Below are 71,874 nucleotides of genomic sequence, written 5' to 3'. Positions count from 1 at the left end.
GTGACAGCAACATCAAGAAGAAGGAACATGAGGAGCTTGAGAAATACCAAGGGTTGAAAGAGGAGCTAGAGAAGATGTGGGGAAAAAAGGCAACTGTGGTCCCAGTGGCGATTGGAGCACTACAACCTTCAAACTGGGAGAGTGGCGCCAACAGACTCCAGTAGCAACATTTGAGATGTCTGTCCAGAAGAGCACAGTCATAGGAACAGCTAAGATACTGTGCCGAACCCTCAAGTAGAGGACTCAAGCTTGGGGGAGACACAAGACCACTCAAGTGGGCTATTATACCAGGTTTATACAAGACCTGGCATAATAACCCTTTTTCAAAGCAGATATTTGTCGATATGGAATAGCAGGACAAACACAGGTTTTACTATAACCAATTAGGGTTCCACTGCAGGTTTAAAAGAGCCAGGGTCAAGTGTAAGAAGAGCAGATCACACTAAATACGTGACACTTAAACCTGGTGAAAAGTTTTTTTTTTTTTTTTTTGGTTTTTCTAAATATTTATTTTCAAACTGCATACTTGTTTTACCATAGTTTCTAAAAGGTGTTCCAATAAAGTGATTGAGAAATAATACTTTTGCACAGTGCTGTATATATACTGTACGTGAAACTATAAGCAAACTAATATTTTGTAATCAGATATATTGCTTCATATAATTGAGAAAGAAATGAAATACTGGGATATTTTATTGTGTATTGACATTTTTGTTACACCTATAGTGTATACAGCATGCAATCAAATATGACAAAAATATCTTAAGTGGAAAAATTTAGCGAGTGATAACTATACATCACTTATGCAAATCCCTCCATGATGCTGCATCTGTGACATTGTGCTCTGGCTGCTGGTGTATTACAGAATTAATGTGCAAGATCCTCGTTGTAAAGAAGGTGCTGAAGACCGAGTCTTCACCTTGTTAGCAAGCTCTTGTTTAAAGCTTTAATTAAAACCACTGCCCTCCCATGCCCCCATTCACACACACACAAAAAAGATACATTTACCTTTATCGGTTATGGCATAAGTATGGTTATCACACCAACACTTTCATCAAGATGCAGATGTGAAAAAAACCAATTTAGAGAAGCACAACAGTGCGACTAATCTAATCAACCAACGCCTGTCCCATGATATTAATAGAGACTGCAGAGGGGTTGCCTTTTCGACTGCAGCAACACCAAACGTAAATCTATGAGACTGGCTTGATACAAAAATGGGTTGGGTTCCCTTCACTTCTAGGGTGCTCTTTAAGCCATTTTTAAAGATGCAGAAGTGGAGTTTGGCAGTTAGAAGAAAGCAGAAGCTAAAGGGCCTGAACATTTAGGGAAACTTGGACCATATGAGAATGTGAAAACCACTAATACTTAATTAGATATAACAAATCTTATGAGACTGACGCATAGGAAGCCGTGGTCAAGTCGCTGGACCACATACTGTCGGCTCTGGTGGAACTATGCAAAATCCGAGTCATAGTTTCATACACTTTGGTGTTATGATTGTCCACTCAAGAGGACAGTTTAATGTGACTCCAACATTGTCAATACCAAACAACATTACATCAATGTTGTCTTCTGATGAGTAAAGAGGGTGCCTCTGTTGGACAATTTGGTAATTACTTCAAACTGTCTATGCCATTCTAGTCTGTATATTTTGAATTCAAATAGGTTTTACATGGTTTGAGTTTGAATTATAACCTACAACTGTACTGTAGCAGTGTACTGTGTGTTCATATAACATAAACAGTGCACTAATATGAGTACTTCTGGCAAGCAATCAAATCTTGTCCTTGTGAATCAGGGTTGAATCAATTCAGGAAATCCGTAGCACTGCCCTGGAAATACTATGGGGTGTGCAAAGGCATACAAGCAGAGAGAGTTAACACAGGAAAACCAAAGACACAGAGAGCTATGTGGGTTCTTGTTTTTGCCAAAAACACTCATAGACACATGTGGGAGCCCAGTGCAGACAAACATATAGAAAGAGATAGATGGCGGAGGATGTAGGTGTGAAAATGAGTGGGACGAAAAGCTAGCAATGTGAGGGTGGTTTCCACTACCTGGCTGCACAGCCCCTGTCTGTCCCACCACCCCAGACTACACGTGTTTTCACGTGCAGTCATCTGATTTCTAGAAACCACATAACCCCGTCACTATCAACTATGTGTTGCTGAGGCACACTGAGCTGCACGCACTCACATGCGGCCTGCTCCTCGATTCAGAGAAAAAAAGTGGACTCGAGAGGCAGGCGTTTCCAGTGGCAGGAAACAGTTCAGCAAGACACAGTCAAATGGTAAGGAACCAAATGGTATAAAAACTCCTTTGATGGGACAGATCAAACACCCCGTCACAGAAACAGACTGCATTTTGATCTACACGTCATGATGAAAGACACGAGACTTCTTCACATTTGCTACCACAAACATGTCTATCACTATTAGGACAGGATCCTTAAGAAATTCATAATAGGCTTCTTGTCTTCTTGGGTAATACACCATCCTGCCTAAAACCTGCATACAATCGAAGTTTCAAGAAAATCCATTTGTAGTTTTTGCATAATTCTGACAAAGACATAAAAATATAACCTAAAATATAAGGGCAGGTGCATCACTCGAACTAAGACTATAGTCATGTCACGTGTGAAGCCGTTTGATACTACTACTAAGTTTGATACAGTGCGGTACAATTTGGAAAGGTCCTGGGTCAGGCTTGAATTTGAACTAAGAACTTTACTTGGTGGGCAGGGTGTGCATCGTACTGGTGCAACAATGAACAACAATATCAGACGAGACACAACAAGCAGCAATGGACATCCAGCATCTCTTTTTTCCTGCTCGCTTAGTGGCCATTTGTGTCAATAAGATGTCAAAGCTTTGTATGAGAATAGACTTTGAGTGGGAGTGTCGCTTTTCTGTTGCCCAATCAGCTGACTGACCTTACCGTACCGTACCATTTTATTCTGGTACCCCAAGGGAAGGGTGCCAAAATGGAATGGTAGCTGCTGATTATTTTGGTACTATTCCTAATGGAAACACAAAAAACAAATACTGCACTGTATCAAACTAAACTCCAAGCTGTTGGATGGAACATTTGAACTTTTACTTGCGTCCATGATGCGAAAGACATCATGGACGCAAGTTCGACTCCACACCTGGCTGATTGTAATCAATTCCATTGTAAGTCATCTGCTAAATGACATGTAATGTAATTTTGTAGGAAAACAAAAGCTGTGTCAGTTTCACCTTCAACTTTCTCAGCACAGCGCTCCCTAGCTTTCTCCCTCATCATCTTGGGGATCAGGACATCTTTTTCCACGTGCCTCAGGTGAAGCTCATCTGAGAAAGTATGGGGAAAAAACACACAGGTTATCCATAAGAACCATGAACAGCATCCTCCAATTGCACTATTAGCACAAACAGCCCAGGTCCAATCTGTACATATATATATAGTATATAGTAGGCTATATGTGAGTTAAAACGTTTACTTCACCATTGGAACAACAACAGCAATCTGATTATACTTCATATTCTTGTTGATAATCTCACATTCAGTCCGGAAATAGGTCAACTGTGTAGTGGACGAAGCCACTAAGCTACACCTACATAGCTAGCTACTAGCTAGCTCATGAGTAGCCTTCACTGGATGCACGAGACTAAATACAGCCGTCTTAAAAACGGTTTCTCTTTAAACATACTCAGCTAACAGCTAACATTGTATTACTAAAGCAACGTCGTGCACTAGGACAGCGGGAATGTTTAATACCTGCGTTAGCTGACTCCATAACGATGTACTCCTCAAAACATTACAAAATTCAACCAATGTGACCTAACGCACACACACTCACAGTTCTTCCGCTGACGTCATTGGGAGGCGTAAAAAAACTGCTGGTCCTACAGTGTAACTCGTCCCGAAAACAAAAACCGTTCGGAACCGCTAACGCATGTAAAGTCCATCGTCCCTAATTAATGGTAACATCAACGTTTTATAATTATAATACTCCACTATATAATCAAGAAAGGCAAGTACATAACTTATATGTCGACAATTAAAGAAGCATTACCATGAAAACTATTAAAAACTGTGATAAGTTAGAAAAGCAATTGAGAGAACATGGGGGATGAAAACCACATCAATTCCAGTAGTAATATGGAATTTAGTTGCCCTCTTTCCCCACAATCCTTGGAAACGTCAAGAGGTACAAGAGGTCCTGCTCTCATTTTAAGCAATGCAGCTTCATGAATGAATAGAGTAGAACTTTAATTAAACTAGGAATAATAATGATTATAGTAAATGATTTATTTATTATTTAATTAGTATTCTATTCAAAAGTGAAATTCCGTCGATGGAAAGGGGGAGATGTGGTAAAAACAAAAATAAAACAAACAAACACATGAGTACAGGACAGCATGTCACATTTTTGGGGTTGCCTTGTATCCACAAAATGTCTGTTTTGGTTTTGAGCCATTTTCTTCGACCTATGGCGAACAATACATTTATTTTTAATGATGGTCCGACCAGTGTTTAATTAGTGGAAAAAAGACAAGAAATAGATTACTGAATCCTGAGAGCTGTGCAAAAATGCAGCTTTCTTCTTCATAAACATAGCGGCCCTTGACAGCATAAACCCCTCTGGAGTACACTCAGTATTCAGTGGTTGACAAAATATGTCACTGTTATGTTTATCCTCAGTCTAAAAGCCCTGCCTTAAACCTGGCATGGTACCTTGTCTGTCTGTTATTGCTTCTCTGTATGATTCACTTGAATTCAATGCTCTCTCAGTAGAAAGTGTATCCTTTAAGAAGTGCGTGGATGCGTACATAGAGGCATGGACTACAGGTTGAGTTAGTAAAATCAATTTAAATATTGTTACGTAACATAGATAGTATGTTACGTAACAATATTTAAATTGATATGCACATGTCCCGCAACAATCCACTATTTAAACTACTAAGTGAAAACTGTGGATCTAAATGGTAGTAAAATATAGTGACAAAATCCTCCTGAAGTTGAATCAACACACAGCCACACAGTATCTGAATCTGTGGTCCAGGCTGCACATTGAGCACAGTGAGCCTGCATGGCCACAGTCAGCTGTGTCACACTGTCTGTCTAGATCTCATGCAAAGAGGGCCCACCTGTTCAATCAAAGTGACAGGTACCCACTCATAGACCCACACACACACCTTAGAACTAACGATCACACAGAGTTATACAGAAGACAAACAGGATTATTCTACATTCTGTAGGCATTCATACAAATGTGTACAAAATCACTATTGTAGTTAGTTAAGTCTGCACAGGAAGAGACTTGGTTTGTCGCAGGATGTCGCTTTGTAATTTCCCTACATCTGCGAATCGTTGGTTGCTTGTCTTCGGAAACATATTTTTCTAAACTCTGCTTCTTGCCTGAATCACCAGTGCTGTGTCATGTACTTGATTTCTTGACAGTTAAAACTTTTTAACGCGAGACTTACATACCCTAGACTTATGGCACTTTTCCACTATACAGTTCCATCACAGCTCGACTCTACGCGGTTTGGTTGGTTTTCCATTACTATACCGTCTCAACATGGGCGGAGTCATCATAGCACGGCTGCATGAAACTGCTGTGACTTTGTTTTACACACGACACACAGACATTGGTGACTACTGGATTATTAGACTCAGGTAATTAAAAATATTTGTTCACAGACTCGTTCAGGACGTCCTGCATGACCGGAGCACAGACTCCATCTGACACAGTCACTGAAAAGTAAAACGGCGAAAGGGGTTGCGATCGCCGCTTTTGGCAGTGCTGTCGCTAAATACACCAAACTCCTCTGTTAAATGTTGAGATTTTTAGAAATTTCCTTGCTAAATGTTAGAGATTAATGAATGGTAGTACTAAGAACCAGGTACCAGGTACCACTAATGGGGGAAAAAACATGCCACATTGGGCCGTGCTAGAATTGTGTAGTGGAAAAGCGCTGTATATAAGCAGATGGATACAACTCCAAGCTCAAAAACACAAGGAAATGGATAGTTTGAACTAGTTAAATGTAACATTAATCCAGAAAAACCCTGCTGCACATTGTCACCTGCACTGAGCTGTAGCACCCAGTCTACATATCTCAAAATGTTTTGTCACTCTTCTCACTGATCTGTAGTGTGACTGTTTATTGCTCTCTGTGGTGAAAAGTGCTCACTGCCCCAAGAAGCGTGCTGGCTGATATGGCAGGGGCACAGACTCCCAACACTGAGCCAATATTACCCGAGCAGCGGGGCCCCATGAACCTGGCAGAAGGAGGTTAGCAAAGTTAAACCCTCTTACTACATGCCTCACTGCCCAGGGCCAACCACCAGCTCCTCCAACTGTCCAACTGGCCACAAAACAAGACTAGTGTCAGAGAATGTTGAAGGGTCACTGACACTGACACCTCCCGAGAGTCTCCAAAAAAACAGTTATTGATGTACAAGCATCTTAAATGCATTAAATACAATATAACATACAGTAAAATAAAAGAAAATGGCTGACAATCTTGAATAAATTGCCTAAATCAGGGGTGTCAAACATACGGCCCGGGGGCCAGAACCGGCCCGCCAGAGGGTCCAATCCGGCCCACAGGATGAATTTGTTAAAATTTCACACTAATCTAAACGTAATGTCAAATGCTCCAGATACCCGTGACTAAATGTGCCTTTATAGATCCAGTGTGCTGTGTAAATAGTAAATTTAGGCATGATATTGTTGAAATTGCACTTATATTTCTCAAGAAATTTCATGTTTTGTAAAATTATCCTTAATTAAATGGAAAAACAAAGGAGAAAAAACAAAGGAGTTCTTGTTGTTCATAGGTTATTATGCTATGCTACAATTATCAAATTGTGCTGTATGTGGCCCCTGAACAAAAATGAGTTTGACAACCCTGGCCTAAATAGACAATTAGGCAACAAACCTGATCACAAACTAAAGTTAACAAGTTATATGAAGACAACTTACTTTTTTTTAGAATGAATGACCTTAAATAATTTGATCTAGTTTTATCAAATAAAGTTTTTTTTTTTCTTTTTTTCCACTAATCCACAAAAAAACTGAATATGTGAAGCAACAAGAAAATGAAAGCTGGTACTGGGAAAGATTATAAATTGTACAACAGTGAAAACAATAATTTTAGTCATTTTGATAAGCATAATCCAAATATTAGACCATATGTTTCCTTAGAGGTCCCATCTCTGATGCACAGAGCTGCGGTAAGATGGACTGATTTCCTCATCTGCTCTGCTTTCTCAGTCCCTTCTCTTCCATATCTGTGACTCGCAAGACGCGGCTAGGCTGGCAGATGGAGTGTGGAGGTGAGATTTTAGAGAGTGTTTAAACCCGAGCCACAGGGAGCCTCTTCAGGGTCGATGGAGTACAGATAATCCAACAGCTCGGGTGAGGGGATTACAAACCTACAGGCAGACCTCTGCTGTTGAGTCCTGCTGTGGGGCGCCTTCCTCAGGTCACCCCCATGAAATTTAGAAGTGGCAGTTATTGTCGATTTTGTGTGTCTTGAGTCGGAATTTTTCTTTGCTGGATTTTGATCTCACCGTTGTAAATATTACACTGAAATAATGACAACGAAGTGAACAGATTCTTAGACACGTTGTTGTTTTTTTCTTTCTCATCTGTTTATTGTTTTTTTTTAAACGTATCAACATAATACAACTGCTCATTTGTGTACAGTACCTAAATTAAAACCCCTTATATGACAGCTCAGCTTTTTAACCAGGTCCGTGTGAGAGAAGAGGAAAGTATTTTCTTTTAAATGATAATAAAATGTTGTAGCTTTCCTCAAATTTAACAATAACAAAATAAATACCTTTTGACACATGCCCATGTTTGCATATAGAGTGACTCCTTGGGTTATATCATGATAACCAAAAGGGCCAGAAAGCTTTTTTTCTTTTTTTTTTTTTTCTTTTTTTTTGCTTAACCTGGCTCTGATAGTGTTGGCACCACCCAAGCAGTGTCAGGATGTATTTCCTCTCAAGCAAGTGAAGGGGTCTGCCACTGTGCCACAATCTGCACCCGCTTCTCAGACAGGCTAAACCCTTTGACACCACAGTTTTTAATTAAAATTACATTAGGAGTAATCAGCCGAAAGAGTTGGGAATGGGAGTCAGAGGGATGAACGGGGGGATGGATGAGTGAAAGGAATTTATTCGTTAGACGGTAGTTTGACCTTAAATTGATGATCTCTGCTGCGAGGTCATGAAAGATGTTATTATAGACATGTTGCCTGGTCAGCCTGTAGTACAGTCATTGAGCTGTTTTCTTTTTTTTAACTTAATTATATATTTTAAGGAATAGTCTCAAATCTCAAACATCTCATATACAAATGTTAAAGTGACCAACTTGCTAATTAAAAGTAGCCTAAATGGTAAATGCCAGACGAACATTTTTGATCAACCCCCGTCCTGTTCTGACATGCTCTGCATGGATGTGAAAATTCATTTGTAGAATGACGCTGCTAAATAGGAATTTTTTTTTCTTGTTTTTTTGGAGCCACATCTGGCTTTCTCCCTGCATCTGTAAAAAAGGGAAAGAGCAAATGTTAATATAACTCCCTTCAGAAACAGGAGAGGGCTGAAGAGAGAGAGGTACAAAGACTCTATTCGTTCTCACTTGAGGGCCCTCACCAAGATAATTATAAGCTTTATGAAAGTACACAGCAAAAAGTGGAAGAGGCCCACCAAAAGAATGGATAGACAGGAGAAGAAAATTACTTTTCCCCTCTGCCTTCATTTTATGCCCCCTTTAAAAAGAGATGTGGCGGCAATGGATGGAGGAGGCCTTCTTCAGCAGGCATCCTGGGGCTTTTGCTGCGAGGCAAAGTCGCAGCTCTTCTTTTCTGTGTTTTTTTTCATTCATTAAGGCATCAAACCTTTGACCGTCCGTCTTGACGAAAAGATGAGGAGGATAGAGGCGAGGATGATGAGGAGAAGAGACAAAGATCATACCATTTGAATAGGAGTTTGGTATAGAATCCACTAGCAGCAAACAACACCAAAAGAGAACATCTTGTCTTTTGATCAAGTTTTTTTCTCTCTCTCTCTCCGTCTTTCCCTTTTCTCGAGATTATGATCCTCACCAGGTTTCAGTACACACACAGTCTACACTGCGCTGAGTGTCTGAATGTGGCTAATTATCTAAAAAGAAAAGTTTGTTCCCGTAGAAAACCCATTCTTGGTTGTTTGGCTTGTTAATGCCAACAAAAAGCAGCTACAGTGGACGGTCAGAGGACACCACATGCTGTGGGGAGCCTTTTCAGACATGTCCCTAATAAGAATGCAGTGGTGAGAGCTCCTCTGAATGCACACATGAGAGAGAGAGATGGCCAGGACGGAGAAGAGAAAAGGACTGGGGGGGGGGGGGGGGGGGGGACATCTTTTACCTCTCCATCTATAATTACTCCAAATGAAGAATAGGCTAAAGAAATGGCTGGGGAGACTTTCCATTATGACAGAAAAAACTATCAACTGGAGAAGGCAAAGCACAAGATCGATAGGTTTTTTCCAGGATAAAAAAGAGGTTTTTGTAATATGTGACAAGTAATGATGTATGTGCATTAACGTGTGTGTGTGTGTGTGTGTGTGTGTGCAAGTAAAATCCCATTTGTGACCCTTAAATGCACAAAACCCGTGTTGAGACTCCACAGAGTGCAGTGCGTGTGCATTCACTCTGTCGGTTCAACAGTCAGTATGTTTCAGCGAAGTGATGGCGAAGATAGATCTATCGGTCTTAACCTGTGACCCCTGACATTGAAGGTTTTTAAAACACACTACAGATACATTTGTTGTATCCTCTTTCCTCACGGTGTCAGCGCTGCAGAGATGTGTTGCTTGTCTGTAAAGGTGACAGCGATCTCTCTCTCTTTGCCACTGACCCGGGAGGATGTGTCATCTCGTGCTGTAAACGGCCTGTAAATGTTTTCACACTTTCATGTGGAGAGTCTTGTGAGGTGAAGCTTTTGGGTGAGGTCAAACCTCCCCTCTCACACCTCACAGTTATTACAAAAAGCATGCACACAGTGAGCAAAGTGGCACAAAAAACAGAACTGGGCTGAAATGTATAAATTTACCTGGGCGCAAGTGTTGGGGTGCAGTATGATATTTATTAAGTGCTACTGTTTATGTCTGTACTGTTATATATATATATATATATAAATGTTGTTACCTTTGTTCAATCTTTTGTTCAGTACCTGAAAGGGATACTTTGGTACAAGTTGAAGTCACTTTTTTATAATATTAGTTAAGTAAAAGTCTTAAAGTATATGACATTTACTGTACTTAATTATCAAATGTAATTTTGTGATACAAAATGTACTAAAGTTTTAGAAGTAAAAGACTTGAAAAACTGAGGAGTTAGGATTGAGCCATGGTAGATCAGTGACAGGGCGAGTTGTCTTTCGACTGGAAGGTTGTGGGTTAAATTCCTGGCCCTGCTCTAGTATATATGTGTCCTTGAGCAAGACACCTAACTCCATGTTGCAGCGTGTGAATGGGTGAACGGCAAAACCTTAGTGTAAAGCAGCTCATCAAGACTAGAAAAGCTCTACATAAATACAGACCATTACCAACTCTTCTTCTTCTGCATGGTTTTATTTGGTAGTAACGAGTATCAAAGATAGTAAAACACAGTAACAGTAACAAATAACAAGTATTTGTACCTTGTTACATTACAACACTGACTTTGGCCACCTCTCTTAAAGCCAGACTTTCTCAGCTTTCACACCACTGGCAAAATGTGAACACGCTTCTTTTTTGGGTTTCCTTTTTGTCAGTGATCCTCTCTGAGAAAGAGACTAGCACTGGAGGTTGTGTCCTGATCCTTTAAACACAATGCGTTTAAAGGATCAGGGGTTGGGTGTGTACGTCGGTATTAAATCACACAAAAAATGGTGAAAAATACATTTTATAAAGGATGATGCAAATAGGGACTGTGTCTAAAACCAGCGTGTTTATTCAAGATACACTAGACTCATTGATTCAACACTCTGTGTGTGTGTGTGCGCGTGTGTGTGTGAGAGATAGGCGGGTACAAGAGTGGGGGTACGGAGGAACACAGGCCTCACACAGGGGGGAGGTGCTAAAATATACAGCGAGAAAAACTCAGCGAGAATTTGACAGCTGGAATATTCTCAGTGTTTTGGTTCCAACCGAGTATACATCCACACTAATCCATTACGGCAACTGTATCATTAAGAGTATGTAAAATGTCCCGTGGACAACTATTTAGAAAGATTGTCTCCTATACATAAATCACTCACGTGAGTACATGCATGTGTGTCGCATACGTGCAGCACAGGGAGCAACTCGGGAAGCAGACTCAATTATCGACCTCTCATCACTGTTCTCAACACATCATGTGTCCCTGCTAATGACCGGATTAAATCTCTGTTCGAGATGCACTTAACCCATAAAAAGCCGTTGCCATTCACATACATACAAAGGCCAATTAAAGCAAGGTTGGACTTCAATTAAACCTGACAAAGGTCGAACAGTATCAGGGGGTTTGTGTGTGAGAGGGGTAGTGCAGGCGAGAGTTTGGGTCATAAATAAAAAAAAATTTGAATGATCTAATTCTGTAATGGCAATGCTTTACTTAAGTTGAGTAACTTTTCTTTTTTTTTTTACAGAGGCCTCACAAGAATAGAAGCAGAGCAAGAATCATGTGTGAAGGAGTGCTTATAAAAATGGTGTTGGTTTCGATTACAGAAGTTTCGATTGACTCAGTGTTCTCTACATGTCATTGCCATTAACACTTGGTTAACACATGGTAATACTGTTTGTGTTTAGTGTACTGACTGGAATTTGATGACTGGTTTAATAAAAATGTTTTTTTTTTCTCAAGAAATCCTAGATTTGGATTTGACAAAAAGAAAATTAAAAGAATGAATCTAATCTCGGGGTGTGGGGGGGAAAACATCCATATATATTCATGTCTGTTTAGCTACTCCATTTTGATTATTTATGCCATGGGAAAGAAGAGATTCTGTCACAGAGAGTCACCTTCCAAGCAGTTACCAATTCAGGAAGGCATTCCTACTTTCAAACATAAACAAAGCCGATTAATTAACTCCACGGCTTATACCTCTGAACCATAAAGAGCTTACAAATTACCTTGGGGGAAGTGATTACAACCGTGGAAAATAATAAATCAATCAATGAATCTAATGAAGCCTGCATGTCGTCGCAGACATTTCATTCTTGTTTGTAGTCATCTATGGAATTACAATGGGAAAGAAGGGGATCATAGTTAAATTGTTAATCACAATGTGATACCGCAGTCAGCAGATTCCCCTTATGAGAAAAACATGCTCGGGCTCCTTTCGGCTTGAAGACGGGACATAATGCAGAAAATATTCCTTCCACCCCACTGGACAAAGGGATATTTTTTGAACCATGACAAAAAAATGAATTTGTTCTTTGAGAAAACTGGGAAATTGCAACCATTGATATGTATAGATGCACATGTATATTATTGAAGGCAATAAAAATATTTGTTCTTTGAGAGAACTGACTGATACTGTACGATATGTGATGCGATATTTTATTTTCATTCCATTACATGATATAATGTGATGCTAACTTGGGCCTTGTTAGGATTTAGAGGTCAATTATTTAAAACACAGACATTCAGCAGAGCTTCTGTAGGAAAGATGTCGGCCACTTTTGAGTTTTCTGGATCAAAGTCAGTCCTCCTATCCACTACATTGTGGTGGATAGGCTCTTTATAATAAATCACTTTTCCAATCTTTTTTTTTTTTTTTTGACTGTACACTGTTAAAATCTTGATTATTTGTGTGTGTCTAACACTTGTCACTTCTTATTTGACCTTGAAGGTACCACTATATTTGACAATCAGCTTGTTGTAATCGAGGCAGTAGCTCATGACTGTGACCTGAGATGGAATTGCAACAGTTCTGGGGGGGGGGGGGCTGCTGCTGACACCCACAGATTGGTGGGCAGGAATTCTTAGCAGTACAGATTGGGTGATAATGAGGAAGTGCTTTAAACAGGACTTAATTGGCTTTGGCCTTAGACTTCTGCAACTTCCTGTCAGATAAGTGATTATGGGAGTCATGGCTTTTGGCTGAGGGAAGATTCTGGGAAGACGAATCTCTCCAGCATGGAGTTGTGATGAGAGCAGACTTCATCAGTGATCATCACTATGTATATATATATATATATATATATATATATATATGCCCTCTTCTAGCAAATACTGCAGCAAGAAATGAGAGAAAGGGAAGGTTTCGCTTGTGGTTTGGACAAGGTTTTTAAGACTCAGTCACTTCAGAACCACTTGACAGGATCAAGCTGTCATCTGCTTTTGCAGCATTCGAGCTATTATGACACATCAGAAAAACCAACATGGTTCTTGATTAGCATATATTTCAGAATCTAAAACTGTAGCCACAGTTTGACTCCACTGCCAAACACCAACAAATGGGCTACTTTATTTGTAAGATTACCGTTATGCGAATTCTCCGCAAAAGACATCCTTAATCTTAATGGGACTGACTAGTTAGTAGCGGGTAAATAAATAGGATTCCCTCCACCTCCAGTATTTGTACAGAGATATTCAGAGAGATAGTCTTTCCAGTATAAAGTCGTGCAATCAGGATCTCATTAGCAAATGCAAATGAGAAAACACCAAATCTTAGCAGAGAGGCAGAAGTGTATCTCCGTGGGATAGCTGGAACATGACGGCTCTCCAACCGCCCCCACGCTGAGCACCAAATGTGATGGTCCACTCCTGCTGCTACTCTTAACAGGATGTAGGGCCGAACCATATATGTAAACTTAGGGGGGGAGATTGAGGAAGGGATCACTCGATGCCTTCACCTACTGCTATTTACCATAAAGCCATACAGTAAAAATTCTGTCGGGTCAATATTAATTTGTGAAATTGCAGTATTCCTATTATTCATTATAGCATTATTCGCGTGGAATAGAATAGAACAGATTTAGAATAGATTTGGGTTAGGGTTAGGCACTCAGTTGTGATGGTAAGGGGCTATAGAATGCATTATGTCATTATGTGTGTGTGTGTGTGTGTGTGTGTGTTTGTGTGTACAATTTGGATCTGGCATTAACAACCTGGTGACAAATCATGTGCTGCTCTTTATGCAGTGGCAACTAACTAAAATGACAAGTTAAGAATGTTTGGATTACTAATGTTCACGTAATGATAATAAGTTTTGTTTCACACCAAACTGTGGAACTGTGGAAATTACATCATATAATTTAGATGACATATCTCTGGTTTTTTTTGTGATCTTTAAAAGCACCTGATCAGCTACAGAGGCCAAGAGCTGAGATCACATTAGGTTAAAGTGATAATTAAATGGGTTTGTATGTGTGAATGTTGTTGGGGGGGGGGACGGGGGACGGTATTTCCCAGGAAATAAGAAAGGCAAACCCCCCAGAGCCAATCAGAACTCACCTCTGAGAGTGTGTCTGTCGTGACATCACAAGCTGTGGCGAGCAGAGTCCCTGGCATGGCTTCTGACCAACAGACCTTCTGCTGTCAGCGGGGTAGCAGTGGCCTAGGGCACAGTGGTGATGGCCAGGTCACCAGCTTTTTTCCTGCCTGGTATGAGCACCGCAGGAGAGGTGACCAGCAGGATGGCAAGATGTCAGACACAGCCCTTTAGATGTGTCAAAAAGCAGGCACAGCTAGGGAAGCTGCTTATCGAGAGTGAGGAGTGAGGTCAGACACAATGGCTGCCCAGTGAACTCATGGAAGAGCCAAACAGCATTAGTGATTATAGAAAGGAGGCTTCCGTTTCATAGTTTTAACAAGTACTAACAAACATCTGTGTGTTTGATGTGAACAGTGGGCTAGTCAACTGGTTCCTCCCTGTAGCCAACCAAATTATAAGAATATATTGAATTATCACTAGGGGGCGACTCTGTTGATGAGTGACACTTCCAAAACTCTGAGTGGAAGTTTATGGGAAAACGTGTCTAATTCCCAGTTGATTAATAATGTCAGTAAACATTCTAGTGTACTATAGCCCACTGTAGTCCACTAGCGCGCCTCACCTCGGCACGGCACGGTGATTTTGCTCGTTGCACGTTTCCATTAGCGACAGTACCTGGTACCTGGTACTTTTTTTAGTACCTGCCGATACTATGCGTGACGTCGTCAGACTGCCGGCCACTGATTGGTCAGAGGAGGAGGCATGAGTGCGACGTCCGACACAAGAATGAAAGCAAACAATGCCGAACTGTAGATCAGTTAAAAACACGTCACCATCCTTAAAACGTGGGTCAATCTCCAACAATTACCAAGAAAATCTCATCATCAGGGGAGTGTATTTAGCGACAGCACTGCTGAAAGCCTGCGATCGCGACCGGCGAGCCGCATAACAACCACTGCCACTGTATTTCAGTCAGACGGAGTCTGTGCTCCGGTCATGGAGGAAGTACTGAACAAATATTTTTAATTAACTGATTCAAATGATTCAGTTACCCTGTAAACAACATGCTTTACAAGTCATTAGTCACTAGTTTGTGTGTGTCGCGTGTGAAACGAAGTCACGGCCCTTTCATGCATCCGTGCTGTGATGACTCCGCCCACATTGAGGAGGAGCTATATTGTAATGGAAAACCAACCAAACTGTGCTGGGACCATGTAGTGGAACCATGGCATAAGCGTATAGTTTATGATCTTATTTGGTGAATAACATTCCTGTTTAAAAGACATTAAAGTATGACAATGGGACAATATGGGTGCACACCAGTGTGATTGACAGCTAGTATCAGCGTTCAATGACATGATGATGATGTAAAACAGTGCTCATATTTTAAGAATGTTATTCGCCCTGCTTTGTAGAAATATTTGTGTTTTACATAGTTTATTTACAAAAACTAAAAAAAAAATAGAGAAGTATATAAAGCTTTCCACATCATATCTGCGTCAGGTCCGTTTTTGAGCTGTGGCTGGCTTCACACTTGTGATGTTGCAACATCATAAGTGTGTCAAACCGAGATTTAACAGGGTTGAAAAATTCCCCCTTCAGCACCTTAGTATGAAAATAAACCCTCAAGGTTCACATGTGTCATTCTGTTCAGTAATGGTTAATCGTAGGAGAAACAACACATGTGGGACTGGGGAACTTTAAGAGTCCTTAAAAAAATACAGTGAATCTTCCCAGCACTCATGGTGTCAGTGACTGGGGCAAATAGAGGCTTAAATAGAAACTGCAATAGACACTTTCCAGGACTCTACACATTCTCGCTTCTGACTCAGAATGGAAGAAAAGGAAAACATGATTGAGAGTTCGGCTTTATCCATCGCTTTAGAGTATGTGAATTCTTACCCCATGCTAATGACTTCCTGTAAAAAAAAAAAATCAAACAACTCAATTAGTTTATCAGTGCAATCAGCAGAAGTGTATTAGCTTTAGACTGTTTGCGGTTCAAATAGTTTACCCAAATAGTTGATTTGTCTTGTTTGATGTGCAGTGTGTTTACTTCAGAGGTGGCAACCCGCTTCACTAATCCTCTCACTGTGTCTTTATCATGCAAACTGTTCTCCGCTCCAGCAGCAGCAGCTCTAGCTGAGCATCGTCTGGTCCTGAGAGGGGATTCAAAGCTGTTAAAAGGTGTGCCATTAACACGGTGATACATCATCATTTAAAGTCTGATGTGCTGGTCTGCTTTGAACTGAAGAAGTGGAAGGCATCAAGGAGGAAACGGCCTGATGAGTCCTCATCAGAAAAGAGCTTACATTATCTGCGAGTTCCTCATGTGTTTGTGACTGACCTGTGTATTAGAGCAACGTTGTCACTCTTGTCTTGTACTACCTATGCTGCAGTCTTGACCAGGACTCCCTGGAAGAAGAGATCTTGTATCTCAATGGGATCTTTCTTGGTAAATAAAGTATAAATTAATACAAAATAAATTAATAAAATACATTTGTCTTCAGTGTGTGCAGTGCTGGTGCTCACATCTGCCCATATCGTAAAATAATAAATACGAGAAAGCACATTTCCATCATAAAGTGTGACAAAAGCACACACAAATGACAATTTAATGTCATGGCTTCAGCTCCATGACAGTGAACAGGGGCACAATATTGATGCTATATCTGTTCTGTGACTACAGGAAACACACAGAGCTGTGTTTCAGTCCACAAAATTCACGTTTCACAAATGAAACTCTGCTTTTATTTTTTTATCATGTAAGCAACACACTCCAGGTCCTTATTTTTCGCCAATGACATGTTACTGTGTAAAACATCACAATAGCTGAAGCATGAAATGACCAATTCTCATATTGTTGGAGCAAATTTTGGAGGATTTTTTTGACCATAAACTTGGTGGAGGTGGTTACTGTTCTCTCATGGTCGTTGTTTTTATGTCAGCTCATATCAGTTGCACCTTTCATGAACTAACTTGTCTGTGTCGCAATTGTTCTCAAGGATTGGAAAGTGTGTGTGTGTGTGTGTGTGCCCTCTTCTAGCAAATACTGCAGCAAGAAATGAGAGAAAGGGAAGGTTTTACTTTTGCTTTGGACAAAGATTTTAAGACTCTGTCACTTCAGAACCACTTGACTGGATCAATGCTTTTGCTGAATGACAGCATTAGAGCTTTTTACATTATGACATGGTTCTTAATTTACATACATTTCAGAATCTAAAACTCTAGCCAAAGCTTGACTCCACTGCCAAACACCAACCAATGGGTTACTTTATTTATAAGATTACTATTATGTAAATGTATTAGCCAGCACTTCTCTACAAACACATCCATAATCGTATTTTTTTTTATTTTGGTCATGTAAGCAACATTTACTCTCCACGTCATTATTATGAAATTACCAATTCTCATATTGTTGGAGCAAATTTTGGAGGATTTTTTTTTATATTACCATAAACTTGAGGTAGTTCCTGTTGTTAGCCAGCTGTTGTTTTTAAGTCAGCTTATCATTATTAATATTGAGATCAGCTCAGGAACAGTTCCACCTCTCATGAACTAACTTCTCTGTGTTGAAATGGCTTTCAAAAGGTGCAGTATTCGAATGAAAACAATCGAGGAGCAGACCAAATAAACTCACTATTGACTCCCAGACGCACTAACTGTGCATGGTGGTGGTGATGATGTCTTTCTGGGGATGATTGGGAAAGAAACAATTCACGGATGAGTGGGGAAGCTGCCTCGCTCTCGTACACCTTGGCTGTGATACCGAGGATCTCGTGCCCCTCCCCAGGAGATGAGAGGGAGATTTGATAATGGGCTGCGATCAGCGCTTCATGGCCACAACAAGGAGAAAGCAGCGGTGAAAGTGGGAGTGCGCTCTGCTCTGCTCTGTCTCTCTCTCTCATCACTTCGCCTCCACATGGCTCAGGTTTTAACTTTTACTCCATCCACGACTGCAACATAAGACATGATGCCGTGGGCTCAGCTTCACAGGGTTGACACTGTCTGAAGTTTTTAGTTTGCTTAGAATATTCGTGTTATCCAAGTTCTTTGAAGGAATAAGAGGAGTAACCGCCTGGTAAGTTTTATATTGTGTTTGTTTATGTATTTGTGTATGCTTCCATTTAATTACTTGTTTATATATTATGTTTAGCTGCTTTCCATGTGATAAAAAACAAATTATATATTTTTTTCTGGGTATAAAAACAAACTCTAATAATATTTTGATATTTGACGTTATTTGAAAATGATTCGATGACACATTATTTGTTTTTCTTTCTTTCTTTTTATATTTGTTTTATTTTTTCGGGTATTTTAAATATGTCCTGTTGTGCCTCAGTGAACTGTCTGATCCAAGAAACATCACAGGTTTCCTCAAACGGAAAAATAATTGCCTGTTTCCCCCCTTTTCACGTCGCGTGCCCCGTTGGGACACGGACTCGTATCTGATAGAATTGACTCTGCATAATAATAATAATGATAACAACAACGCAGGATTAACAGCATCACATCCGAAGCATATAGATATCAAGTTAAGTCACATATTGCCTGAAACAAGCAGGCACAGTGATTTATTTTTTTTCCTTTTTATTTGTAAGGATTTTGTAATTTAACAATAGCACGTTAATGTTTAAAGGTGAATATGTTGGCATTTACACTAGATTCTCAAGAAAAATGCCACTGAATATTAAAATATAAATACAGAATATGTTTTCAATATTAAACTGGAACTATAACCAGACAATATGTGCTTCACTCAACATTATAAGAAACCTTCCATCCAGCATCATCCAAATCAAGCACAGCTCGTCACTTCACCCCATTTTAATCGACTACACATTCATTTTGTTGCAGCGATTTACTTTCATTTAAAAAAATGTACGCAATAAAAATGAACACATCGATCAAATGATGAATAGATGAACCAAGTGTTCAAAAATGACCTGTATTTTATTTTGTAGAAAATCCCTGTTTATTTGTCTTTTTAAGAATAAATGTAAACATTTAAAGTTTGGTGTCACACCTTTATCAGCCACACCCAAGATATTCGGCCTTTCTACAATCAACACGCGTAAAAAACAGACCGATCAGGTGTTAATGACTCTGACAATGACTTTACATTTGCAATCTGTTTCTGACTGTTTCTGGCAGCGGGATCATCGACAGCAAGTTTAACCTCTGATCTGAGCCGCCGGGGAAAAGTAAAACAGCCATGCTCGGCGGTGAAGGAGAGAACAGCACATTCTCCTCTACAAAGGAGGCAGCGCAGGAGACGCGCAAGTCTCCAGCAGCTGTGGATGTGGATGACCTGGCATCCCGCAGCAGGTACTCGGAGCACGGGCTGCAGACTGCTGACCGCTACTACATCCCTCCAACAGTTTCCAAGCAGAGTTCGGACACAGCGAGCCCCTGCTCTTTTATCTCTTATACCTCCAGCGGCACGGTTTACGCGCCGTCCAGCGCAGGCAGGTATCCATCATCTCTCCACCTGGGCTCCGTGTTGCCTCCCGCGGGGTTTTCTCCACCCACAGCCGGACGTGGTCACTTCAGCTCGGCGTACCAGCTCGGCCAGAACCCCGGCTGCATCTACCCTCCATACACCGGCTCTGGTTCTGCTCTCGGCAACATGACTCTGCCCAGCGGCGGCCCCGGGCTGAGGCCCCAGGTCTACCTCTGCAACCGACCGCTGTGGCTCAAGTTCCACCGGCACCAGACCGAGATGATCATCACCAAACAGGGCAGGTGAGCAGTCTGCAGAGGTGGACACGCAACTTTACTTTTATTATAAATAATCAAATAAGTGACTTCCTTCATTTTCTTTTTATTCCTCTGGTGTTTTGCAGACGGATGTTCCCATTTCTCAGTTTTAACATAGCTGGTCTGAGTCTGACTGCGCACTACAACGTGTTTGTTGAGGTGGTCCTGGCGGATCCGAACCACTGGAGATTTCAGGGTGGCAAGTGGGTGACATGTGGGAAAGCTGACAACAGCAGCCAAGGTAGGATAAAAGAGAAACTATGTAATTAAAATAATAATAATAATAATAATGATAATAATGATGATGATAATAATAATAGTAATACTAATAATAACAATAATGATAATGATAATAATAACAATAATAATAATAATAATAATAATAAACAATTATTTCGTTCGATTTTATTTCAGTCATTTGCTTCTCATAAAAAACAAAAAGATTACAGGATATATTTGGCAGATTTGTTATTTGAAAAATGTCTAAGACTGATCTCATTATCTTATTCTCACAAGGAGTTGAGATGCAGCAGCATGCCATTTGAACACAATTTCTCAAAGAAATAAAAGCCCACTTTCAATCATTACTGATTCATTTATTTTTAATTGCAGGGAACAAAGTGTACATCCACCCAGAGTCTCCAAACACAGGGGCTCACTGGATGAGACAAGAAATTTCCTTCAGTAAACTGAAACTCACCAACAACAAAGGGACCAGTCACAATACTTCACAGGTCTGTAAAATCATCAATAGTGAGTGAAAAAATTATTTTAGTTTGGTTGAATGTCTTAATGTCTCAATATCATAAAATATCTTGGTTTTTTTTCTCTTCTTCCTTGTCACTTGGATTTCATATTTGGATGTTAAGTTGTCTTAGTAGAATTTGTGCAGGGGAATAATTTAATTGATGCTGTCGATTGTGATATTATATATTTTATTTCAAAAATATGGATTGACTTATATACATCTATGGTGTGTGCAGATGATTGTCCTGCAGTCACTGCATAAGTACCAGCCCAGACTGCACATCGTGGAGGTGACGGAGGAAGGAGTGGAGGACATTAACAGTGACATTAAAACTGAGAGCTTCACTTTCCCAGAGACCCAGTTCATTGCAGTCACTGCTTACCAGAACACTGATGTAAGCATGACTTTTTATTCTTTTAGTTTACAATATAAATTGCTTATTGCATGCTGTTTTGACAAACTTGTAACTGTTATTGTTGAAACTCTAACTAGACATGAATGAAAAATGAATGATGAAAATCTGCAATTGCCTTTGTGAGTTGACATGACCTGTTCTCTTGGCATCTCTATACATCCATGAATATGCCGCTCATTCCTCTGTTTTTGCTCTTTTAGATCACACAGTTGAAAATCGATCACAATCCTTTTGCCAAAGGATTCAGAGATAACTATGACTCGTGAGTATCTTTTATACTTTTGTGTGGTATCTCATAAAAAAGAAATCGACACTGGCCTTTCTTGAACTTGTGTATTTTTTTTAAGGATGTACACAGCTTCAGAGAATGATCGCCTCACACCATCTCCAAATGACTCACCACGTGCCCACCAGATTGTCCCCGGTGCACGTTACACCATGCAGCCCCTCTTCCAGGAACAATTTGTTAACAACCTGCCACAGAATCGGTACTACAACAGCGAAAGAGCAGTACCACAGACCAACAGCCTCCTCTCACCTCAGTCTGAAGACGGCGCTTCACAGAGGTGGTTTGTCACCTCCATGCAGCAAGGGGGAAACAGCACGAATACCAACAATAAGCTAGATCTGACACCTTATGAGACCGAATACTCAAGCTCTCTGCTTCCTTACAGTATCAAATCCCTGTCCATGCATACGTCTCACGCTCTCAGCTACTATCCAGACTCTCCTTTCAGCACCATGTCTGCAGGGTGGGGGTCAAGAGCACCATACCAGAGAAAGGTCACTGCGAGTTTGCCCTGGTCTCCCAGACCCAGTCCCACTGCTGGTTTCCCAGAAGACTCAGACAAAGTTAAACCACAGATTGAGGAGGAGTTGAACGGCAGCGGAGGCCTGATCTCCACCTGGACAGAGACACAGTCAGCGGCTCTTTCATTTGAAAAGGCTGATTCTTATGCTCTGGCCTGCAAACGAAGGCGCTTGTCTCTTAACGGCTCAAGCACAGCAGACTCACCTGCTGATATAAAGTGTGAGGACTTGGTCTCAGTTGCCACCAACAGTAGCCCCTACAGCAAGGAAAACCCCCCATCCAAAGCCATGGCAGCTTATTATTCCTTTTACACAGCCACTTAAATGTTTGGTCTCATGTTCTCATGTTGATGGTTCATCATCTGCCATCATGAATAAGAAATATTGTTACTTTTTTTTTTATATATATGTGTGCGCCCATCATTTGTTTTGGTTTTGTTTCTTGTCTGCGGTGACACACGAAGTATCAAGGAGAAATGATGACATCATAAGACACAACAATTACTGCCACCTTAAGAGGTTGGCATATTAACTGTGTATTTACAATTTTAAAGGTGCCAAAGCAGTGGTTTAATTAGGCCCAATTTGTTTTTTAAATAACGCTGTTATTGGGTTTTATTGTTGCATACATTACTGTATTCGGCTTTACGTTAAAATCGTGTGTTTATTTATTGAAGGCCTGTTGAAATGAAATGTGTGTACGCTCAGATGTGAGAATATTATGCTCAGTGTTGTTTGATAATAAAAGGCACATGTTCTGTGGAGCATATGAGTGTTTTTTTTTTACATTAACATAGTTTTTTTTCAATTGACATATTATTGACTGGTGAGTACATTAAGTTTTTCTCGAGTATATGATTGCACCACTTCCGTATTACCAGCAACTACTCACAACGTTACTGCTGATCACATCTTATCAGTTCAGTGCACATAAGAGCCAAAACCTCAATGAAATCTCAAGGCACTTTACATGATAAGGTCAAGACCTTACAATTATTATAGAGAAACCTGACAGAAACACAATGAGCAAGCACGTGGCAACAGTTGAGAGAGAAAAAAACTCCTTTAACAGGAAGAAATATCAGACAGAACCAGACTCAGAGTGTATAGACATCTGCCTCAACTGGTTGGGGTAGGAGAGAAGAGAGAAAGGAGGGGGAAAAGAAGGGGGTTAGTGAAGGAGATGTGGGTGAAAAAGAAGAGCGGAAAGGAGAGAGAAAGATGGAGGAGAGATAGAGACCGGGAATTAAATCAGCTCGTCCAGAGTGTGACATGCCTCTTGCTCCAAATGCTATCTGGGATTGGTTCCAGCTCATGTGACTCTCAGAAAAAGACAAGCCGTAGATGAAGGATGGATGAGGATAATAATAATGTTAGCAGCAATGAGTAGCTATATAATATATAGTAACAGTAATAGTTATAGTAATTGAGCTGTGGTGTTGAGCCTCTGAAATCGGGGATAACTGTAAAACAAGAACACAGAGGGAGAGGGGACAGAGAGGAAGATCACAATCAAGGGAGAGGGAGAGAAAACAAAGTTATTGTTATGATAAAGTGTGAGTGCTGAAAAGAGGAGGAATAGGGGAGTTGACTCAACCACCCTTTTTTTAAATAAATTAACGTCATTTTGTAATTCAATGGAATATCACTATCTCATCTCCATGTCCAGGCAGAAGGAGGGCTTAAAAAACCCAGTCTTACGTGCATACTATTTGTTTCTGTGGACTCTGACGCACTCTAGTGGTGTATTATTGTACTCACAGCCATTACCATGTTGAGGTGCGATAGAAGCTGAGAGCTTCTGAGATAAATCCAGAAGGAGCTGACACAAATCGTGGTCAATGAGAACTTTACGCACAGCCAATAGTTCAGTTTGCAAACAGTCACTGCCATGAACACATCAGAGATTCACAATTCTAACATTGTTTAATAAGGAGTAATAAGGAGTAATGGATCTATACACATTCAGAAAGCACACTACTGTTTGTGGCGATATTCCTACTTTTGAAGACAAAAAAAAAACTATGATTGTATAAAGATCATCACTGCTGACAAAAGTCTGATTTATTACTTGTATAACTGCTGTACTGGTGAGCAGACAGAGTTTAATGAGAGTGGAAAATGCTGATGGAGGTGGTGATGGTGACCTCTGATTATCCAAGGATTGACAGATGAGGGAGATTACACCTTAATGAAAGAAGATAACAGACTTCTTAATGCATTCAGGGTGCATTTTAAGACTTTTGTATACATATTTAGTCTATTGTTGTTGCTGTTATTGTTGTTAGAATGATTATGATTATTATTGTCATGTATTCTTACTTTTTTTTGACTGCGCTGAACGTTGTTTGTTAATTAAGGACATTTTAATAAAATGTAAATGACACATACATAATACATAATACATTCCCTAACCCTCTTACCCTAACCTCAACCATCACAAAACTAAATGCATAACCCCAAAACTAACCTAAACTTAAAACCAGGTCTTAATCTTAAAAATGCCTGTTAAAGTTGTGTGGACCAACCAAAATGTCCTCACAAGGTCAAAATGTACTTACAAAGATAGGTTTGTTTGACAATTGGTCCACACAGCCTACTAAAGACATGTACACACACACTAGTCTAGATATGTGTTACTGCAATTAATTTTATCCTATGAAAATCTCATAAATCCTTAATGACATTGTACTTATGCACAATGCAGTCTTTAAATATCCACAACTTCATACTGCCTAGGAAAATTATGTAACTTTTTCCATTCAAATGTAGGAGAATAGTCATTATACATACAATCACATTGTGGATGTCTGGAACTGTATTTAACTATTTCTGCACGTTTTCTTTTGAACTGAGAGGGCAGTTCAAAGGAAGGGAAGGTCGATCGCACAGTCAAAGGCAAGAGCGGAACCGTGGATTAAGAACTTTGAATTTGGAATATAATTAGAGGAAGACAAGGGCATAGTACTGAACATGACTCATCATTTCCAACTGAATTTTCTGGGGAAAATACGCATGTACAAGTTTAATTAAAGACATCTAACTTCCTTCCTATCTTTAGGAAGGAAGTTCCTGTGACATTCCATTTATTTTTACATTTAAAATCTGAATTTTATTTAAGTAGAATTGGATTGTGTAATGCACATCTATACTAAACGGCTGGTCACATGTAAATGTAGCAGTTCTATTGTTAGGGGGGTAAAAAAACAAACACAGTGCTGGGTTTTTCCGCCTGCTTCGGGGATTTTGTTGAAACCTGGCAACCCAAATAGCAGCAACAGAACAGACAGCAGAGAGTGAGCGCAGAGTTGACAGGAATATCACTTCTGTAACTGAGTAATATTTACACGGGGGGAATTACATCAACCGTCGTCCTGTTTGTCGTCTTATCGACTGACAGTCACTTCACGAGGTCAGGGCGACAAGAGCGAGATGAACCGTCGGTGTAAGTCCAAATATGTGTTACTCATTGTTTACAGCGAGTTTATTAACTGTGGTAGCTAAGTTGGCTAGAAGCACGGTTAGCCTGCTTGCTAGCTGACCCACTGTCGTATGCGCTGACGTTAGCCAACGCAGATGCTAGCGTCATGATGTTTTTTGTTTTGTTTTGAATAACATAACCGCTGACAAGCTAGGCCATTTATTGTGAGTTATACCGGGCTTCCCAACAAACACACAGCCAGTGTTGACTAAGGTCGTGTGACTGATGAATGTTTCACTCGCGTATCAGAAACGAAACAAAGCGTGATATTAATTTACACAACACACAGCTATCGGGCTGAGCTAACTAGCGACAATGATAAACAACCCAGGCCTGCATGAAGAGTACAACGACAAGTTACATGTTTCAGCTTTCATTTTCTTTTTCTTTTAACCAGAGTTAGATGCCGTTGGTTGACGCTGCTATGGGGGAGTGTCGTTAAGTACTGTCACACTATAGGTTAAGGAGTGAAAGAGTTGAAGACTATCCTCCTCGACTTACATGTGTGCCATCAGGTTTTATAATTCTGTTCCAAAGAAATCCGGTGTTGATCTAAGTGGGACATTATTATCGGCCCTGTCCTCTGTCTGTGTGGTTACGATGTCTGTCCTCACATGGCACACATTTTACACAAGATTTATTGATGCAAGGTCAGTAAACATGTGCCATTCTGCCTTCTTTGCTCCTGTGGTGGATATATGGTCATAACAGTTCAACAATTGTGATGCTGTTGTGTATTTAAAGTGAGCTGTTAGAGCTCAAATCAACATAACTGGCCTCCCTCAGTAAAGTTAACAGTAGTTAAAGGCATTTATCTGTTGGGTTAATAGTATTGTTGTATGTACCATAAGTTTTCCATCCAGTCACAAGAATGCTTCATTCAAATAAATCTTGTCTCAACTAGACTCTTGATTTAAAAACGAAATTTTGTATCTGAGAGACAGAGACAAGACTGAGTATAAATGTGTCCTAAACCAAGACGTGACGAAGAGACCAAAAGTGGCCTCAAGAAAGACCGGTCTGGAGACCAAGAAGAACTCTCTACAACACTTGGTTGATATATGGGTTAGTTGCATATTATGTCCTTTTAGAGTAATAGAACATATTTAAATACAGTATTATTTAGAGGTGACTGAATATAAAACAAACAAGTGACTAATGTATTACAGACAGTGCGAGAGGGAGGTGGAGGAAACAAAGTTGAGTCCAAATTGTAGCTAACCTCTTTTCCACTTATCTCCACTCTACAATGGAGTTTTTGCAGGTTTATATTTTCAGCTTAAATGATATCAGCTCTTGACTGAAATGTGTGAGCACACCAAACATGCATGATATAATCTGTGTGTTATTCAGTTAACTTATTGACATTTTTTTCTTAATGTATACATATTGCCTACATCAATTGATGATTGTTTAGAAGGATATTATTCATGGTGTTGTTATGTCATGCATACTGCACTGTAGGGGATGATGATGTGTGGATTTGTGCTGCAGTGCACCAAAAATACATAAAAGCGTCACACTGGCCTAACAGTCATGACCATATGGTGCTCCGGTGGAAGGGAAATGCTGACTTGCTGCATGTTGTGGTTGAGGATCTCTTGCTTCAAATGACTCCTGCCCTCAGTAGGATGGACAGCATTGGCACAGAGAGGCGGAAGCTCCTGGTGATGCCAGAAGAAGTCTTGTCCTTCTCTCTGCATGAGCTTGTTGGCTCTCTGATGGTTATTCTAAGCAAAAAATAAAAAAACAATTATAGGGAGGTAGAATACATTGCAGTGGTGATGCTTACACAGGAGCTTGTGACAGAGCCACCTGTGCAACGTTGGAGATGCATCTCAAACCATTGATTCAGAGGGAGTGGAGGTAATCAATACTTTTTAGATGCAGGGCTGCTTTCAATGAAATGCTGATAGAAATACTAGCTTGCTGTCCTGGAGTTTACAATTGGAGCATGACTGTTTTTCTTCATGTAAGGCCTTGTTGCCAAAAAGGAGTTTGACCAGTTTTTCTTCTTATTTTTTAGGACATCAGCATGCTGGTAAGGTAGACTTGAGAAAATTGAAGGCGATTTCAGAGGCTGCTGTGTCAGTCAAAGCTTGAACCCCACAGTATGAGAAGAGATGGGGAACACGGCAACCAAGTTCCGTAAGGCTCTCATCAATGGGGATGAGGTGTTGGCTCTCCAGCTCTATGAGAGCAACCTGCAGTTCAAGGAGGCTCTGGATCCCAACGCTACATACGGAGAATCCTACCAGCACAACACGCCGCTGCACTATGCTGCCCAGCACGCAATGACGCGCTTACTCAGGTCAGGATGGGGCCCAGTGTCATATTTTTGGGTTGGTTTCTGTCATTGAGGGAAAGATGCATTTCTAAGGGTTGCTAGATTGCTTTTGCCATGCTACAGATTATTTTGTTCAATGAAATTAATGTTTGCTTATGTAGTCTCTGTTGAGATATCACAATCCATATACTTTGAGCATTTTTACTTTTTTAGCAGTGTGTTGATGATCAACTCGCCCAATCTACTACCTTACTGTTGTATCAGAAGAGAACATTTCCTGTTTCAACCCTATATCTCTGACCCATCTGTCTCTCCACATAGCCATCTGTCAGCAGCTCTCAGGAATGCAACATGCTGCGATGGAATAGAATGGGACTCTAAGAGCTTCCCACACAACAAGCAAACAACATTGCATGTTTGCCTTTTTCTTTTCCCTGGCAATTTCCTTTCTTTGCAAATATGATGCTTGTTCACTTTTGGACATAACATGTACAAATGCTTGGTGATTGCAAAATGGCAACTCTTAAATTGAAAATCTAGTGTTAGAAAAATATTGCTCTGCATCTTAAGATGGGTAAGCAAATCAAATTTTTGTCATAAAACACCAACATTTTGAGAATTCTAGAAAGATAAGATTGTTCGGATAATAAATCACCTGAATTGTAGTGAAATGTATTTCAACATAGATCTCTAATGTGTAATAACTGCAAGTAAGTAGCAAGTAAAATTATTTTAGATTGCAGTTTTAATACAGTGATGTTAGTTATTGGTTATATTCAACTTTTTTTTGTGGTGGGTCCAAAAATTGGCTTACATGCTTAAGAGGTTGTTTCTTAGCTCACAATTACAAATAGTACAATGTAAAAAACTAAAATGTTTTAGCTTGCCACTCATTGTTTATGGGCCCATGAGCAAAAATGACAAATTAATTGTTATTCCTCTCCTGTAGGTCTTTTCTCTTAAGCAAAGATGGAAATCCTAACAAGCGTAATGTGCACAATGAGACATCTCTGCACCTTCTCTGCATGGGGCCCCAAATCTTGATCTCAGAAGGAGCACTACATCCTCGAATCTCACGGCCATATGAAGACGAACAGCGTCGTGCCGAATGTTTACAAATCATTCTGGCATGGACTGGAGCAAAGCTTGATCATGGGGAGTATGAACGTGCTAATGTCAACACTACAGACAACAAGAAAAACACCTGTCTGCACTATGCTGCTGCCTCTGGGATGAAGTCTTGTGTTGAGGTAAGGTTACAAAGCCCTGTGGATATTTATCAACCTGAGCATCATTACATAGATCAAAGGCTCTGTAGATGGTAACTGAAGAGTCTCACTACAACAGGGAACAGTGTGAGGGGAAGGAAGAGAAAAGGTCCAACACAGATCTTTAATTATATGTCATTTTGTACAGGGAGTATTTGTGGCATTTTTGGTAGTGTGTGTCCTGGTGTTAGATGCAGTCATAATTCAGGGAAAGGTACAGTAATTTGCAAGCACACATTCATTTTATTGAGTGTGACCAAAGATGTCCCTGGTGAGTTAGGGAAGATGCCATGCAACACAGAAATTTTACATTAATCCCTCAGGCAGGTTGGATCACATATAAAAGTCAATTAGATTAATTAAGCTATCATTGTGTGTTCCTCTGAAAAGAAGTTTGTTTATATCCCGGCTGTGTAATTGTCATCTAATGATGAATGATTAATTTACACAGCAGCTATACACATACTCATTTCATGGTCAAACAATGAAAGTAGGTACTAAAGAAAAAGACCAAACTTACCAATCTATGAAGTAAAAAATTATTATATATTTATTAGAGTCAGTAGTTATCTCCTTTTTTTATGTATATATAATTTTACATGTTTCACTTTACCTTAGCCAGCCAGTTACTTCCTGCATTTAGAGTGTACAATATGATTTGAAGACCAATTCTTTTTCCTCCTTTTTAGTTGCTGGTGCAGAGAGAAGCAGACCTGTTTGCAGAGAATGAAAACCGCGAGACTCCGTGTGACTGTGCAGAGAAGCAGCACCGCAAGGAGCTGGCCTTGTGCCTGGAGTCGCAGATGGTCTTTTCGACTGCCCCCGAGGCCGATGGTATAGAGGCAGAGTATGCAGCTCTTGACCGAAGAGAGGTAGAGAATAACATATCAAGAGGCAGTGGGTTTACAGCTTTCGCCTTGTCCCCCTCAGCTGGTGACAGTATATGTACTATGCTTCATACAAGAGCATTGAATGAGAGCCACACGGGTGCTAATGATGCTGTGCTGTTAAACATAGTGCACGTAAAAGCACAATTTCTTTTATATTTATCTTAAATTTATATGAATTGTGATTCAAGATGTTACTTCTTTACAATGCAGTTGTAACCTTCCAAATTCCAAATTTTATTTAGTTTAATAAGTGATAATTGAAATTAAACTATTTTGTTTCTCGTTACAAATGCACTGTTGTTAGAAATAGTGGTGAGTAAGTGGTGAGTGATCACACAGTGAGACAAAGACTTTCAAAAGACTGATTGAAACACACGCCTAAAAAATCCCACCCCTACTACTTGTATCAGTGATGCAATATTGGAACTGATACAGACCTACAACTTCCTTTATTAGAACAGCATGTCTGCAGCACGAAATGTCTTGCTGTCTCTGCCTCATTGAGGCACACATGTAACTGATGAGAGTGTCCCAGGTGTGTCTGAGACCTCTAACCTATTCCCTATACTGGGTATATGTGTCTCATAGCAAAAATAGACAGTGAAAATGATCTTTCGCCTCAGTTTCAGCACTGCATATGTCAAAAACACAGCATGTCCTGTTCCTGTTTCAAAGTAAAAACACTGTAGTTTTTTAGTTCCATGAAGCCATTGTTTGTTTGTTTTTCAACAAAAAGAGTCTTGGTATTGAGTTGAGTACAGAAGAGCATTTGGAGTATTTAAATTATATGTATTTTTATGATTTTCAAAGCCAAACTCTATGTCAAAACAGCAGATGCTGCACAGCAGCTCCACAGCAGATAAGCTCCCTGCACGAACAACAGAGCTGCTCGGGATACAGCAGATCACTGCTACAGCTGCCACGCGCTGCACATGCTTCCACTGTAGACCCGGTGTAAGGTTTAGCTAAATAAGCAATGAACGTAAAACTTTTATTTTGTACGAATAGAAACTGTTGTAGTTTGTGTGTAGTGTTAGTAGTCATCCCCTCCTCTCATATTCTCCTCATAATCCTCCCTACCTCCCATGCTAACAACGTTTTTTTCTCTCCCTTGCTCCCTTTTTTAAGCTATATGAGGGTCTGCGACCTCAAGATCTGCGGAGGCTGAAGGACATGCTGATAGTGGAGACGGCTGACATGCTGCAGGCCCCCCTCTTCACTGCAGAGGCACTGCTACGTGCCCATGGTACAGTTAAAAACACAGTTACTCACATCGTGGAATCTTCTGGCCCTTATTGGCAATAAAAGATCCCAGTTGAATAGCGGTAAAATCAAATACCATATATTTCCAACTTGCCTGGCTCAATTTAAGCCAAGTACCTTGAAATATTATTTTGCCCCCTGTTTTGCTGCTTACTTGAAAAGAATGCATCTAATATTAAATTTGTCCTTTATTTATTTGTATGAGGATTAAAGAGGCCTTGTCTCATATTAAGTTTCTGCTATACTTCAGTGATTTCAAAGCAGTGAAACAAGCACAATGCAAACAGCCATTGTTATCTATAAGAATGTACCTCATAATGCGCTCAGCAGAGCATGTTATTGACACAATCTAAATGGTGTTTTATTGAGCTTGTCCTCGGCCAAATATTTGAGGATCTTTGGCTGGCATGGCTGCAAACATGCCGAACCACACATTTCTTTATTTTATGCTTTTCTTTTTCTTTTCTTACATTTGTGTAGCTACTATGTTTTTTTTTTTTGCTAATTTTAAGACTGTAAAGATGGCATGCAGGTAGGCAGCTTAATTTCTGCCCATCCCAAATACATGGTTGCATGTTGACGCTGATGTCATTAAGACATGAAAAGCATCCGGAAAGCTCTGCAATGTGTCTTTAACTAATCAATTGGCCTTTTTTTCCACTTGCATGATTGCTTTCAAGCAAACAGTAAATTTACAATGTAGATTTAATGCCAATGGGAATATAAAGCATTAGATTGAAGTCTGCAGTGATGCACAGGGTGTAAAATTTTAGTTGCTGTATTAAATACATTGGTTTGAAGTAATGGTAGCTATGAATTAAGAAGCTACGTTTCAGGCTTCTTTTTTTTTTAAGTTTGAATTTAACATATCCACAACCAAACATAATGCCCACATCCATACAGCTTATCTCATGCAAGTACTGCATATATGATTGTGTCAAGTCAGGCTTCACTTAACTGCACTTGACTTTAAGCCTTTAAAAACCTTCACTCTACTTAATTCTGTTTGCTTTGTGGAAGAGTAAACTTCAAAAATGTGTCATAGATTGGGGCTAATCTTTACTTGTTAAATGCCCTTCTTTAATACACTGGGCTGAGTGTCTGGCTGTAGAGGATGTGTGCCACATATTAGACATACTTTTGGGAGCTAACGTTGCTATATTAGTCAACCTACATCATGGGCGTGCTTCCTATCTCTTTAATAAGGATGGACCATTTTAGGATTTTTTAGAAATCTCTTTCCTTCTTTAATATTTCCATATAACATATTTTGAGTATTCTTATCACAGTGGTGGTGCTTTCCTTCCAAGCTGCAAGCTTGTCAACCTGTGCTACTAACATTTATATTTCCCAGCAAATTTTTTGACTTAATGTGAAAATGTTTCTAATGACCAAAATCAAGAGGATGGTGTCACACTCACTGAATTGAGATGGGTTGAGTTGTTGAAATATTCATTATCTGACTTAGAGTGCTAATTGATTGGTCGTGAAACATGTCTAAAGTTTTCTTAACTGGCCTAATTGCACAGTTGAGTGGCTCATATTTCATATTATAGACAAGGACTTTTTCACCAGAATATGTGGACTCTAGCCCAGTCCACAGGTCATTCAATATTCATCCAAAAAAGCTCTCAAAGCTGTTTGTTGCACAAATGAGCAGGAACAGCTATTCTACAGCAGAAAAAACAGATGGTAGCAGGTCTTTGTTATTGGTTGTTTGAAAGACTTAGGTGGTATTTGCAACTGAGATGGGATTTATGTGGGCTTAGTGTATTCAGCAATGTGTATACCAAATTTTACAGTACTCCTAGTACCATCTAAATATGTCAGACTGTACAGACTATAACAAACTGTTTTATGTTAATGTAATTTGTGTGGCTGAAACAAGAATCAATCTGAGAACAAGCAATCTTGTCGAATGGTTATTCTGCTATACGTTGACATGTTTATTGTTGACATGTAAAATGTAGTCTGTATTTACAAACAGTTTTTTTATGAACCCTGTAAATATAAGTCAGAGCCCTATTATTAGCAACTAACAGGATTTTTAACTAGCACTTTACTTTCTTTGACTCCCTGCTCATTGTTGTCTCGGCTGTCATCCAAGCTCATCCTGCATAATTTAAAATAAAATGCCCCTCATTTTCTATGTTTATGCTTTATTTTTAGTGAATTAAAATATATTTGTCTTAACTTTTGTCTTTACTTTTTTGCATCAGATTGGGACAGAGAGAAGCTCTTAGAGGCCTGGATGATTGATGCGGAGGAATGCTGTCAACGCTCAGGTGTTCAAATGCCCAACCCACCTCCAAGTGGCTGCAATGCCTGGGACACCCTGCCATCGCCCAGGACACCACGCACCCCTCGCTCCTCCATTACCTCCCCAGACCAAATCAGCCTCATGCCTGCCGATGACGAATCTTCTCTGGTGAGATGTCTCCACAGGTTCCTTGTCAGTACTGTTTGAAAAATTAGGGGGGGGGGGGATTTGTGCTCATTTAATAGTCAAGTCTTGAAAATTTGATCAATAAAGTTGTTATATATATATGTATATATATAAAAAAAGGAAAAAATAAAATGTTTCAGGGCAATTGTGCAACAACGTTACTTTGAAAGTAACCGGTAGTGTAGCCATAAAAACTCTGTACCAGTGTTTATTTAAATTGAGCCCCTATAGTGTCACAGATTTTTTCGCTGAATTTTCAAGACCACACTCTTTCTGCAAAGTACTGCTTTATTTCCCAGCCTAATATTGCCAGCAGTTATTAGTATTCCTGCCAGTGGCCTCTCTCCCAGTTGCCCCTCTCTCTAAAACATTAACACAAGCAGGACGAACTAATGGTTTGTTTCTTATGGTGTGGCAAGTTTTGAATATAAGATGGTATTACAATGCTTTCTTAAAGTGGTGTTAGTGCGTAACATTGAACTCTCCAAAGGGCCATTGGATAGAATAGAATAAAATACGTGGAGAGAGGACATTCTATTGAAACATTCTGCTTAAAACACGACAGATTTATTAATTAGTAAATTAATTTACAGTGCATAGGAAGACACTGAATTGGCTAAAATATGATGATGCAAAGCTGCATGTGTTGCTATGGCTTGTTTTCTAATAGTTGTTACTCTACATCTACCACATTCGGATATCAAACATGATCTACAAAGTAAAGATTTAAGCATCTTGTAAGTTTTGACAAACCAGTATTTTATTTTAACAAGCTCCCACGAGTCATAGAAATGGGACTGTTTTTTCCCACTGTTGTTTTTACAGCTGTAAATATGTACGTTTGCAAGATCTTCATGAAGCCTTGTTGACCCACAGCTATGAGAGCATTAGCAACTTCCATGTTTTATTGCCCTGCCTTTATCCTGACCTTGTCTAGCACTTCCAGATTTTCTCCCTCAGAAGAAGAAAGTTATGCCAGGTACTGTAATTCAAAGTGTCTTGCACCAAGACACCTGGGGCCTCATAAATCAGTACTTAGGATCCATACTGTGAGTGTATGCGAGCGCAGAAGTTGAAAATGGCATACACAAAAATCATTGGTGTCGGCACAAATCTGTGCAGGAAGCTTTTAAAAGTCACATTAAACTTGAGCAGCCAATGCCAATGATAAACCTGGTATTTAACTCCACAACCCAGCATGTATTAATATCCTTGTCACAATTGATGGTGAATTTCAGATGAATTGGTGTCTCCAGTGTAATAAAGTCCCATTAAAAAACTACATGAAATCTAAATAAGCACTTGGTGATGTAAGTGTAAAAGGATATGTATTGTTGCTACTTCTCTTACTGGCTGTTTGGAACATTTATCATATCAAGTGGATCTGTAAGTAGTGTCATATGAAGAAAAATGTGAATGAGAGTCATAATTGTGTAAATAATGATGCTACCCATATTTGATTTTTGCAATTTACTTGGCCACCTCACCATCTGTCTTAGCAGTGTTCTGTCTCTAGAATGATAGTGTACAGATTGGTGTTTCATTAAGGACATGCACATTCTCCTGTCAACTGTGTTTTTATGGATCCCAAATGAGGCCTTTAGCTAATTTTATGCTGCTGGCAATTTGTTTTGAAGACTGCCAATGAGGGTATCAGGTGTGCTGGATAACAATCAATGTCCCACAGGAGGTCAGCTGCATACAAGGACAAATTCAGTTGTTCTATTATCTAATTAATGCTTGCCCTAAAGATATGTTAAAATGTTTTCAATTTCCAATTTATTTGCAGGAGGTTTCCTTTTTTTTGGTTTACTTGTTTTGAGCTTTTTACCATGTCACTGTGAAATGAAAATAATATACACAACAGTTATGACTCTGCAGTGGAACACCTGCTTGTCCACGCAATTATCAATCATGTGGTGGCAGAGCAATGCATAAATCCAAGAAGCCACAGATCAGACGTTTTTAATAATCTTCACATCAAGCATTAGAATAGGGACATATACTCTTGGTGACTGTTGGTTTGGGCATCTGCTCTAAACTTGCTGCTCTGTTGGTAGTTTCATACACACCAGTCACAAGAAAGGTGTGAAAAATTAAACGCATTCATTGAGCTGTACTTTTGCAGCTTCAAACAAATATCTGGTTGAAGCCAAATGACAAGACTAGTTGAAGCTGACTGAGGGGTTACAGTAACACTGATAACCGGTTTTAACAACTGGTGAGTAGAAATACATTTCAGAATGTGCATCACAACAAGATGGGCTCCAACTGTTACACCTGTTTCAACCAAGACCAGAAACCTGACTAGAAACCTTGGCTGCAGTTGCCACAGGTTCACCAAAACTGAGGAGTTTAAGAGTGAAAAAAAAATGTTCTGAAACTGCTCTGAATCTGGATTTGCATCAAATCACAAAGCAAAACAAGTGTCATAAAGATTTAGTTAAAATAATGCGTTCGGTGAAGTGATTTGAACTCTTGAACTGGTTTGAACTGATTCTGATATTGAATTGGGAGAATTGTTTGGAGAATGTTTTACCCTTTGGCCGATCTAGTGATGTATCAATTAATATTAATATTTTGACATTGTAGGATGTATTTTCCTGATGGTATCTTTTGTCATGGCTCTGATAAGGCTTGCCTTGAACTGCAATTGATTTCCTCAAGGCCCAATTTAAAGAGTTGATAATATCAGATTGCACTTATTCAATTCAAGTCAATACTTACATTGTATCATTTCTATATTTTCTTAGGATCAGCCTTTCACATCATGAGCATGTATATATGTGTGTGTGTGTGTGTGTCTCATCTGGTGACTGAACAGTAATTAATCAGCCACATACTAAGACGAGGTCATCATCTTGGCTTGCGGCTGGCCTTCATTAGTAGCTACTATTGTCCCCACTTATGCACAGTATCATTTTATTAGCACATACTGTACTTTTCATTGCCTTTTAGTCATTTAAACAAATATTAATATCACTGGCTTTGGCAACAAAGGCTATTGGGATTTCATTTGAACATGAATAGAAATATTGGATGATTGTATTTGAGGACCTTTTGAAATTCCATTGTATAGATAGACAGAGATTTCTAATTACTCAGAAAATATTTTTGTTAGTGTAGGCATTATGTAGCTAAGTGGACTTGAAATAATTTTTTATCAGCACTTAAAAACTTCCTCTTTTTCTTTTTTGATTTTATCTTACAGTGTGGTATCTGCATGTCTTCCATCTCTGACTTTGAGGAGCCTGTTGACATGTCCTGTGGCCATGAGTTCTGCAGAGTATGCTGGGAAGGGTACGCTATACTGTGTTTTGGTTTGGGCTGCATATACTTTGGTTTGGCTTGCGATGTTCCATTTTAGTTTTTTTGGCTGTCTGAATGGCTGAGTGATACAACTAATATTTCAGTGCTTTTGGGTTGTATCACAAAACATATACAGTGTCTTGTTATTTTGAAGACTCCCATACCGCACCTAATAACATCCCCTGATACATACAGTTATATCAGTTTATTAGTTTTGGCATCACTGTCATTAGTGTTTTTCCATTAGAACAGTGCTTTAAATTTGAATATACTTTGAACCCCAAACCTGGTAGCAGGTTGGAAAGGTGTGTTTTTCTTTTAATAACAAAATACTACATTTACAAAAGTCAGAATAACAGATTGTCATGTAGTTCAATATGTGGAGCCCCCAAAACATCTGCATAATATAAAGTCCATATAACAAAGAAATAAGTGGGTTTGTGGACAAAACAAGACATTTGAGAACATTATCATTTCGAGGTTTGGGAAACACTTTCTCAATATTTTATGGGCCAAACAGCTAATCAAAGAATCGAGAAAATAATCTACAGATTAATATGTGATGAAAATAATTGTTAGTAGTCGCTGCTACGAAAAATAAATTTACAATCTGATATGATCTAAAAACCTAAACATTCACATTAATGCTTCACTAAGCACAAACTGTAAACATGTAGGCTGTTATTGAATTGATTTTCGGAGCACAATGTTTGTTATATAGTTTGAACATTATGTTTTTGTTTTGGCTGCATAGTAAATGCATCACCACAAATGTGTTGTTAACAGCGGAGTAGTTTCAAAGTTGTAAAAACGACTGTATCGGAGTGATATTGGTATTGGTATATAGGAAGAAGGTTGTGATATTGTTGTGTAATGCATGTGTTCTCCTCAGATTTCTCAATCTCAAGATTCAAGAAGGTGAAGCCCATAACATCTTCTGCCCCGCCTTTGACTGCTACCAGCTTGTGCCTGTGGAGGTCATAGAGAGTGTGGTATCGAGAGAGATGGACAGGCGCTATCTACAGTTTGACATCAAGGTAAACAAGAGGAAAAACCCAAATGTGTACACCGTAAACAGGTTTCATTACTAATATTAAGAAAGAAAGTGTCAACACATGATTTCTATAGCAATATTTAATTGTAGATCAAAGGTTATAAGGTTATAAAAAGTGCCATATTTCTTACTGTGTGAATTTCACTGCTAGTTCACCAAAGTACGCAGGCACAGACAAAACAGGACATGCACAGCCTGTTATACAAATGAATTATGGCCTGCACTTAAAAAAGTAGGAAAATGTGCTTGACTTTTGATGATTGTGACAAAAGTCATGTCTTTTTTAACATCTTAATTCTTTATCCCTGCACTTTGTAAGCACACGTGCACTATGGTAATTTGATAGAAAGTAAATCCATATCAAGTCGAAGAACTTTTCAAACAGAAACATTTAGTTATACTGTATGTTGTATTACCAGTAGATTTAAATCTCATTTGCTTTTTTTTTGCAGGCATTTGTGGAAAACAATTCAGCAATCCGCTGGTGTCCTATGGCCGGATGTGAAAGGGCTGTGCGATTAAACACCCAGGGTCCTGGGACCTCCACTTCAGACCCTCTTATTTTTCCTCTTCTTCGTGCCCCTGCAGTAGATTGTGGCAAAGGCCACCTCTTCTGCTGGTCAGTAAAGGACCACATACTATATTTTACAATGTAACCCTGTCTGTAATTGTATGCTTTACACTGTCACTGTGAAACAGACAAAGTCTGAAAGTCTGAAACGACCCAGACTCACTGAGCGATGGTTGTCAAGTCAACCCTACTACTAGAAAAGAATGGCAATTTTCAGAGAAGGTAACAGCGGCCACTCCAGCAGAGAGCTGTGAAACTCTTATCGTAACCATATCTCCAAAAAACAGCTCTCTATTGATCATTTCTATATGAAAGAGTGGCGAGTGAAAGCCATTTAAAAGGTGTATTACATCCTCCATGAAGTTTTTCCAAAAAGCAGAGTATGAGGAAAAATACTTTCTCACCTCATAACAGAAATTCAACTGTTTAGAACAGAGCAGATCAGCTCACAACCAAGTACTGGTCATAATCAGATAAAGTCAGTCTTTAAGCAATTAATGTATTCTTCAAGTTCTAATAAATGTCAAAACATTTTGTTAGGATGTTAAATAGGTTTGGCATTATAGGATACTGTATACAATATGTGTAGGTAAGTTTCTCACAACGAACTATAGAATGTAGTTCAAATAATTTTTAGTACTGCAAGTTTGTTATCAACAGGCATGGGTTCTTAAATTATCCTACAATATAATATAATATAACATTAACTTCAGTCCCACTCCTTTACATACTGCATAGCAATCATCTCACACCATGGTTCCCTAAAGTGGCCACTGGGTTGTCTTGTCAGGTTCACTCATGAGTTCATGAGTGACATCATCTTTGGTAATGTAACTGGATGTAATGCAGGTTTAACTTCAATTGTTCCCTTGACACAAGAAAGACTTTTTGTTGAAAGGCAGAACACCAAGTTGATGTTGATTAATATTTCTGTCCACCATCTGACAGCTCTGAGTAACTGCATGTGCTCATCATTTATCTCAATTTATTTTTTTTGTCAAACTCTGGCTTTGATGCTTTATCTTTCTGTGTGTATTCCAGGGAGTGTCAAGGAGAGGCGCATGAGCCTTGTGACTGTGAGACTTGGAATTTGTGGCTACATAAAGTCACTGAGATGAGGCCTAAGGAATGTGAGTACGGACAGAAATGGACTGCATCTGTTACAGACATGATTATATACTTGAAATGTAAATGTTGTATTCTGACATAAACCTTTGCGTTAATGTTGCTTCTTTGGACTTATGTGAAATTGTTTTCAGGAATATTTGCAGACCCTAAATTTCTTTTGCTTTACGTTTTATAGCGGCTAACTCAGTTTTTATATCAGTAGGACCACGTTATGCTTCCAGGGGCCATAAAAAGCCTCCCAGTATTAGATTTTCTCTTCTATATCTAAAAATCTGAAGGTTTTGTATGGTTGGTCAAATGCTCAGAGTGTTTGTCAGAAATGCCATGCTCCTTACGCAGACATACTCTGATCTGATTTAACCGTAGTAACAAGGTTATCTCACATCACAAAAAAACTGTAATTGATTCATTTGGTGAAAAACTGTTCTCGAGTGGAGAAAATGGCATTATAAGGTTTTTAAGATGATCTTTCCCAGCAGATATAAGTCCGGTATGTGAAGAATCCTGTTGTGTGCTTTAGTTTTCTCTCTTGACTGCATTACACAACACTGCCTGATCAGATCATTCCCTCTACTTTGCTTTCTCTTTCCTTTTTCTGATCAACAAATCACACCCTTAGAAGTATGTGTCATACTGAGCCCATTGGGTTCACTACACCTTCTCACCAAGATTAAGGTTTCTGTTCCTTTACTGCTCTGAAATGTTGTGAGAATGAACTCTCCTAAAGTATCCCAAGGCTAGGATTCCTTGCTAGAAATGTTAAGGCTAAGTCAGGAACTTAGTTTGAGTATGTTTGTGAACATGTCCCCGATTGGCTGCAGTCAAGTGACTGATTTAGTGTTAAAATATCTGGAACTCAACCACGGTGATTACAAAGTGTGTAATGCTAAGCCAATTAAATTTAAATACTGATAATCAATTATTAATTAAAATAAACAGTCCACTCATTCAAAGTATGCAATGTTTAGAGGCAGTAATTTAACTGCGGGCTATCCAATAGATGCGTTACGATAGATTAAGTGCTGCTTCGTTGACCTGGCGGTCAAAAGACAAATCTTTTGTTTTAAGACAATCGTTACCTTTTGATTTCCCTAGATTCTGTTTTATCTCAGCATTTCAAAAGACACATCAGAGGTAATTTGATAATACCCAATTATTCTGTTAGTGTGTGTGGATGCACGAGCATCTGGGGAGATGTTAACAAAATGTATAGGCAATACGGATTAGTCAGCCAGGACAATTTCCCACTTAGTGCAGTGGTCTGTTTAGATGCTGTGGTAATAGCCATTCTCATTCTGTCTCATTATGCCTTTATTTGTTCTGTTTACCTCTCCCTCCTTTTGAAGTGGCGGGTGTGAGCACAGCCTACGAGGATGCAGCCAACTGCTTGTGGTTGCTCACTAACGCCAAGCCCTGCGCCAACTGCAAGTCTCCAATACAGAAAAATGAAGGTTGCAACCACATGCAGTGTGCTAAGGTCAGTCAGGCACTGAAATGTCATATTCCTGTCATACTAATGTAGCTAATACTTTGGGAGACTAATTTCAGGGGCTAATCTGGCAAGTACGTTTTCAAATGGTAATCAGTAGAATATGGGGAAACTACCTAATGGTTTAAGGCAGGGGTCTCAAACTCAAATGACCTGTGGGCCACTGACTGTCTCGTCTAGTCAGTCGGGGGCCAGTCAAGTAAAAAAAAAAAAAGCCCAACTTTTTTGGGAAAAGCAACAGTTGCGGTGTACCTATCATCAATATGCCATGTTAATTCCTTTTTTTTCTATGTACTCTATTGCCTCGTTTGAGCTTTTCTGTCTTTTACTTCTTCTGTATTTTATCCATTATTCTGCATAGCACTTTGGTCCACTGTGTTTGTTTTAAAGTTCCTTACAAATAAAGTTGGATTGGATTGGATAATTTTAAAATATAAGTGCTTGTTTTAATATGCAACAATAAAAAAAACATATTTATGATGCAACATTAATCTATTAATTTAAAAATAAAAACATAGAAATGACTCGTTACAACTTGATAATGTTTGGAGGGCCACATGAAATCGATTGGAGGGCCACATGTGGCCCCCGGGCCGCCACTTTGAGAATTAGAGTGTAGCCATAAGATTCAGAGTTTGAGAAAGTAAACATTGCAAAGTTGCAAAATTACTGATATGTCTCAGCCTTTGGCCCCACTCATTGTTGAGTGCTTATCACTTAACACAGGGTTAGGGCTTAGTTTAATTAAATGTTTGTCATGATATACAAAATCATATTCAGTACCACTCCTAGCTGTGACTTAATTTTATGTAGGCACCATGTCTGTACCACACTAAATAAATTGCTTTAATATTTCAAAATGTCTTCTAGTGATAGCATGGAGGCTTGTGCTGCGTGTTTGTTTGAATAGTTAACTGACACACAATTATTGGCTAGCCAAGTATTTGTGGACCACACAATGTCCACAATGTAAACGAACAGTCCTTAGTGGAAAATTAAGTTTGTGTAATCAGGCACACTGTAAACACCCTCAAGCACAGTGACATTAGAAAACCCAAAAGCATTTCTCAGAGGTAATGTTGTCCCTAATCAAGGTTAATCATTCTCAATTTGTTAATTCTAGTAGTTCTGCTGAGCCTCTGAATTAACTTCTGGTATCAGGGTGTCATTTTTATTTGAACACGACAGATAAGAAAATGATGTTAAGATTGAACTGTGATCAGAGCACAGACACTCTCAGAAAAGGGAAACCAGTACCCTTTATTCTTATATCTGTTCCTCTTACACCAAGCTTAAGCCAAAACTTCAAGTGTACACAAAGGTGTATTTTGATAACATTTTATAGATATGAGCATATAAGATGCACTGCTGTTCCAGTGAAGATAGCTGCAGCAAGAGTGTTGTAATGAAACTCTGAAGGTGAAAATGTGCCATATCACATTAAAGCTGCTATTAGTCAAGTTTGAAGTCTGGCAGTCGTTCTAAAAGTTCACTTTAGAGAGTAGGTTTATTATATCTTAATGCTTACAATCTATCAACCAACAGCTGGGGGAGCCAGTAAGCCTTGTACTTTGTCAGGAGCTTCAGTTTTCCTGCTATGGACAATGGGATAATACAGAGGTGATGGAGATAAAAAAGACACTTGCTGAGTGGTGGAGGCAGAGTTTGTGACTACTCACACAGTCATGTTCCCTGACTGTTGCTGCAGGACTGGCCATGTGGCAGCTCCTGTCACTGTCTCCATTGTGGTTAAAGAGGCTGACTAGTGGTGGAGATTAGTTTGGGGGCAATGGAGCAGCTCTCACAAGCTAAAAGGCCACAGAGGGCTCAGCCACTTGACCTGTTATTAGCTGGTAAGAAATGGCTTTGCCCCTGTTGCTTGGATACACAAGACTCATGTTGCCAAGGAATATTTCTTTGTCTTAAAGATAACATTTTCATCCCTGAAGTGTAGCCACTAGCCTCACACTTTTTAATCTTTAGTCTCTGGACTTAACACATTTGTCTTTTGTATCTCCTTCCACTTAAGCCCTCTCCCAGTTTTTCAGTTTGTATTGATTTTTCTTAAGTGTCATGTAAGCAGAGTGTTTCCACGACAACCGAGGTCTCCAGCCTTTAGGGTTTTGTGTTGCTCTGGCAAACTTATCACTAACAGAAGTACCTTTGGCATAAGGAAAGATATCACTTACACTGAAATAGACTGGATTGAAGTGGCTCTAGTGTTTTGTTCTTCTGCAGTACAGAAGTATTATGAACTCATATAAACTGAGTGACTTCTCAAAGCAGCAGACTGAGTTATCTCTGCTAGGTTCAGTCAACTACTTGTCATTTGTGAACTGAAAATGTAGATGGAATTAAGACTGAGGCTCGAATTCCTAAGGTGTTAGGAATTCAAGTACATACAGTAGTTGTGGGCTTAGAATTAATAACTATTTAACCAGTGTTTAACATGATGGATTGATGTCTAACATGTCTATTTTGTCCCTGTAGTGTAAATACGACTTCTGCTGGATCTGTTTGGAAGAGTGGAAAAAACACAGTTCATCAACAGGAGGCTACTATCGCTGCACCCGCTACGAAGTTATCCAGCAGGTGGAAGAGCAGTCAAAGGAAATGACAGAAGAGGTAAAACGATTACTACCACATTTGTGTTTCAGCCTAGTGAACTGTCCCTTTCACAGCAGTATGTGACAGTTTTGACCAAAGAGTTGAGTGGTGGTAGCTGTTACTGGGGAACACTGTTTACGCTGTGCAATACCGATATATTGGAAAGACACTGCAGAGATTATGGTGCCTGGGCTGGTTTATATTAGTGTTAAGTTGGTTTAGAGAACAGTATGTTCAGAGCACTTCACTGATTTAGTTTTATACTTCACTATCTGACTCACAGTAGACTGGGGATCAAATCAGTGCAGCAGAATTAGAAATATAGTCCTACTTTCCCAGCACTTAACTCTTCTTTAACCAAAAGCTGTCGTCTTTGTTACACACAATGTAAGAGTCTGACTGGAAATTCGGATATGTTATGCCAGTAGAGGGCAATGTAGTCTTCAGTCTCTTAGCAGAAACGAAGAGCAGGCCACAGAAGTCTGGTAAACTCCTTTCGTTCCAACCCCAATTCAATGTCACATTCATAGTCTGCAACCCCAACAGGAGTTTCCTTTTATTTATTTTTATGGATTATTGAATACATGTTGCCTCACCACTGAATAACTTTAATCTTCATAAAATTGGCTGGAATATGAGCATAGACAGTCAGTTCCTGAGCCAATGATATTGTGATGTCATTTATGTCATTTAGTCCAGCCTCAATCCTGAAGCAATTCTCTCTATAGAGCTTAATTATTAAGATATATAACCATTGTCTGGACAATTGCATCATGTACATCCTGTCCCTTTTCATAGAAGAAAATAAGTTGTTTCTCTTTCTGCATCGGCATTCATCCTTGTCTCTACTACATATTTTACCTGTTGCACTAGTCACTTATTTGGCCTGCACTTAACCAGAGAACACTATGTGCTCGGGGGTTTTATTCACTGTGACTGCTGTTTGATCATGGTTTTGCAGGCAGAGAAGAAACACAAGAGCTTTCAGGAACTGGACCGTTTCATGCACTACTACACACGCTTCAAGAACCACGAGCACAGCTATCAGGTACACAGCCCTGGCTTTGCTTTCGAAGAATGATGTCTGCTTTACATAGTGTACTGTCATGGATGTCAACAGTGGGAACTTCATATAAAACTGTCATATGTCCTCAAATGTTGGTGTACTCGTAAGCATTGTACTATAGTGATTAAAGCACACTATGTATTTTGTACAGTTATATTCTTCCCCGAGACAGTCCTTCTTTTGGTGTTATGGTTTAATTGGTGCTACAGCAATTATCAGATATAACAATGATTGATATAAAAGTCGCCTGATCCTACATCTTAATTTATTTAGTCTCATATTGTGTCAGTCTCTTCATTGTTCCGTGTTCTGAAGGTGGTTTTATCTAACAATGAAAACCTAACGGCTTCTGTCTTCTGCACAATAGCTGGAGCAGCGCTTGTTAAAAACAGCCAAAGAGAAGATGGAGCAGCTGAGTCGAGCTCTTAGTGGAAGTGAGTCAGCAGTCTGCCATAACAGTGACACTATTTATTATACATTTAGACACTTAGATCTTAATCTGTTCCTCTGATACTTAGCTCCGGTAAATAAAGGGAATAGAGGGAAAAAAATTGTTTCAATAATGTATTAAAAACAGTAGGTATAGTTATTATTCAATAGGCATGTCTAAGTTGCTACAAAGCTGTGCTTTGTGAATAAACTTTGCTGAGAGTCCTCTAAAACTCCATCTGTGCAGTTTTAGCCTATTTTTATAATAATTCACAACACTCTGTTGCAGTTGTGTGTGATTACAGTGGTGGCTCCTACACAAATTAATTCCACCTGCTGAAGAAATGGATGATCATGACACAGAGGCCAACAGCATTGCTTATTTGACTTGAAATTATACGTTTACTCTTCATAATTCAAATGCAGATTGTAGGTTTTATTCTCTGAAATAAAAATCAATATGGGCCTGACCATCACTATTTCTGAGTGCAAATCTAGATTCTGATTAAAGACAGAACATGTTGATAGGATTATTCTGCTTTGGCTTGTGCTTGCCAGGTATTTTGTTTTTGTTGTTCAAAATGTATATGCTTCTCATTATTATGATACATTTAATTGAGCAATTGATAATTCACTTAAGGCCTACACAGAGTACCTATTACTACACAAAGTGGTGCTTTCTTTCTGATCTGCTTAGAAGCATGTGTGATTTAGTATGAAATGAAAGCTGTAGTCTGCCAAAGTCAAGCAGATATTCATTTTGTTCTCTGAAAGTGTTTTCTTCTCTTTCCCAGGGGAAGGAGGTCCACCTGACACTACATTCATTGAAGACGCGGTCCTAGAACTGCTAAAGACTCGCCGCATCCTGAAGTGCTCTTATTCCTATGGGTTCTTTCTGGAACCTAAAAGCACAAAGAAGGAGATCTACGAGCTTATGCAGGTCTTAGTTCTACACGGGAATAAAGACAACACACACTTAGCTGCCAGTCTTATATGAGCCACTAGAGATGTGGGACTATAGCTAGCAATCTCATCATCCTCACAGTCTCTGGCAGAATCACATAATGTATTTACCTGCTGTTTTTAATGCTCAGATACTAGGCTCTCATCTGCCTAACAGATTTCTAAAAGCGTATGAAATTGATTAATTGTTTGAAGGAAAAAGTAAATTGAAGATTTTAATTTATAATAATTTGTAATTAATGAAAGGAAGTAAACAGACTAGAGCAATAACAGTAGTTCACTTAAAGGTCTACTTCTCAAGTCACTTTGTCCTCGAACAGAAGAGTCTGGCAAATGATAATATAATAAGACCTAAAGTGACATTTGAAATAGTGAATTTACACACTAAATCACTCACTTGCAAATGTTTCTTCTAAAAAAAAAAGAAGCTTTTAAACAATTCTCTCTATGTCTGTTTTTCTGTCTGTCTGTCCTCAGACGGACTTGGAGATGGTGACTGAGGACCTTGCTCAAAAAGTTAACCGGCCATACCTGCGGACACCGCGCCACAGAATCATCCGTGCTGCGTGTTTAGTGCAGCAGAAGAGGCAGGAGTTCCTTGCCTCAGTAGCCAGAGGAGTGGCCCCGAATGACTCCCCTGATGCCCCCAGACGCAGGTAACATGCGTAAATACTAGTTGCTAAAGTTGAAATGATCAGAAAAAAAGTTGTGGGTTTTAGCAGGGGAGCAGTACACATACTAGAGCATGCACATTCTCACTTGCTGCTTTTGCCCAGCTGAGGAAAGCTATGTTATGGTCTCTTATGTTATAATGGGAACTGTTAAAATATGCTTTGCTTCATTATGACACTGTGGCAGGGCAAGTTAGACCACGAGGGGCCACCACGGTCTAGAAAATTAATGGGAAACATTGTCTTTTGCTTACTTGCAGTTTCGCTGGTGGAACATGGGACTGGGAATATTTGGGCTTCGCATCACCTGAGGTAACAGAACAAAGCTTTTTATATTTCAGTAAAGGCTGGTTTGTTAAGATTTTAACTGCAATCTTTGAACTCCCACTCAAGTGTCACACAAATACAAAAATGTGCCCCTTGACACGGCCTGACAGATCATAATTCTACTTGAAACAAAAAAAAAGGTAAAACACAAAAAGCTGAATCACACTTAAGTGACTGCTCCATTTTTATACATGATTTAATTAACCCATAGTAAAAATTAGCAACAGTAGTTGACAGAGGTGCAGAGCTTTTGTTGCCCCCCTGAGGAATTCCGAGTAATTACCAAAACACTGCCAACGCCTCTGCATGACTCATGTCTAGGTGATCTCACACCACGCCAGTCAAACTGCTGAAAGTCTAGGTTTATTTTTAGCAGTGGAGTCAACTTCTACAACTTTTCGCATGTGCTTGATGTTTTCAGCCAAAGTCCAGCTGTTTGCACCCGTCTTTCTTTGCTAGCCCTATGCTGAGAAAGTGGGAGAGTCAGCCAGTGCAGCCACATGAGTATATTCATCCCTTTAGGACATGTAGTCACTGTCATTAGTGATGACACTCATGTTTGAGATTGAAAAATTGTTAAATGATGTGATTGAAGCAGTTACCTGTGATTGGAAGGGAGCCCCTGATTTGATGCTTTTAATGCAGTAGTTGCCTTGATAATATCACACTTAATCAGTTTTGATTAATTGCAGAAACTGAAATCATGATTATTACATACAACCTTACATCACCATGTATCTCTAAATCTTTAATATGCGGGTTTGACTTTGGCTGAGTTAACAGCATTGAAAAATCATGATGACCCAAAGATCAGCATGCTATTCAACACACTGGAGAAGCCAGATGGTTCAGTGTTCCCCAGTGCACACAGTTGGAATGATTAAAAGCACAGTGCTCTGGCAAACACCTTAGCAGGTTGCTCCCAATCACTGCACATTAGTAACAGACGTTTGTAGTTAACACTTACACTCATAAAACTAATGACCACATAATGGTTTGATTATTGACCTGCCTACTTTTCTTGCACTTTGTGACGCATGCACTCGATAGCAGTGCATTCGATTATACACAGCCGTAAAAAGTCTGAGTTTCTATTATTGTTAATTTACTACACTGCCGCAGCTTTCAAACATACGGGGTTTTCATCTGGAACAAATTCACTCAGTTCAACTATGCCATCACTCCTCAATATGCACATCTCACATCACACCTGAGCCTCTCAAGTTATTTTGTGCATCCATCAACAGCATAAAGCAGGTATTTGTCTATGGAAAAATTGGCCGTATCATTCTGCCAGTGTCATAAAAGGATTATGAAACTTTTTACCCTGTGCCTGCTTAGCCCCAAAGAGTGACTTATAGGTAAACTCTAGTTGGCTGAAGGTTACTCAAGGTTCAGTAAACAGCTACTTAGTATGAAAACCTGGACCTGTGTTCATTTACACCTTTTTAGTTTTCTAACTAATAGCAGCTGATTGCTGAGCTTATGTATCTTACTTGGTTGGTCACCTGCTGAGACTGGACTCAAATTCCAATGTTTTTATGTAGCATTCTACTATTCAGAAAATGTCCAATTATGTTGCATGAAATTCTTTGTCATTGCAAATCCTGTTGTTACTTGGCAAACTATAAAAACGTCTAAAGACATTAGGTTATGTGCCGTCACTATTCATTAGTCTAGACACAGTGGAAAAGTGAAGCAGCAGATTTTGACAACACTCATCTTAAATTTAATGCAAATCTGTTTACTTACTGTGCAGTGGAAGAGCATTATTGATTGTTCTGTATTGGCAAATGTCATATTCAGGCAAACATGAGGAGCATACAAGTTTACAAGCCACAAGAACAAATTTAATTAAGCCAGGCACACACTTAAAATTGCGGCTTATCTTCAAAATATAAATCAGCACTGGCTAAGGTGAGACGTTCATCTCACCTCCACCTCCCATTTCTCCGACAGGATTTAAATATCTTAAAAGCAAGCTGATATTCTATTATTGTCAAGAAATCATTTTGGACTTTGCGAAAATTCACTGTAAATGCTGGCAGATGCTGAGCATAATGCCACTGTTAACATTTTTTTTTTTTTACTTTTGTCCCCTAATTAAGAGCCTGTGTCTCTCAGCTGCAGTTGTTAATGGAAACAGCACAGTAATAATCAAAGCCTGATGACAGCACCTCACAGGCACAGCTACAGATGGTCCTCTCCATGGTTCTAACAATGCCTGCATCACTTTATAGTGGGCTATTTTTAGAGCGCTGGAAAAATGAAATGACAGACTTTTCATTATGAGACTCGATGACCTTTGCAAATGTATGAGATGATTGAACGGAGATTACAGTTGATTATCTCTGGAGGCATTGACATGCAGACATGCAAGGCGTTTCAGTTTACGTTAGGCCTTTTCTTTGTTGGTTTACGACCAACAAAGCAGCCTTGCATTCACGAGCAGTTCAAGTACAAGAACTTTGAAACCAACTAAATGTTCTTGCAAAATTATATTCGAAGATTAAGTGCACAATTTTTTGACGTTCATTTCATGTATACACTACAACCTACACATTTCACAGTGTGGGTTGGAAAAAGTATGTGAACCCTCCTCGGCTGCTGATGCCTGTGCCTTACAGGAAATACATCTCAATAGACTTCTGTTCTCACTTACTCATCTTCTACCACTTTATCCTCCACATGGTCGTGGGGGGCGCTGGTGCTAATCTCAGCTGTCCTAGGCCAAAAGGCAAGGTACACCATGGACATTTTGCCAGTCCATCACAGGGCCACATATAGAGACAAATAACCATCCACAGGTAGTTTGTTTGTGCCCAATAAAACAAACTTTCTATAATTAATTGTGTCTGGGTGCTGTAAAAGCTCTTCTTAGAGGTGAATGTAAGACCACTTAAGACCTGGATAACATTTCTGTTCATTAGTCTTCCACTCAATCATGCACTCGGCGTGAATCATGGGTCACACGGGCAAACATCATACTAATGTTCACACATACAGATCCATCTCTATCCCATCCTTGTATTACCAAAAAAGTTAAAAAAAGAGAGAGAGAGAGAGAGACGATATAAACAATCTTGGCCTTTTCAAATGATAGATGGTGTGTCAGCTTTGACAATATCCTCATAACAAATCTGATAAGGGTGTTGTTAGATGGGGTTGCCAAATTGTCCAAAAGGTTCCTTCCTGGCGATGCACAAACCTATTTTTTTAATTGCTTAAATATTAGATAACCAATTGCTGAAGGGTTCTTACTAAACAACAAACCTTGCTATGCCACAGCACCACTGGAAAAAAATGATGTGTGCACTGATGAAACGAAGGCAGAATTATATGGAAAGAACATGCAGCCCTACATTTGGCGGTGGGGGAAGAGCACTGCATACAAATATGAAGACATCCCACTGGATTCTTCCAGCATAAAATCAAGGTGGCTGTCTGCCAGCTGAAGATCAGCAAATGTTAGGTGTTGCAGGATTCCATGAACAGTTCTGTAAAAAAATAATTGTTCAAAATGTCCTCTTGAATGTCGTTATGTCTGGTCTGCATCAACAGAAGGTTGGGTTATTGCTGACCATTTATTTAATGCAAGGGATCATACGCAAAAACAAACAATCAAGAAAATAATAATTACACATGTATGTTCGTCACCAGCACTATGAATGTTTTAGGACTGTGTTCAGTATATATTTCATATATTATTTTGACTCAAAACCATATAGTTGTTTTTGGGTTAGTAGCTTAAGCAGATTGTTTAGTCCTCTTGACTGAGGAATACTCCACATTATCTTTCTTACCACTGTAACTAAACCTGGACAAAATCTGTATTTTAATGAATTCTGAGCCATGTTTTTAAAACTAGCTAGTGATTAAATATTTGATTTACTTTCACTTTTATATTTGATACGGTATTCTGCTTCCTTTGAGAGGACTTGGACTTATGCACATAGTGTTTTTCAACATTTAATCCTAGTGGTCTGGAGATAAAAGTGATTGAAGAAGTATCCAGGTGTGGATCTTGCTGGAACACAAGATTCAGACCATCCCTAAAGCAAAGTGCTGTGCTACTTGAATAGAACTTACAAGTTTTATATTCACGGATTAAAAGTTTAATCAAAGAAAGTGGGAGTCTGTATTGCTGCTGTAGAGTTTGGGACATAGTGACTGGATGAATGGCATGAGCACAGTATTTGTTGAAATGTAAATTGACTGATACTTGGTGATGCGTTTTTAAAATGTCCTTCTTTCGTTGTTTTTAAGGAGTATGCAGATTTCCAGTATAGACGGAGACATCGGCAGCGGAGGCGAGGTGACATGTCTAGTCTGCGTAGCAATACACCTGATCCTGATGACCCCAGCGACAGCATTTTAGGTACCATAGTGATTATACAACAGTCTCCCTCTGTGGATTCCTTCTGTCGTTTATTGCTGATGGACCGGGTTGTGTTTCTTTCTTTGCATTTTATTTGCACATTTAAATTCTTCATTAAAGCTACAATATGCAGGTTCAGGAAAGTAAATGTATCCTCCCTGTCCTTCACCTACACTCCTTATCATGTATGCCGTCTCAGCTAATGCATAAGTTGGGGAGCTTGCTGCAAATTAGGTATACGGACCCAGACCTTAAAAAAAAATCACACCTACTCAAGATCAACAAGCCAATATTCCAATCCATCAGTGTCATCCACCACAGTGCAGTTTTGTCTCTTTCGCTTTTAAGCCATCTAAAACATTCTGTTTTGCCAAGAAGGATTAATTGATTTCAGATAAAGATACCAAATCACTGAATATCCTGCTAAAATGCTGAATGCACATGCTCTGCGATGTTGCGGTTACCGATTTTGCTGTGTTCATTAAAATGATGATGGTTTCCCTGAACATAAAGTGCAGCTGTAAAGTTTTAGTTTAATGACAGTGATGATGATGATGATTTCTTGTTCTTCATAGACGCACAGGATATCGGAGGTGGAAGAAGACAAGGCACGCTGATGGTGAGAACACATGCTCCCATTTTTATCGCAACCCAATTTTTATCTCATAGCCGGTGAAACTTTTAAACGACTTAAGATGATGAAAAAGTTGAGCGTAAATGTAATTGAACTCATTTCTGGGGCTTTTTGTCTCTGTGGCTTGATAATGATGCCATATTTAATTTAGTTAAATCTTTTAAACAGGACATTTTTAAAAATGTAATGCATTGTATTTTTTAGACTGTTAAATTATACAAACATTGGAGGAGGAAAAAAAATCGGAGAAAATTGAGCCATTTAGTGAAATGAGGCCATAGAAGCTAATTTACAGAACTACATAGGACTATAAGGCACATTTTAATGATGGCATGTGTATGGTCACAGATTTAGCCCAAGTCTTCCTAATGTCAAAACTGAAATTATCCATTGTTGTCCCAAAACTGTTAAAATGTTATTACACTGTGCGACCAGGTGACACCCTCATTCATCATTACTGACATGAGCACTGGGCGAGGGAGACTAACTCACTATTATTCTATTGTATTTGTTGACAGCAAAAATATACAGTGTTGCCAACCGTGTCCAGTGGTGTGTCAGACTCATAAAATGTAAACAGTACAACAAAAACAATGCAGCAGCGAAGAAAGATAGGTCAATAGGTATAGATGTTACATAGCACATTTTTTGCTAAGAGGTTGTGCAGGTTTAAGTTAAACTGCAGGTTTGAAACGGCTGCAGCTATAAATGGATCATATATGCTTGGACTGATTTCAGGTACTTAAAGTCACTGACACTGTGTATTCTTCGTTTTCCCGCAGGGTCTTGGTTCCTTAGATGACGACGACCCTAACATTTTACTGGCCATTCAGCTGTCACTCCAGGACTCTGGGCTGGCAGGGAGTGGGTCCAGCCATGAGGTTCTTGCCAATGAAGCCTCACTTGGAGCCATTGGCACATCCCTGCCTTCTAGGCTTGAACAGAGTGCTCCTGGTGTGGAGGTCCTCCCCAGAGCTTCTCTGAGCAGCTCAGAACTGCTGGAGCTGGGAGATAATTTAGTGAGACTTGGCAACATCAACATCAGCAGCCAGTATTCTGCTGCTACTAGCTTAACCACCTCAGTACATCACTATGACAGTCACCATCGGGCCTATGGGGCCTCTTTGCCAATACCAATGGCTCCAGACAGTAGCTCATCAACAGGCATCTTCTCATCAAGTGACACGGTAGACTCGACTTCATGCAGCAACCACGACCAATCCTCATCCTCTGCATTAGCTGCAAACGCTAACCTGCTGGGCAACATCATGGCCTGGTTCCATGACATGAATCCTCAAAGTATCACCCTGGTTTCATCAACCTCCTCCGACACAGATTCAAACCTCGGTGCACTCCATACGGGTAGAGCCGTGTGTCCGCAAGAAGATGAGAAAGCTGGTGTTGTCCTGCCTCAGGAAGTGATGGCAGAGGTGGGTTTCTGCTCTCAGAGACTTAGTGACCTGGATGAAAGGCAAAAAGACGGCATTCTGGCTGAGAGGCCGACCCAGTTAGACCTATTGGGGCTGGACACCACATCACTACCTTACATGGCCAGTCTTGACCCAAGCGCAGACCGCCCAGCTGAGCATGGAGGCCCAAAGGTACGCCGCGTCGACACTCCGCAATGTGACTCCATCTCCGACCAGCTGCCCAGCACCAGCTCGTCTGAGTGGGAGGATCAAGTGCACCTGGTATGATTTGATTGGCTGAGATGAAAAGAAGCTTTTTTTTTTTCTTAGAAAGGCCAAAAACCACTAGATAAATAGTTTTGAGGATTGGTAGCTGTTTTGGCGGATTGTAAACAGACTGAAGAATGTGTCAGTTCATATTTGGTTGGGGACAAAGTTTTTTGACACTTGTAGTCTTTTCAGGACTGTAAAGACAGTCGTGACATCAACCAACCCACCTGGACACAATAAACTAATAAAGGAGGGAAAACATTCTGTTTCAAATTTCAATTATATATTTACTAAAATTGACTTTTGATAGAAATAAGAAAAAATAGCTTTTTCCGGAAGAGAAGGAAGCAAGGCGATCTGAGATTTAGATACTTAAGCCTTGTGCAGAATTTTTTGTTTCCCACTGGATTAAAAGCCTACTGTTTGTGTCTGAATCAGGTCTGAGGGAGATTTCCCTCTCTACATAGGGATTAATATCCAATATTCATCCTGTAGTGTAAAGATTGTTGCTCCTGCCCATATCTGCCTATATTATAGGTGCCAAACACTGACTAGCAAAAGCACAGTTTGCAGTCACCAAGTGGATTATTCAAAGAAAATTGTGCCTGTTAAATACAGTCGACTGAATGACTCAGCTAAACTTTAATGTGAAAAGTCTCTAGCCATATTTTTAAGATTGCGACTGCTTGAAATTTAAACTCCAAGCGCTGTATTGTGCTGCTTAAAACTGTAGTTTAAAGGCCATAAGGGTTTTCATAATGTGAAACACTCGCATTATTCAACGCATAAGCCACTCGGGCTCTGAACCATTTCAAGATGGACCTGACAGGGTTTTTTTCCTCTCAAAGCCTCAATCCAAGAACACTTTGAATAGGAACTGTCACAAGAGCTCCAAAAACAACAAACACTGACAGACCCAGAGGGGCTGCTCAGCATCAATCACCTCACACCTTTGTAACAACATATTCTGACATCCACTGTAGCTTATCGTAATTAATCAATTCATTAATGAATTAATGAATTAATGTTCGAGTACTGCAACTGAATGACGTGTGATGAAGTGAACAGATTTCCGTAAATAAATCAACCAACCCTAGGTCACTAATTAATCTCTTGGTCCAATGTAAGTGAAACAAAAGAAAAGCTTTGTCCTGGACTGAAGGGTAATACGTGGAGAAAAGATGAATGTGTGTTTCCTCTCACACACACACACATGAAGGGTCCCATGTTTTTGAAGCAGTTCTCTACACATTTAGAGATACAGTGCCTTTATGTCAATCACCATTATTTTATCCTTCTTTCACACATTTGTTTTTTTCTGAGTGTTAATTACACCATTTTTATAGTGTAAACAAAACAAACACCTGTTACCTTAAAAGTTGTTTTTCTCACATAAAGTTTGTAGTGTGCAAGTATGAACTCTTTGATTTTAAACAGGAAAACAAAAACACAACAAAAATAGTAGCAGGGGATGTTTTGTTTATTATAGAGGTATTAACAGTTAACACTGACTTTATATGATTTGCTATAATGGGTAACAGTGGTTAATGGCATACTTTTCAAAATCTCTTTGAAAAAACCCCCCGTTTTATTTCTTGCTTCTTTGTGCAGCAGTTTTTCTGTGGTTTAGAAAAGAAAATCACTGTATTGATTTTAGTTGACCCACTGTAAGTGTATCATGTATAGTACCTGACATACCTGAAGACACTAAAATGGAGGAAAGTTGCAATATAAGGTAGGTATTTATTTGAAATTACATTTGATCTGCTCAAGAAAAACCGAGTGTGAATAACCAATATGAAATGAATACATCAGTGTTTCATATTTTTGTACAAACTAAAGTAAACAATGTTGGGAGCCTCTTTAATTCAGCAATCAATGAACGCTTTGAGAAGCTGTGAAACTTTGGAGTGCCAAACGGTTAGATGGGCTAACTTTGTTGGTCCTGTTAATGTAAGTGGATTAAACAGAGGAGATAACACATGTTGCCCCTTTTTTGTGTAAAGACGATGCTGCGCTGAAATGGGTAAATGGAGTTTGTTCTTCCTCTAATGTCCAGGTGATTTTATTTCAAGATGGCATCTAATATTTTGTAACTCCTTTTAGGTTTTCTATTGTGAAGCAACTAATCCTTGAAATGCTATTTGCACTTTCATAGTCTATACTTGATACATTCCCTCTTTATATGAAAAAAAACAAACAACGTTTGATGTATGATGCCAATAAACTATGTGTTGAGTTTTAATGTGTGGTTTGTATACCTTTGGATGAGTCGGGTGCGTTTTGAATTGAATTGATCATTGAGATTACTATATTATACTACAGTACATCAGTAATTTCACACAGCAACCAGTGCGATCTATGGGAGTGTTAAAGTGGCGCGATTCTGTTTTCTAGAATCTGATTAGAAATTAGAAAAGCTGAAAACGTCCAGACCACAGGGAGTCTGAGCTACTTTCTGATTGTTTCTAATTCAGATTCTTGTTTAAGGAACACTGGTCAAATTCAACAGGAATGAATATTGAATGCACTAAAGTACAATGTTTGTAGAAATGTAACTATGGTATAATATTAACATCTCAAAAAGCACTTTTAAAACAAAACATGAACACACACTGTATTGTACCGTATTATAGCAGAACATACGTTTCTGTATCTTGACTGCACCCTCCTGTCTTTAAATACGAAGGTCCCTTCCAGCACACTGTTGTCTGCATCAGCGGCAGAGGCCGATGAGCTGCAGCAGCAGCAAGAACATAGTGACAATGTCCAAATAGAGGTTCAGAGCTGCGAACACATACTCCTCAGGAGACACTTCATACTTTCTGTGTTTCCCACCCAGGATAAGCTGTGTATCAAACACCAAGTACTGCAGGAGAAACAGAGAGATGAAACACTTCAGCGCGACCAACGCTGACGTCTGAAGTCAGATGACAGAGCAACGGTTACAGAATCGAAAGTAAACACGGGCAGTAGTCCTTATCTCTCAGAGCGGCAAGTGTGCCGATAAACGGCCCCATATGAAATGATAGTGAGAGCTGTGCAGCTCAGAGTAAGATGTGACTGCCGTCTGACGGCCTGCTCATCTCTGTGTGTCGCCGCTGTTTGTTCCACCAGCTGATGAGATGGGTCACAACATTTACTGTTAGTGCCACAGGCACACAGAGAGATTGCTGTGAAAATGAAGCCCACCGCTGTTAAGCGCTGCATAATTGAAATTAAAGGGCACAAGGACATCACAGTCTCTGTGTTGATACTAACCACTGTGACAAACAGTGGTAGCAGGCCGCTCAGCCCTGGGATCAAATCTTACATCACACATACACTCACTTGACATTAAAACTTCTTCGGTGGCGCTTTCTTTCATTTCAAAAGGTCATTTTCACTGGGTTCTCATTTCGACCACTTGTGCAGAATATTCTGTCAGGAAACAGTGTACTTACTAATGAAAACAGCAGGGTTCCCAGGCAGGCATATAATATGTAGAGATACTGTTGAAAGAAGTAAACATAGGTTTATTCAGCAACACGCGTGCGGATTTGAGATTATTGTCAACAGGAACATCCATTCAAGAAAACCCTTTTTTGGTATTTTCTATCTTACTGATGTCTGCTGCAGATACTTTTTGTCTCATCCATTAACTCCACAGATGGAAAAAAATGTGCACACTTAAATCCCTTTTTCCATTTTAGTAAATATGATGGTAAAGGCTGATAAACAGTGACCAGAATATCCTTCAAGATGGCAGAGTTTATTTTCTGTTCCAGTTCATGTGTCACATACGGCAGATTAAAATCAGTGGAGTGCTTAGTCTTGTAAATTTGCCGCTTAGGGCCGTCACAGTAAACAATGTAGCAATGTACATTCAAATGCATCAGTCTGAGATCAGTGCAACTCCTGATAGGGTTTGAATGTGTACGCTCTCTCCTTTATAAGCTGCTCAGCTCACAGGTCAGTGCCACTACATCCTAGGAATAAAAGCAAGGAGGCTGTGTGTGCCATTAACCACATGATGCTGCGGTGCATTTTTAAAGCCATTCTCACTGTAAACACACTGGCTGCTTGATTTACCTGCGATCGGAGAATTGCACAAAGCAATGCAAAGGAGAAGAGGGTCCAGGCAAACACCCACAAGCTCCCGTATGCTGCAGTGAAGTCCCACTGTTGCCAGAAAGGGGGGAGAAGAGAGCAACACTGAATGTGATGAGCCGCTCAAACAGAAAACTGTAGACGGAACATTTAAACTCATCACTGCCATGAGAGCCGGGGCGCTCAAGGTCGTCTGCATTGCAGCTGAGCTGAGGCACGGCAGTTTACTCAATGATTGAGACATATTGCCGCTTAACACGCAAGAATATCCTAATGATTCTGGATACAAAGCTCCCGGATAATTAATCAACAAGATGCAACGCAGGCATATGTGAGCGGAGGTAGTTTTTGTGGCCTGCGTGACCTTCTCACATTGACTGAAAAGAGAAACATGAACAGTGATTACCTGAGGAAATGCTGCGAGACATTTATATGGTGACAGAAACAAACAAAAAGACTCACACGAGACTGCACAGTGGAAACTGCAAAGCAAAAAGGTGCTGGAGACAGCACCTACTACAGAGTTAGAAGATATAAACTTAATGTACACTCAACCAGTAAAACTATATTTATTATGGCCTCAGGGTCTATTTATGTCATAGTGTTATCTTAAATATGCAGGCTATTAAGCCCAAATGCATATGCCTCCCTGCTACAGACGAATAATGAGCAACAAGCATTTAACACCTAATATATTCCAGCGTAATCATTAGACACCTGCTCACTTGATTTATCAAATCTTAGCAGAAGGAATAAAACTCTGCAGCCATAAGTGGCAAAATGTGTGAAACTGCATTTAGAAGCAGTTGCAGGGACTTACAACTAAATTTGAATTTGGCCACAATTATTTGTCTTTTTTTTCCCTAACTTTTGTTGTGAATATGAGCCAATTTATAGGCTTCTCTTTCTGTCATGAAATGGCTGCATAGTCTTTTTTCAAACAGTCCTCTCACAAACACAACATTCATACTTCTATGCCAAGAAGCTGGGATTGATTTATGGGATTATATTGTGGACTGCTCTCAGTTCTGTAGCCATTCTGTCTGTGTTGATACTGATGAGATGATTCACTCAGTATGTCATTAACCAGCCTGTTAAAACCCAGTAAATTCTTAAATCCCGAAAACAAAAAGCAGTAATGAATAATGAGACTTCTAATTGCAACTAAAATAAACTAAATAGATTAACACTATACACAACTTTTATCCAGTTGTTCACTTCAGTTTCTGTGTTTTAGATGCGATCAAGAAATGAATTGTTTTGTCTTTATATGACTGCACAAAACACACCAGAAATAATAATACATGTTATTTATAAAGCACCTTTAAAGACACTTAACAGAAAATAAAATAAATGACCTTGTAAACAGTAAATACAGTTTATATCTGCATACAGACAAGAATGGAAGAGGAAGGGAATTTAAATAAGTAATCTAGGCTGTAAAGTCAACATTTATAGTCGCAGCCTCGGGCAGTGTGACAGTCGGCCACGTCAGGGTTTAACTCTGTCCCACCACTGAACATCAGGAATTAACCTCGTCGCCAAATAGACTGATCTCAGCAGTAATCACAGTTTTGCCCGGACAGCAGACCCATCAGAGTTGAAACCACTGCTGATGACTGCATGTCGACAGCTCGGCTCAAACACAGCTCAATATATACAGCAAAGCAGCTGCACTATATGGAATTTCCCTTTTGTGTGACAGGTGTTACCTTTGACTGCATAGCAAACACACTCAAGGCAAAGGACACCAGCGCTGTTGCCCCCACTGCCCACAGAACTGCTTCAGCGTCAAAGAACCTGCAGACGGAAATCAGATCAAATCAGGAAATAGCACAAAAGTACCTCATAGTATAAGGTAAAGAAGATTCATGAACTGTGGGCTTTTCTTTCATCTCAAAGGTTTCTTTCTTGTAAGAAATGTTCTTGTTTTTCATTTAATAGTCTGTATTATACAGTATGTTTCAACTAGAGCCACCTCCAGTGGATATGCACTACATTATGCATTTCCTAAGTTCATTTCAGATTAGCTCCAGCTTCAGTTATGGCAATATCCCATAAATATGATAATTCCAATGCAGTATTGATAGTCAGGCCTCAGATGATGAGTGACATGCTTGTAAAAAAAAAAAGACTCTCGGATGGAAAAGGCAACTTATGTTAACAGGCTCCGGAACAGCAAGATTGGCTCTGAAACACTTGTGATGCTCCTGATTTATCTTCCGCTGGATCCAGCAAAATATAACTCCATGTGCTGCCACCAGCTGATCAGGTTTGATGGCTTCATCGCCCGACATGAACATACTATCCAATACGAGACAACATGCGTCAGCATGCGCTTCACGGGATTCATCCCTGGAAACAAACACTCACACTGTCACAGATCCGAGCATCAGGCCCTCTGCGATAGTCTGAGAGAAGGTGAGAGAAATAGATAAGAGGAGAGCGGGTGAGTGAAATGGAAAGTAAACACAAAAGTAAAAAAAAACAAACCCACAACAACAAAAACAAACTGTGAAATAGAGCAGGTGCAGTGGGGGTTTAATTTGATGCCTGGCTGGTACCGCTTCTACTCACAAACAGGCCCAGAGCAATGAAATTGAGGGGGACTTGACGACGGAGGTTGTCACAGCAGGACAAGGCCACGATGAGCACCGTCACCACTGCCCTATTTCACACAGAATATAGAGTGTATCGTAAATAGCAAATAAACAGACCTTCAACCGGGGGAAAAAAAAAAACAAAACACGGTGTGTTCAATATGTGAATTCACTGAGTGCATTATTTATGCAGCTGGGGTTCAGACCAGAGAGTGACAGTTTGTAATATACCTCTCTGGATTTCATGAGCAATAAATTCATTCAGGTAACTCATCAAAAAAAGAAAGAAAAAGAGATTAGTTCATTGTCAAACTGCGTGCAATGTCGAGACAATGGAACTTACAACATGGTGTAGCAGAACCAGTAGGTGTCCAGTGCCCATATCCTGAGAGTGTCCCTGTTATTGCATAAGGAAAAGCAAGAGTGGGAGTGTTTAATAGAGGCGCCATTCATTTGATAGAGGCAAGAGAATGATTTTATTAAATATTAACAGAGGAGGGAGCATTGTGCACATGGGAGCGGAATACAATTTATGAAAAGAAATTACAGTAGCGACGTTCGACCACATCTATTATACAAAACATATAAAGCTCTCACACTATTGCCAGTGAAAAAATATATGGAAGAAATGCTCTTTTATTCTCTAGCAGCTTGTCTGGATGTGCAGGTTTATGCTGATTTGTGCAGTTTGTGGGGACAACTGTGGTTGTAACGGCGCTTAAATGATGTTGATACACACTACACTGGTGGAGAGATGGATGGGTGTCTGTCATGGATTCTTAAAGAGTGTAGCTTCTTTGTGTGATGGTACCTCACCAATATAGAAAAGCACAGATGATCCCGACTGTCACCAGCAGCTGAATCATCAAGGTCAAGTAGACTTTCCTTATGAAACCTGTTCAGAAAAAAACACAACATAGGTAGTCGGGCTCACGAAGACATGATCGACAGTGAGGGAAACAGAAAGGAGAAAGGATGACAAAAGAAATTCTGCCACAGTGCGGCTGACAGGCAGGTGGGGTTGTTTATGCTGCAGCAGTTTTCAAAAATGTTTATTTTCACCCAATCTGCATTCCATCCTCTCATTTAAAATGATTTTGGTTTTTTTTGCTGTGTGAGAGGAGGAGAGGAGCGGAGGCTGGATACTGCACAGACCAGGGAACAATTTTCAATTACAAATCAATCCAGAGAAAACACTGCAAAGCAAATAAGGGAGTAAATATTGTTGATCCCCTTTCGGCTGTGATCATGCTTTCTCTCTCTCTCTCTCTCTCTCCCTCCCTCCGTCCATTCCTCCCGTCTTTTCACCTCTTCGTATGGCAGCGTCACTGAAACCGCTCTCCTCTAAGCCATGGCTGTAGACAGGTGGAGCTTGTCCATACTGCTGGTTCTCTCCAGCTGCTCCAACATCCTCAGGATGGATCATGTTATCATATGTGCCGGGAGGAGTGATCACTGCAACGTTCCCTCCCCCCACCTGCTCATGAAAAAACAAACAAACAACTGCACAAACTACATTTCTAAACAAAAAAAAAACAAAACAAAAAAACAAAAACAGAAAGTCACACAAACACTGGTGTTTCTTTTTAAACAATAAATATCTAATCTATGCAAAATTCAAATGCAAACAGTATCTGTGGACATTTTGATGATTAAGGTTTTAAAATGATCAAAGCTTTTATGTGTTCCATAAAAACCATGTGACTACCTTCCATAATAATAAAACTAGTCTGATATTAATATTAACCTGATAGCTCACTCCCGTGTAAGAGTTCTGTCCATAGTCCTGAGGGTTGGGCTGAGGCTCACCCCATCCATATTCACCATTACGGCTGCCTTTAGTTTGGTCCATTCCACAGACAACTTTCAGATGCTTTAATCAACCAAGGGACAAAACTGACAGAAAAGACAAACAAGCAAATTTAAGGTCATGGCCAAAACACAAAAGCATCCTTTTGAATAGTGCCAGTGCTTTAATCAGTGATATTAAATGCGCAAATGGGGCCAATGTCAGTGCGAAACAAATAATGGATAATTACAAAATGATGCATCATACAAACATGGACAGCCATCCATGACTATCATCCTTAATTATATCCTAGAGCCTCCTTTTAATGGTGCTGTGTGTATATTAAATGGCCAAATAGGTTGTGGTTAATTGATCTCGGAGGAAATTCACTTGTCATCCGGAGTGACAGACAGAAAACCCAGGGATATATTATATATTCATACGTTATTTATTAAAGACATGGCATTTTTCCCATTAATTACAATAAGCGACAAAGGCTACAGTAAAACAACACACTACACTAACTGTACATAGGAAACCAACAAAAGAGACATTTATAATCGATATTAATACATTTCCTATCAGTCCTATTAGTGATTAATCTCGACCTGGAGTGGACTTTGTTTCCGTGTACTAGGCTTGAAAATCACGTTGGACAAAATAATGAATGAAACCCTTTCACAAGTCCACCTAATGTTTGTCTAGTACTTAAAAAAGGGCGATCAACTGCTGTTTGACTTCAGGTCTGTTCATATAAATCAAAATTACAGCTCTAATCCACTATGATGCGTCTTACCTTTGCGGTGGCAGCGAGAAATGTGCTCTGCTATTCTTCCTGTAGTGTTGGTTCCCCTTCAGGGCAAAGTCTACCTGCTATCAGCTCGTTCCCACAGAGACAGGACTTTAGCTCTAGGGGGAAAGGATGTATCCCTCATTAGGCTCAATGGGATATTCAGATGAAGTTTTTAAATGTCATTAAAACCAACCAGGCTGCCACTTTGTCTTCACATTCTTCTTTCACCAACACGGATGCAGACACAGGCCACAGGATAAGTCATTAGTCGTGCTCTTACATGCTTCAACAAAGGTACAGTATGTTAGTTTCAATTCCACATTATGGCACACCATTAGCCTGCTGTCCAGCATGCAGAGTGTGTGTGTGTGTGTGTGTGTGTGTGTGTGTGTGTGTGTGTGTGTGTGTGTGTACAGAAACTCCCGCTGTGCTAAGAGCAAAAAGGTGAGTGTAGTACAATGGCACCCTGTGAAATCCTGGGAGTCACGTGACTTGGTTCTGGCTCACCGTGGTTACACACTGATAGTGGGAAGCGTCACGTGACAAAGAGACGAATGTAAGATCAATCGCGCTACACAAAGCAATTAAGGATTTAGCTGGAGACACGGGAACATGCTCATTCAAGACAAGTCAAGTCAAGTACAGTTCTCTTTGTACCATCGACACGCCTGACGATAAAATGACCTGTGTGATCGAGAACCGTCAAAGAAATGCTGTTATACATGCAGGAGTGTAGGTCAATACAGTGTGTGATTGACAAACGGGGAAGTCCAGTGTGAAGCTTGAGCCGTGCTTCAATTTCTAGCCTTATACCAAGCGATATTTGCGCGAGATCCATGGTTCTCAAACTGGGGTATGTGTACCACCAGTGGTACACGAGCTTCCCGTGGTGGTACTTGGGAGGAAAATCAGGAATACTGTTCTGATATACCAGTGATTATTATGTGATTGGAGTGGAGCCGGCGTGCGTAGAATATGAAACAAATAACAAAATAATTATAATGAATGAAATAATAATAATTAGAGTGACCTTATCTCTCGCTCCATCTTAATCTAATTTCACTATAGCAGTGTCTGACGTATATGTGAGGAAGAGGAGAGAGCAAATGATCTTATCGGGAATAAATCTGCCTCCTGTGAAAAGCCCTTAGCTGACTTTGCTCGGCCTATTTACACCACTGTATTTTAATGTTGGTGATAATGGTGTCACTTCAAGGGCTCAATGTTTTGTCAGATGGCTCTTGGTATGAAAAGGTTTGAGAACCACTGCGTCTACATGACATTTCAGCCTCCTCCTGAGTTTAAACACACGGCAGCGTTGGCGCTTGATTTGAAAGACTGTGAATCTGCAAAATCAAAATGATTGAATCCTTATATAAAGGTGAGCTTTGTGGTATATTGGCAATAAAAATATTCATAATTCTCTGGGTCATTGCACATCACACACACAACAATTTCTTCTGGGTTCTCACAGACACTATTTATACATCAAGCTAACACTAGGGGGCACTGGTCTCCTGTGCTTCTACTAATTGCAGTGATTCACTTGTGACTCTCCCTCCTTCTCACAGAGCCACCTCCACCCACCAGCAGCACCGAGTCCTACAGAGAGCTGCATGCCTCTTCGCAGCAAATCCTTCCTTTCTTTCACTCACATGTGACGTGTGGTGATTTTGTTTCTTTTAAAGTGTTGCTAAAACTAAAGGGGAACACGATTGTGGGGAATGCGATATGCGAGGGGAAAAAAACCCAAAACAGAACCACATTTAAGGCACAGAGAGCGTTTCTGTCACAAATTCATTCCTCTCTCTCCTCTGACTGCTGTGTCAACATGGGCCGGATTTACATTGAATGTTCAAATCTGATGAGCTCGCTCTCACCTACTCATGAGATCCAAGTCGGATTTGAACGGGTCGCACAACAAACAGAGTCGCATTTGAGCAGGCAGTTGAAATCCAGCCTGTGTTGACATACCAATCAGTGTGGAGCCCAGTGTGAGGCCGCATTTACCAGATCTGATTGCCTCAGCGTTGTCCAAACAGGAGCAACACATGAGGCTGAAGCCACATGGAGCCGAATGTGTGCAGAGTGGCAAGTTTCTTCCAGACAGACGGACGGACTCACCAGCCACTCAATTAGGAACACTTCTTCAACTGCAAATATCTAATCAGTCCATCACATGGCAGCTTTGAGCATAAGACTTAAGACCACTGTACACACAGACATATCCTAGGTTAAGACCACACCAGGTGCATCTACTTGGCTGTGAGTATGGACGAATGTATGGACGCACAGACTTTGACAGCTCTGTTCTGTCAGACTGCTACGACGCTCCTTGGAGCTTTTGGGGAGTGAGGATCCCAGAGGGAAGTGCTCTGGTGTCAGTGGGGAAGGAGGGATGTAGTCATCATGCGAGTCTCTCTTCTCCGCCGCATACAGCTGTGAATTACTGCTTACTGGCCATCCAGGCCACTATAAGATTTATTTGGAGAACTGAAATGTTGGTGTATGTGACCTCACAGAGCCCCAGCGCAGGTCCGGAGGTCTGTGTCACTGGATGCCTCTTCATCTCTAATTTACGGCCCTCCTGGAGCTGCTAATGCTGCTAATGTATGATGAATTTCTGCAGGATGTATGGCTGATGGGAGAGCTTGGCAATGGCTTTCACTGCACAGAGGGACTGCATGTGGTACTGTAAATAATGATTAGGCCTGTGCTGTGTTCTACTTAATACTATCAGCTAGCACAGCTGTGTCGAGTAAGGAATGTTGTTTCAGGGAAATTAACAATCTTGCCACAACATTTGGACTTTCTGTGAAGGCCAAATCAGTGTTGCGTTGGTTTCCACATTGACTCGCATTATTTTTGTTTGCAAATGAATTTGATACAATGGCGCAACTCCACTCAGTAACTCAGTGGACATAATTAAGCGAATAAATAAGCGTTATCCATAGTTGATTTAATATAATGCACCAGTGTAGCAACGAGCACAAAACTGCAGACGACTTCATCCTTATTAGCTTTTACATTAGCTGTGTCCATGGTGAGCACTCCATTACTGCATTATAAATAATCTCAGAGAAACTTCTGTCTAAATACATTTAAAATGGAGCATTATTGATTGTAATGGACTGTGCTAGAGAGAAACCTAAACTACAGACAATGAAATGTTTGCTAATGAATGTTCATCTGGTGCTACAGTTTGTGTCGAGTAAAGTAATTTACAGTGACATAAAAAAAAAAGTTGTTTTTCTTTTTTACCAAAACTCTGGAAATCTTATTCGTATAAGAGGGTGATGGTGGGAGCCGGAGTCAGTCCAAGCTGACATTGGGAGAAGGGCACGGTAAACCTGGCTCATCAGCCTCTGAAAGGACCAACACACGGATACACACACTCACATTCACAGTTCTGGTCAATTTAGAGTCTCTTAAAGTAATGTTTCCATCAAATTCAATTAATATTTCACCCCAGATATGCTGCCACTCCACTATTTTCTACCATCCTAAAAAATAAACCCAACAAAAGTATATATCAAAGTAGTTTTGACTAGATTAAGACCAAACACGTCCTCTGACAAGAATCACACATTGTTTAAAATCATATCTGTTACTTGCACAGCTCGTTGTTTCCAAAGAGACTGTTTTGTGTAAAAGGGATGTTGCTATGTTTTTTTTTAATTTATTTATTCAATGTATTTTCTTGTTCTTATTTGAGTGTTTTGTGTGGGTTTTATTTACACATGAATTATATGCAGCACATATAAAAACTTCTAATAAATGTGGTAATTCAGTGGTTGGAGTTTCAATTTAGAAACATGGTGTCAGAGCCCCGTGTTTCTAAATTGAAACTCATAGTATTACATCTTTGCTCTATCCGAGTCGACATTCAATCCACATTTTTTTTTCCTCCTTGCGAAAGGTGGAATTTATTTAGTCTACAAAAAATGTGTGATGTGATCATCACAGATGGAGCAGAAGAAATTCTGATTGCCCACATTCCTGACGATGTAAGGATGCTGAGTTTGGGATGTTGGGGCTTACTCACAGTGGAGTGGAGTGTCATGATTCTGCGAAAAGATTGAGGGAAAGTCTCTTCAAAGCCATGGGTGCATGCTGCCAGGTCAAATATAGGTGGAGGCTCTATGAATTCCCTGAGGGACGAGAGCATTTGTTGCCATGGAAAAGTTTCCATATACGTATATATTAAAGCAAACACTGAGATTTCATGAGGAAAATGCTTCACAACAGGAGTCAAATTAATGATGATTAGTATGTGAGGCAGCACCTGAGTGAAAATAATACATCCATCATAACGTTTCTGTATATAAGGCTCATACAAAATTATTTATCAAGAAAAGCAGAGTCTGAGATCTCTTCTCAAAACTGGCAGCTGATAAAGGCATTATGACTAAAGCCATTGTGAAAGACAACAAGCAGCCCAAGGACAGATGGATGTCTCATCTGGAGAGGTCGTGCAGCCATTTGCTGTCAGATGCTCCCTGTCAAAAAGTGAAGGCGGAGAAGATTCCGGTTTGGGTCTTTTCTTTCCTGACAGAATTTATATAAACGGAGAAAATGGATTTCACATAAGCCATGACAACCATCGAACAATAACTGACAGTGGCATTTCAACACTGTTATGGTGCTGACAAGAGGAACCGCTGCTGCCACAATCCAGTGGTCAAAGTCAGCCTGTGCCTCTTCCCTGGGCTTTATGACACAGCTCGCTTGGTTTATAAACTCAATTAGAGAAGCTGGAGTATCGAGAACATCATTTGCAGAGTACTGCTGCTGAATGGGGGAAAAACCTGCGGCGAGGGTTCCTTTTTATTTCCTCTATGTTGTGGGACAATTCTGTCAGAATCTGTCTCGCCCATTTAAAAATATGAATCATACAGAATTAATCATATTTTGCCTCATAACATGAGTGCATGCAGAGAGTTGAGATCTAGTTTGTCTTTGTATTCGAACGACACCTTCCACGCGATCGGTAAACTGGTTTGAGCTTTTGTTCTCTCCGTGTCAAACTCTGCAGCAGCCGAATTCACCCGCTTTCCTAATCGCATCATTATGACTGATGGAGTCGAAAGTAACTACCGTCTATTGGAAAAAAAACAAAAAAAAGAAACATGAGTATGAATTGTTGTTTTCTGTTGTATATAAAACAAAACAAAAGAACAGCAGATAAATCAGTTGACATGTCAGCGTGCGGTGTTGCAATTTTAATGGAGTGGTGGAGGTTGGAAACCCATTAAGATTCATCCTGTGGGAAACTCAACTATTGTCAGCAATGCTCATTCAAGTCAGGCTATTTTTAAATCAGAAGACACGAATGTTTGGAAGCTTGGAAATGCTGCCCTCATTTTCTTTGGCAATTAATATGGACAGTATATTTCATGGCTAACAGTTCCAGACATAACTCTTTAAATCCAGGACATATGTAGGGATTTTTAAGAGCGGTTACCTAAGCTGCAGCACGAGGTAAAGCACCGCAGTGCCGTTTCCTCAGTCTCGTTCCGACTTAGAGTGATCACGCTGACTTATTACTCCCCTGACATGAGTTTAAACGAGGAACTATTTTTGATGCACCCTTCAGCTGCCTCTTTGATTTGCATGTACTGGCTACAACACACCACAGTGCGTGTCAGGTGTGCTTCTCTGGGACTGGGGGGTCGGCATCAACGCAGAAAAGAAAGGCAGGATGAACGCACGAAATGACAAGGAGGGTTTGGTGTTTTGTAGCAGAGCAGAGGATAAAGGCAAGTTCAGCCACGGAGCAGCTTCAGCTTTTAGATTTACCTTTTTGTACCAGCAGCATTGTGCTGACTGTGAGGGAACAAAGCCATGGGCCCCTGCAGCGCCGGGGAGAAAAAAACTTTACTTCATGTTCTATCACGTCCAATAGTGACAATAAAAAAACAAATATATAACTGCTTATGCCCAGCTGCTTATGTGGTATCTCATATTAGCTATGGTATAAAGATGTGAGTGTGTGTGTACATATATATGCTGTATATGCAAAATTAGCCTCATATAGTTTAGCTGAGTTTGTAGAAGAGAATTTAACAGTGGAGAGCATCAGAGTTTTCTGACTATAAAATCACTTCAGAGTGACTCTTTTGACTTTTATGAGGCCTTAGTTTTGTAAATCATTGGGAAATGATACAAACTTGGCCATGTGATTGGGAACAAGGAAAGGACAAGATGTGACTAACTAAATCATTCTTTCCCTGACAATTTTGTTTCTGAGTTGACATAGACGTGTAAGCCAAGAGGAATCCAAGGATTCAGATTTAAAGGACCGCTGTAAGTCAATACAAGGCACCATTTCATTTCATTTCGATTGCGAGGAGATAAGACATGTTCTTACAGTGTTGCTCTGGTCTGAGCAGCCAGTTCAATATTAGTTAACAATGAGCCAAAAAGAGGTGGCAACAAACTGCAGGGCCATCCATCACACAAGGGAATACAGCCGCCTCCACGCTCTCCGTTTCATGAATTATGTCGCATTCAAGCACCACGGTACAAAGCCGCCATGTGAACAGCGAGAACACAATAGCGAGTCTTTTATAGCACAAAGCTGATTCAGAAATTTCTCGTAAACCGACATTATCCACAATGCTGAGGGGAACTTTAATCCCAGAATACAGCTGGGCTGCTGTGCTTTGTGCTATATTTGACCGCGTCTGTGTAGGAGGCCGCACAAGCCCGTATATCCAGTGATCCTTGACACCGAAATTGCACGTCACCTTTAATAGCTTCTCACTTATCACTGCTGGTGACTTTTCTTCCGACTGAGTCTTAGTCAAGTTCGCTCCGGAGCGCAGAGAAGAAAGTACTGACTAAATACAGGTTCAAGAAAGACAAGTGGTGATCTGAGAAAATGCACCGAAAAGTAATTGTGGTCTCATGCAAATCTCAGCACAGCCACTTGTTGTTTCCTGTACTCTCTGTAAAGGACAACTTAACCTGCCCCGTTGAGGAGGCGGAGCAGACTCTCCTGTAGTTCCATCAGCGGCAGGAGACTATGCGATTATTCCCCACGGGATAAAAGTGCTCAATCATATACTTGCACAGCATCAATGTGGCAGTGGCACACTTTTCCCACCCCTTCACTTTTATGCTAAAATGAGTTCCACTTCATGCAGAGCATGCATGATAACAAATCCAAAATGTCAACAACGCATGATTTATAATCCAGTCTTCCGCTGACAGGTTGTATATCATTGGCCAAACATTTCATTGACAAGATTAAATGTCACACATTCATTCGTGGCTCGTGACTGCAGCTTTGCCCTCCCTTCATGTGTTAATCGAAACCCTGATGCACATGTATTCTGATCACCGCCCAGAGTCTCCATCATCCTCAAAGTGTGTCCTAATGAGGCAGGAACTTCACGCAGGTCGCTAAAGTGCTGTTCGTTAAAAGAAAAAACAAGACAAGGCAGAACAAAAGAGAGTTGAATGGGACATAGAAAAAAAAAAAAAACAAGCTTCAAACGGATGCTCTTTCTGTTCCATCTGTGTATAAATGTTGACAATCAGATCTTTTGCTTTGCTTTCATCTTTGTGACAGTCTTTTCAAAATACAAGTCCAAGAATCCAGAGGAGAGCAGAGACGTTGTCCCTCAATGAAATATTACATGTGCTTTCTCAGCGATGATGTCCAATTATTGTCTCACAAACAGGAGTGATCAAAAGCAGGGCCCCGGTCATCTGCTATCGAGCTTCTTTTCACCAGATTTTCCTGTGGGGGATTTTCGAGCGGTGTAGCAATTGTTTCATAACGGCTGTGTCTCTAAAAATAACGCGCTGAGTGTCTTTTTAAAACCACACCCACGTCCTTCACAAGGCACATCCTCCACACAGTGGAGCATGTTACGAGCCTCAGTGTGACGTCTCAGGGATTCGTCTTGTGGGAGAAATGACTTACTGGAGTGAAGTATGCCGGCCGCGTGACAGACGTGACCGGCTGGTCGAAAGCATGTTTTTCAAAAGAACAAGAAAAAAAAAAAAAAAAAGAACTCTTGTGTGCAGCTGCTTTTTTTTCTCCCCCACATCCCACTGAATGTGAGTCCTTCAGGAGAATGTCACAACAAGGCATTAGAAAGTAATTTAGAGAATTTCCACAATTAATCGCCAGAGACAGGGGTGGGTGGTGGGTGGTGCTATTAAACCGGACACCCTATGAGCAATTAGATTAAAGATGGCATGTGCCAAGAACAAGTTTCACAGTAGGTTGGTGTATATCGTATGGATCAGGCTCAAGGCTCTAATTCCACTCGGGTATTCTCTGATTGAAAGAGTGGATAAAGAGCTACGAGCAGGTGGCATTTCTACATATTTTCCAGTGCTCTTTAGTTAACGTTAGGATCTAATCAACCATTTAGCCTAGAGCCGTCTCTTCATGTTTAGCCATTATTTATTGTAGATTTAATGTGTATCATCTGTACGTACTCGGAATAGATTTCCAACAA

At 39.9% G+C, this 71,874-nt stretch overlaps 4 protein-coding genes across 5 annotated transcripts in view; 2 read left to right on the top strand and 2 right to left on the bottom strand.

The window, feature by feature from the left end:
• Positions 1–3,878, bottom strand: part of cmc1 (C-x(9)-C motif containing 1) — a 5,014-nt gene extending 1,136 nt beyond the window's left edge. The window contains exons 1-2 of the mRNA XM_058647967.1: positions 3,763–3,878; positions 3,243–3,335 (exon numbers count right to left, since the gene is read on the bottom strand). Coding sequence (XP_058503950.1) covers positions 3,243–3,335; positions 3,763–3,781 — 112 coding nt within the window. The 5' untranslated portion in view covers positions 3,782–3,878. The remainder of the gene's footprint in view (positions 1–3,242; positions 3,336–3,762) is intronic.
• A 14,415-nt stretch (positions 3,879–18,293) lies between these two features.
• LOC131471378 (eomesodermin-like) lies at positions 18,294–22,763 on the top strand. The gene is made up of 7 exons (XM_058647896.1): positions 18,294–18,534; positions 19,608–20,198; positions 20,300–20,454; positions 20,826–20,947; positions 21,197–21,355; positions 21,577–21,638; positions 21,724–22,763. The coding sequence occupies exons 2-7, from the start codon at positions 19,669–19,671 to the stop codon at positions 22,508–22,510; spliced, it is 1,815 nt and encodes a 604-aa protein (XP_058503879.1). The 5' UTR covers positions 18,294–18,534; positions 19,608–19,668; the 3' UTR covers positions 22,511–22,763.
• A 2,402-nt stretch (positions 22,764–25,165) lies between these two features.
• On the top strand, positions 25,166–56,371 carry LOC131471125 (ankyrin repeat and IBR domain-containing protein 1-like). 2 transcript variants are annotated; one of them, XM_058647454.1, is made up of 20 exons: positions 25,166–25,631; positions 27,694–27,978; positions 28,904–29,204; positions 29,912–30,094; positions 31,241–31,358; positions 33,595–33,803; positions 37,033–37,121; positions 38,023–38,167; positions 38,637–38,803; positions 39,797–39,885; positions 41,230–41,360; positions 43,863–43,997; positions 44,941–45,027; positions 45,413–45,479; positions 46,269–46,414; positions 46,915–47,093; positions 47,369–47,420; positions 51,702–51,813; positions 52,389–52,432; positions 53,230–56,371. In XM_058647454.1, the coding sequence occupies exons 2-20, from the start codon at positions 27,791–27,793 to the stop codon at positions 54,142–54,144; spliced, it is 3,357 nt and encodes a 1,118-aa protein (XP_058503437.1). In that variant the 5' UTR covers positions 25,166–25,631; positions 27,694–27,790; the 3' UTR covers positions 54,145–56,371. The 2 variants fall into 2 exon arrangements, with proteins under 2 accessions (XP_058503437.1, XP_058503438.1); XM_058647455.1 differs by lacking the exon at positions 25,166–25,631 and adding an exon at positions 26,818–27,533.
• On the bottom strand, positions 56,358–63,687 carry zgc:110410 (uncharacterized protein LOC553618 homolog). The gene is made up of 12 exons (XM_058647457.1): positions 63,591–63,687; positions 63,401–63,513; positions 62,563–62,711; positions 62,124–62,292; positions 61,632–61,710; positions 61,159–61,212; positions 60,793–60,883; positions 60,589–60,626; positions 59,928–60,015; positions 58,198–58,287; positions 57,570–57,617; positions 56,358–56,995 (listed from the first exon to the last, which is right to left on the bottom strand). The coding sequence occupies exons 3-12, from the start codon at positions 62,665–62,667 to the stop codon at positions 56,843–56,845; spliced, it is 915 nt and encodes a 304-aa protein (XP_058503440.1). The 5' UTR covers positions 62,668–62,711; positions 63,401–63,513; positions 63,591–63,687; the 3' UTR covers positions 56,358–56,842.
• Positions 63,688–71,874: the final 8,187 nt, after the last annotated feature.

This window comes from Solea solea, chromosome 13, assembly GCF_958295425.1.
Source record: "Solea solea chromosome 13, fSolSol10.1, whole genome shotgun sequence".
NCBI lineage: Eukaryota > Metazoa > Chordata > Actinopteri > Pleuronectiformes > Soleidae > Solea > Solea solea.
The sequence above is the reverse complement of the archived record's forward strand: the minus strand, read 5'-3'. Positions and strand labels throughout refer to the sequence as shown.

Excerpts from the sequence above, each read along its gene's own strand:
- zgc:110410 (XM_058647457.1), bottom strand. The coding sequence starts at position 62,667 with ATGGACCAAACTAAAGGCAGCCGTAATGGTGAATATGGATGGGGTGAG. Across the intron at positions 57,618-58,197 it reads GTGCAATTCTCCGATCGCAG|TATCTCTACATATTATATGC; the intron begins GTAAATCAAGCA and ends TTCTTTCAACAG. Across the intron at positions 56,996-57,569 it reads GAACCCTGCTGTTTTCATTA|TACTTGGTGTTTGATACACA; the intron begins GTAAGTACACTG and ends TTTCTCCTGCAG.
- LOC131471125 (XM_058647454.1), top strand. The coding sequence starts at position 27,791 with ATGGGGAACACGGCAACCAAGTTCCGTAAGGCTCTCATCAATGGGGAT. Across the intron at positions 37,122-38,022 it reads TGCAGAGTATGCTGGGAAGG|ATTTCTCAATCTCAAGATTC; the intron begins GTACGCTATACT and ends TGTTCTCCTCAG. Across the intron at positions 47,421-51,701 it reads TGGGCTTCGCATCACCTGAG|GAGTATGCAGATTTCCAGTA; the intron begins GTAACAGAACAA and ends GTTGTTTTTAAG.
- LOC131471378 (XM_058647896.1), top strand. The coding sequence starts at position 19,669 with ATGCTCGGCGGTGAAGGAGAGAACAGCACATTCTCCTCTACAAAGGAG. Across the intron at positions 20,199-20,299 it reads ATCATCACCAAACAGGGCAG|ACGGATGTTCCCATTTCTCA; the intron begins GTGAGCAGTCTG and ends GGTGTTTTGCAG. Across the intron at positions 20,948-21,196 it reads CCAGTCACAATACTTCACAG|ATGATTGTCCTGCAGTCACT; the intron begins GTCTGTAAAATC and ends TGGTGTGTGCAG.